Source organism: Bombina bombina, chromosome 4, assembly GCF_027579735.1.
Source record: "Bombina bombina isolate aBomBom1 chromosome 4, aBomBom1.pri, whole genome shotgun sequence".
Taxonomy (NCBI): Eukaryota; Metazoa; Chordata; class Amphibia; order Anura; family Bombinatoridae; genus Bombina; species Bombina bombina.
This window is the reverse complement of record NC_069502.1, coordinates 5,788,478-5,860,566: the sequence shown is the minus strand read 5'-3', so window position 1 is coordinate 5,860,566 and position 72,089 is coordinate 5,788,478.

The following is a 72,089-nucleotide window of genomic DNA, read 5'->3' as shown; positions in this document are numbered from 1 at the left end:
TATCCCATCTTTTCAACGACAAGACTCCAGCCGCAGAGAAAAGCCAGGAGTTAAGAGCTTTATGGGTTAATGCCGGTTCATAAAGCTCCTAACTACTGTGCTCCAAAGTACACTAACAACCATAAACTACCTATGTACCCCTAAACTGAGGTCCCCCCACATCGCCGCCACTCTATTAAATTTTTTTAACCCCTAATCTGCCGACCGCACACCGCCGCCACCTACGTTATCCCTATGTACCCCTAATCTGCTGCCCCTAACACCACCGACACCTACATACTATTTATTAACCCCTAATCTGCCCCCCCCCCAACGTCGCCGCTACCTACCTACACTTATTAACCCCTAATCTGCCGACCGGACCTCACCGCTACTCTAATAAATGTATTAACCCCTAAAGCTAAGTCTAACCCTAACACCCCCCTAAGTTAAATATAATTTTTATCTAACGAAATAAAATAAATCTTATTAAATAAATGAATCCTATTTAAAGCTAAATACTTACCTGTAAAATAAACCCTAATATAGCTACAATATAAATAATAATTATATTGTATCTATTTTAGGATTTATATTTATTTTACAGGCAACTTCGTATTTATTTTAACTATGTACAATAGCTATTAAATAGTTATTAACTATTTAATAACTACCTAGCTAAAAGAAATACAAAATTACCAGTAAAATAAATACTAACCTAAGTTACAATTAAACCTAACACTACACTATCATTAAATAAATTAAATACAAATACCTACAAATAAATACAAATAAATACACTAACTAAAGTACAAAAAATAAAAAAGAACTAAGTTACAAAAAAATAAAATAATTTACAAACATTATAAAAATATTACAACAATTCTAAGCTAATTACACCTACTCTAAGCCCCCTAATAAAATAACAAAGCCCCCCAAAATAAAAAAAATCCCTACCCTATTCTACATTTAAAAGATACCAGCTCTATTACCTTACCAGCCCTTAAAGAAAGAAAGAAAGAAAGAAAGAAAGAAAACAGCTCTTTTGCCTGTAAAATAAAAATACAACCCCCCAACATTAAAACCCACCACCCACACACCCCTACTCTAACCCAAACCCCTCTTAAATAAACCTAACACTACCCCCCTGAAGATCTTCCTACCTTGAGTCGTCTTCACTCAGCTGAGCCGAATTCTTCATCCAATCCGGGCGATGTCTTCATCCAAGCGGGGGCTGAAGAGGTCCATCATCGGGCTGAAGTCTTCATCCAAGCGGGGGCTGAAGAAGTCTTCCATCCGGCTGAAGTCTTCTATCAAGCGGCATCTTCAATCTTCTTTCTTCCGGCTCCATCTTCATCCCGCCGACGCGGAACATCCTTCCTCCACGACGAACTCCTGATAAATGAAGGTTCCTTTAAGGGACATCATCCAAGATGGAGTCCCTCGAATTCCGATTGGCTGATAGGATTCTATCAGCCAATCGGAATTAAGGTAGGAATAATCAGATTGGCTGATGGAATCAGCCAATCAGATTCAAGTTCAATCCGATTGGCTGATCCAATCAGCCAATCAGATTGAGCTCGCATTCTATTGGCTGTTCCGATCAGTCAAAAGAATGCAAGCTCAATCTGATTGGCTGATCCAATCAGCCAATCGGATTGAACTTGAATCTGATTGGCTGATTCAATCAGCCAATCAGAATTTTCCTACCTTAATTCCGATTGGCTGATAGAATCCTATCAGCCAATTGGAATTCGAGAGATGCCATCTTGGATGACGTCCCTTAAAGGAACGTTCATTCATCTGGAGTTCGTCGTGGAGGAAGGATGTTCCGCGTCGGCGGGATGAAGATGGACCCGGAAGAAAGAAGATTGAAGATGCCGCTTGATAGAAGACTTCAGCCGGATGATGGACCTCTTCAGCCCCCACTTGGATGAAGACTTCAGCCGGATGATGGACCTCTTCAGCCCCCGCTTGGATGAAGACATCGCCCGGATTGGATGAAGAATTTGGATCGGCTGAGTGAAGATGACTCAAGGTAGGAAGATCTTTGGGGGGTAGTGTTAGGTTTATTTAAGGGGGGTTTGGGTAAGATTAGGGGTATGTGGGTGGTGGGTTGTAATGTTGGGGGGGTATTGTATGTTTTTTTTACAGGCAAAAGAGCAGAATTCTTTGGGGCATGCCCCGCAAAAGTCCCTTTTAATGGCTGGTAAGGTAAAAGAGCTTTACAATTTTTATTTTAGAATAGGGTAGGGCATTTTTTTATTTTGGGGGGCTTTTTTATTTTTTTAGGGGGCTTAGAGTAGGTTTAAAATTCTTGTAATCTTTTTTATTTTTTGTAATTTAGTGTTTGTTTGTTTTTTTGTAATTTAGTGTTTTTTTTTTTTTTGTAATTTAGTTTAGTTGATATAATTGTAGGTAATTGTAGGTAGTTTATTTAATTAATTTATTGATAGTGTAGTGTTAGGTTTAATTGTAACTTTAGGGGTTAATACATTTATTAGAGTAGCGGTGAGGTCCGGTCGGCAGACTAGGGGTTAATAAGTGTAGGTAAGGTAGCGGAGAGGGTGGCAGATTAGGGGTTAATAAGTGTAAGGTTAGGGGTGTTTAGACTCGGGGTACATTTTAGGGTGTTAGGTGCAGACATAGGAAGCGTTTCCCCATAGGAAACAATGGGGCTGCGTTAGGAGCTGAACGCTGCTTTTTTGCAGGTGTTAGTTTTTTTCCAGCTCAAACTGCCCCATTGTTTCCTATGGGGGAATCAAGCACGAGCACGTTTTTGAAGCTGGCCACGTCCGTAAGCACCGCTGGTATTGAGAATTGCAGTGGCGGTAAATTATGCTCTACGCTCCCTTTTTGGAGACTAACGAAACCCTTCTGTGAACTCTAAATACCAGCGGTATTTAAAAGGTGCAGGGGAAAAAATACACGCGTAGCTAACGCACCCCTTTGGCCGCAGTACTCTAAATCTAGCCATAAGATCTTTATATCTCATATATAAGGGGAGGTTTTGAAGTCCAAGGATTTATAAATTGTGCTACAGAATACGTAATCTATTTAATAGAATTCTACCAATGTAAGGGTCAATTTGTTGGAATGACACCCCAAGAAATAAGAACTAACATCCCGGAACATCTGTCTTATAAAGAACATAATAACTGTTGCTCAGCCCTAGCTAAGCACTTTATCTATGCAAACAATCAAAATGTAAAAACCTTTGTATGGAATGCTATCGAAGCATTAAACAAACCAGTAAGAGGAGGAAATAAACAAAATACGGTATATACTAAGGAGACAGGAAGTGTACTGGATCTTTAAATTAAGCACTCAGGTACCAGAAAATAGAATCTTACATATATAAACTTAAATAGATACACACTCATACATACACAGAAACATTCTCACACAGAAACACTCAGAAACACACACACAAAAAACATTCTCACAACACTGAAACACTACAGCTCTCTCTTTCTTGTTTTTTCTTGTGCTCTCTCTCTCTCTCTCTCTCTCTCGCACTCTCTCTCTCTGTCTTTAATTGCTGCTACTTTAAGACATATTAAAAAGACACAGTCTGTGTAAAGAACACGATTTTTTGTAGCTGCAATGTAACAGAATAATTATTAAATAAGTCCTTAGTAATAACAAATGGAAGAAATAGAATAGCAGAAATGCAGCAAATTATAGTTATAGGGGCCGATTTAACAGGGCCCAAATGGGGCTGTATGCCCCTGTTTCTGCGCCAGCCTTCAGGCGCACAAGAAATAGGTATTAAGAAGCAGCGGTCTTAAGACCGCTGCTCCTTGACTCGTCCGCCACTTCTGAGGTGGTAGACAGCAATCTGCCCGATCGTATACGATCGGGTTGATGGAAACCCCTGCTAGCGGGCGCAAATTTGCAGGGGGCGGCATTGCGCAAGCAGTTCACCAGAACTGCTTGTGCAGTGATAAATTGCTACAGCGGATCATGTCCGCCAGACATTTGATAAATCGGCCCCATAGAGTTCTTGAGAAAAATAATAAAGGGATTGTTTACTTCTTCTATGCACAGTAGTGTTTTTGTGTGCAAACTCAACCAGAGTTCAGCTCAGATGGGGAAACAGGTCAACCTATTGGTTGAAGAGAGAATCCTGGCAAAGGTTGTCAGTGATAAAAGATGACTACTAGAACTCTGGGAGTTCCCTGGTGAGTAAGGCGTTAACGGTGAGCATGCTACCTGCCGGTTGCCAGAAAGATTTAACAGAGGAATGGTTCTGTTTTTCAGAAACACAGTGAGTCTCTACTAGAAGCAGTCACTGAAGAGGAAACACTGAGGAATAAGCATGATACAAAATATGCAGGTTACAGTGTAGTATCTGGTTCAAAGCAGCATTCAGGGTAAAGTGTCAACACCTTAATCGGAGAAACAATACAGCTAAAGATACAGAGAGAAGCACACTCACAGGAACAAACAACCAGCTCAATACCATTGTTCTATGGTGATTTACCACCTGGGTGCAGCTTGTTCATCAAGCAACATGAAATAGTGTGTGGTGGTTTATAAAGGATGTGTGAGAGAAGTGATTTATTTTACAACTGAATCTCTCACCTTCTTAAAGTGGAAGCATACCTTAGGAAGCCTGGCAGGTCCCCCACTTAAGGAAGCCAGTAGGGAATGGTTATTCTAAAGACCGCTGCTCCATAACCCTGTCCACCTGCTCTTATGAGGCGAACAGGAATCGCCAGAAATCAACCCGATCGAGTACGATCGGGTTGAGTTACACCTCCCTGCTGGTGCCCGATTGCCCGCGAGTAAGCAGGGGGCAGCGTTGTACCAGCAGCTCTTGTGAGCTGCTGGTGCAACGTTAAATGCGAAGAGCGTATTACTATCCACATTCAGCGAGGTCTTGCGGACCTGATCCGCACTGTCGGATCAGGTCTGCAAGACCTTTGTTAAATAGGCCCCCTGGTATCGTTTGGCCTTACATTAATTTCCGGAACGGCGGCATCACTTCCAATTTGGCACGTGTCATTTCTGGTATTAGCTATATCACTTCTGGTTGACAAATGTGACTAAATAGGAAAGTAGTCACCATTTTTGTCACCATTTTTGTTGAGGGCAACACTTAGAAATAACTCTTAAAATTGGGCAAACTACAGGGAGTGCAGAATTATTAGGCAAGTTGTATTTTTGAGGATTAATTTTATTAATGAACAACAACCATGTTCTCAATGAACCCAAAAAACTCATTAATATCAAAGCTGAATATTTTTGGAAGTAGTTTTTAGTTTGTTTTTAGTTTTAGCTATTTTAGGGGGATATCTGTGTGTGCAGGTGACTATTACTGTGCATAATTATTAGGCAACTTAACAAAAAACAAATATATACCCATTTCAATTATTTATTTTTACCAGTGAAACCAATATAACATCTCAACATTCACAAATATACATTTCTGACATTCAAAAACAAAACAAAAACAAATCAGTGACCAATATAGCCACCTTTCTTTGCAAGGACACTCAAAAGCCTGCCATCCATGGATTCTATCAGTGTTTTGATCTCTTCACCATCAACATTGCGTGCAGCAGCAACCACAGCCTCCCAGACACTGTTCAGAGAGGTGTACTGTTTTCCCTCCTTGTAAATCTCACATTTGATGATGGACCACAGGTTTTCAATGGGGTTCAGATCAGGTGAACAAGAAGGCCGTGTCATTAGATTTTCTTCTTTTATACCCTTTCTTGCCAGCCACGCTGTGGAGTACTTGGACGCGTGTGATGGAGCATTGTCCTGCATGAAAATCATGTTTTTCTTGAAGGATGCAGACTTCTTCCTGTACCACTGCTTGAAGAAGGTGTCTTCCAGAAACTGGCAGTAGGACTGGGAGTTGAGCTTGACTCCATCCTCAACCCGAAAAGGCCCCACAAGCTCATCTTTGATGATACCAGCCCAAACCAGTACTCCACCTCCACCTTGCTGGCGTCTGAGTCGGACTGGAGCTCTCTGCCCTTTACCAATCCAGCCACGGGCCCATCCATCTGGCCCATCAAGACTCACTCTCATTTCATCAGTCCATAAACCTTAGAAAAATCATTCTTGAGATATTTCTTGGCCCAGTCTTGACGTTTCAGCTTGTGTGTCTTGTTCAGTGGTGGTCGTCTTTCAGCCTTTCTTACCTTGGCCATGTCTCTGAGTATTGCACACCTTGTGCTTTTGGGCACTCCAGTGATTTTGCAGCTCTGAAATATGGCCAAACTGGTGGCAAGTGGCATCTCGGCAGCTGCACGCTTGACTTTTCTCAGTTCATGGGCAGTTATTTTGCGCCTTGGTTTTTCCACACGCTTCTTGCGACCCTGTTGACTATTTTGAATGAAACGCTTGATTGTTCGATGATCACGCTTCAGAAGCTTTGCAATTTTAAGAGTGCTGCATCCCTCTGCAAGATATCTCACTATTTTTTTACTTTTCTTAACCTGTCAAGTCCTTCTTTTGACCCATTTTGCCAAAGGAAAGGAAGTTGCCTAATAATTATGCACACCTGATATAGGGTGTTGATTGCATTAGACCACACCCCTTCTCATTACAGAGATGCACATCACCTAATATGCTTAATTGGTAGTAGGCTTTCGAGCCTATACAGCTTGGAGTAAGACAACATGCATAAAGAGGATGATGTGGTCAAAATACTAATTTGCCTAATAATTCTGCACTCCCTGTATATTCTAGTGTCTGATATTGAATTTAAAATAATAATACATAACAGTATTTCTATTTTTAGACACCATCTCCTTTGAGGATATTAACTGTAATGAACTTTATTTTTTATTAGACTGATCACTAACTGTGATATACCTTTAAGGCATATCCCTCCCAGCTACTTCCTCCCTTACAAAACCTCATTTTGGACACCTTCTCACTGCCTGATAATTGTTGTTGTTACCATAGTGTAATCCTTATCTAGTTGCTCTAGTCTTACTACTTCTTTATTCAGGTCCTACAACCTTTAGTTCCAATCTCAGGAATTACCTCCGCTCTTGATAACTTATCTATTCAGCTTTGAATCTTTTTTCAGGCTGTTCTGCCACACACGCTACTAACCGCTCTGAAAGATCGCACAGGAGAAGGTCTGTTCCCAGGTTAATGTTTGTTTGCCGACAGTAAGCACTATACTTGACATTTTGATTACTTGCTACTGAAATTAAAGCAGCAATCTGTCTAGAGACTTTGAATTAACCGGAATGGACTTGTAAATATTTTTGTACATAGTGGCTTAACTTTCGATGTGTGAGTGTGTGAAGAAGGATGAATGCTTGACCTTTCACAAGGCAATACTGAATTTATCGCTATATCACTAATATATATCTTCATAACCTTGGACTTTATCTCATTAACTAACGGCAGTAAGCTTTACTGAATCTACATACTATTTGTCCAATTTAAAGGTACAGGCCTCATTCCTGGTCTATTAACCATATTCACATAAATCCGCTCACTGTCAGTCTACCTCTAAATCAGAGAACCATCCATTAGAGGGATTTTGCAAAAGAGCAACAAATACTTTATCACCCTAGTAATCAGAAATATTAAAGGTGTAACAGTATTATCAGGCCTAAAACAGGTACTGCTGTATTTTACTTCCAAATATGGACCCAACTGAGATAAAGAATGAATTTACTAATATCCATCAAAAACTGGATTATTTGGCTTGTGGGTTAACAGAAGTACAAGCAGAGACTACCACTTTAAGAGCTTTAGTTAAAGATTGTTTAACCCCTACACCATCAGAGATACCAGAACCACAGGTTCAACCCCCTACACCCTTTTCTGGCAAAAGATCTGCCTTTAGGGATTTTAAAAATGCTTGCAATTTATTATACTCTCTCAAACTTTGCACTTATCATTCTGAAAGAATAAAAGTTTGTACAACAATCTCATAACTCTCAGGAGAACCCTGAACCTGGGTGAATAGGTTTTTTGAATCTAATAACCCAATTCTAGATTCCTTACAGGATTTCTTCTCAGCCATGTCTGAGTTATATGAGGACACTCACACTCAGATAATAGCAGAAACCAAACTGTTCCCTAAAACAGGGAAAATGAAGCATGGAGGAATATACCACAGACTTTCAGCTGTGGGCAAGCGATTCCCTATGGAATGAGGTCAGCCTCCGAAACCAATTCCGACTGGGATTGTCAGAAGTCTTAAAGGATGAGCTTTCCCGTCTTGACATGCCAGAAAGCCTATCTGGTATAATAAAGCTAAGTACCACACTGGACAGAAGAATCAGAGAAAGAAAGGCTGAAAAGGGAAATTTAGAGACCAATCCTAAACATTACTATACATCCAACCCACATCGAGAAAAAATTAATACAAGTTCCACACCCATGGAAATAGGAGGAATTAGGGGTCCACTAACCCCCGAAGAAAAGATGAGACGCCGCTTGTCGAATCTGTGCCTATACTGCATAAATAAAGACCATGCAGTTTCAGTTTGTCCTCTGTTGGAAAAACAAAAAAGGGGTAAGAAAGTTAGCTTAGAGCATTTACACTGAGACAACAAAACTAATCATTTAACTACTTCTCTTTCTTTACAGTGGGACCAAAACAACCTTCAGACTAATGCTCTTATCGACTCAGGGGCTTCAGGGGTGTATATTAACACTGATTATGTTATAGCTAATAAAATACCCATGGTGTGCAAACAAAGACCTGTGTATGTTAAGTTAATTTATGGTTCCTCAGTACAGAGAGGTCCCACACCATACCACTATTGATTTCAACCACTACCACTCATACTGAATATTTATTCTTTGATATAATACCTATTGCCATATAATTCTAGGTTACACATGGTTAAAAACCCATAACCCATCCATAGACTGGTCACTTCATAAAATTTCATTAAATTCAGAATATTGCCAAAAGACATGTTATCCACATTCTGTCATAGCAAATATTCAAACAATAACAGAGGTTTATTAGGATTTGGTGGATGTGTTTAATTTAAAGGAGGCTGAAAATCTTCCTCCTCATAGGATATTTGATTGCCCTATAGATTTAATCCCTGGCTCTCAAATACCTCACGGAAGAATCTATCCTATGTCTCAGAAAGAATTTACAGACTTACGTAGTTATTTAGATGAAAACTTAAAAAAAGGATTCATCACACATTCCACCTCACCCGCAGCTGCAGGCATATTTTTTGTCAAAAACAAAGATGGCACATTAAGACCAATCATTGACTATAGAGCCCTAAACAGTATTACAGTAGAAATCGTTATCCTCTGCCTTTAATCCCTGAATTATTAGAAAGACTCACTGATGCCACAATTTTCACAAAACTTGACCTGAAAGGTGCTTATAATTTAATCCGAATAAAAGATTGGGATGAGTGGAAGACTGCGTTCTGAACTAGATATGGGCTCTACCAATATAATGTAATGCCTTTCGGCCTATGCAATGCCCGGGCAACCTTTCAACATTTTATTAATGAAATATTCCATGATCTGATTGATGTATGCGTCATCATATATATAGACGATATTTTGATTTACTCTAAAACCCTTTCTAACCACGAAAAACACGTTCGATGGGTCCTTACAAGACTCAGAGAACATAAATTATATGCAAAACAGGAAAAATGCATTTTTCATACCAACCAAATAAAATTCTTAGGATACATCATTGCACCAAATAAAATTCAAATGGATCCCGATAAGATTACCACCATCTTAGATTGGCCAACTCCAATGACTGTAAGGGCATTACAAAGGTTTCTAGGATTTGTAAACTTTTACAGAAAGTTTATCGACAATTTCTGTTCCATAGTAAAACCCCTCACACAGTTAACAAGTAGTAAAACCAAATACATATGGACAAATGAGACACAAAAAGCTTTTAACACACTAAAGAAAAGTTTCACCACTGCACCAGTACTAAGTTTACCAGATTTTACCAACTACCATTTGTCCTAGAGGTAGATGTGTCTAATTCTGGGATAGGTGCAGTTCTGTCCCAACACAACAGACATACTAAAGTCCTTCATCCCATAGCTTTCTACTCTAGAACTTATTTACCTGCTGAAAGAAATTATAGTATAGATGATAAAGAGTTATTAGCTATAAAAAATTTGTTGGAACATTGGAGACACCTGTTAGAGGGCACTATAGAGCCCTTTCTGATCTATACTGATCACAAAAATTTAGAGTACCTTAAGAAAAACAAGACTCTCTCTGCTCGCCAAGTCCGGTGGTCGTTGTTTTTGGCCCGTTTCAATTTCCAATTAACATACAAGCCAGGTACTTCAAATATCAAAGCAGATGCTTTATCCAGACAACAATAAGATAATAGGAACTCTCACTACATTTGAAACAGAAGTGTTAACCGCTCTCACTAATGACACTAATATACCAGTCTCTTGCACTAAGGATCCGTTAACTGGGTTATTTTATCACAAAGATAAATTATATATTCCAAACCCCATTAGGAAAACTATTCTATCATACACTCATGATAATGATTTGTCAGGACATACAGGCATACAGAAAACAATTGAACTAACAAAGAGGTATTTCTGGTGGCCACAAATGGAACAATTTATTAACGACTATGTTTCCTATTGTGATGTATGTGCACGTAACAAATTAGATCACAAAAAAACAATTGGTCTATTAGCATCTATACCAATACCTGATAAGCCCTGGATGATAATCTCAATGAATTTCATTGTTGATCTACCCAAATCACAAAGATACAATACAATATCTGTCATGATAGATCATTTAACAAAACTCGCTCATTTCGCCCCATTGCAAGCCCTACCTTCCGCAATGCTTACAGCCAGGGCCTTTATAGATTCTATAGTGCGCCTTCATGGGTTACCCAAAGTTATAATCTCTGACCGCGGAACCCAGTTCACTTCCACTTACTGGAGATCCCTTTGCAAGCTTTTAAAGATTGATGTTAGGTATTCAACAGCATTTCATCCTCAAACCAATGGATTAAGGGAGAGGTTGAATCAGACCTTGGAACAATATCTCAGGTGTTATATCACTCATTTACAAGATGATTGGATCACTTATTTACCATTGGCTGAATTCTCTTACAACAACTCTATCTCATCATCCACAAAAATGATACAATTTTATGCAACCTATGGTTATCACCCAACATCCATCACTCTATCAAACACCACAGTTAATTCCCCAAGCGCTACAGATTATGTCTCGACTTTACAACAGAGACTGGACATCTTGAAAACCCATCTTGGTGAAGCTAAGGAAAGACAGAAACATTACTATGATCAAAGACACAGACAAACACCTGATACAAGATCGGGGATCTTGTTCTTATATCCACTAAACATCTCAAACTACAACTGCCAAGTAAAAAACTGGCTAATCAATTTCTAGGTCCGTTTCCCATTGAGAAAATCATAAACGAAAATGCAGTCAGACTGACCCTACCAAAGGATTTTAAGAATACATAGTTTGTTTCATGTTTCTTTATTAAAGCCCTATAAATCTGATCCTCAGAGACAGACCAGGGACCCTCCATCCTCAGTTATACTTGATAATCAGGAAGAATTCGACTCCAGGTTATGACGGCGGCGTTTGAAGTATCTCATTAAATGGAAGGGTTATGGTCCCGAGGAGAATTCCTGGCAGCTTCACTCCGAGGTCCATGCTCCTACTCTACTGAGACGTTTTCATCACAAGTATCCTTTCAAGCCTCACCTGGGATATCCGGGGGTGGTCCCTTGAGGGGGGGGGGAGATGTGATATACCTTTAAGGCATATCCCTCCCACCTACTTCCTCTCCTTTCAAAACCTCGTTTTGGACACCTTCTCACTGCCTGATAATTGTTGTTGTTACCATAGTGTAATCCTTATCTAGTTGCTCTAGTATTACTACTTCTTTATTTAGGTCCTACAAACTTTAGTTCCAATCTCAGGAATTACCTCCGCTCTTGATAACTTATCTATTCAGCTTTGAATCTTTTTTCAGTTGGATTTACTGGCCGCTGAATCTACTTGTCACAGAATCTCCAACTGCTCATCACACAGCATGCTGCAGTGACACGCCGTTACCGGAAGTGAGACACACTCACACAGGCTGTTCCGCCACACACGCTACTAGCCGCTCTGAAAGATCGCACAGGAGAAGGTCTGTTCCCAGCTTAATGTTTGATTGCCGACGGTAAGCACTATACTTGACATTGTGATTACTTGCTACTGAAATTAAAGCAGCAATCTGTCAAGAGACTTTGAATTAACCGGAATGGACTTGTAAATATTTTTGTACATAGTGGCTTAACATTCGATGTGTGAGTGTGTGAAGAAGGATGAATGCTTGACCGTTCACAAGGCAATACTGAATTTATCGCTATATCACTAATATATATCTTCATAACCTGGGACTTTATCTCATTAACTAACGGCAGTAAGCTTTACTGAATCTACATACTATTTGTCCAATTTAACTAAGTATCTAATGTATGTGCTCGGTTTGACCATTTTTCTGGGGATGGCATGTGCTATAGAGTTTTTTTTTATGATGTGGAGTAATGATCATATTTTCTTCCAGAAATGAGAGGTGAATCTTTTATTGCATCTTTTCTTGTTTGATCCATAGAAATTCCTTTTGTATAAATAATGTAACCAAGAAAGGATATTTGAGTAACTTACAATTTTCTTGACATATAATAATTGATTTTGTAGTCTGTATAGTACCCATCTGATTTGTCTCCTATGTCCAGTTAAGTTGTTAGAGTAAATACGAATATTATCCAGGTAGATTAAAACAGAGATATCAAGTAAATCCCTTAAGATATCATTAAAAAAGGATTGAAATGTAGCAGGAGTGTTACACAGCCCAAAGGGCATGATGGTGTTCTGGTACAGTCCATGGGGCATATTTATCAAAGCGTCAACTAAAAATACGCTTGAATCCCGCATCATTTTTGTCGCGAGATTGATCCACTGTAGTTATCAAAGTGTAAAGATTGTCAAATGTTGAAATTTGTGACCTAATATACGCTCCCGCAATTTCAATCTAATGCAGATCGATGCTTGCGTCATTACAGATGTTTAAAATTCAGAGTCAAATCTATTTTACCCTTATCCAAATTTATTAAACATTTAACAGGTACGCTCGCGTCTATTCCGACGCAGCATACCTAGATTTCAATACGCCACCCTTGAGGCCGCGGATGCCATAGAACTCAATGGGAGTCTGAAAACACAGAAAGCTTATGTTCGATGCTGCAAGAGAATGAAGTATATTACATAATACAAGTAAATTAGAAACGTTATTAAAATTGTATACCCTTTCTAAATCAAACAATATTTTTGCTCCACATTTCGTGCACTAGTAGATATAGTGATAAAAATGAAAAATACATTACTACTTATGGATTATGTTACAACTTTGTCTCTCATTACAAAGCAAGGGGACAATATTTCTCAGAATTTTTTGCAACGTTTTACCCCAAACGTGTCGCACTAATAGATATAGGGCATATTTATCAAGCTCATAAGAAGTTATGAAGCAGCAGTCTAAAGAGCGCTGCTCCATAACCTGTCCACCTGCAATATCGGACCATATCCGCTCGCACAATAATAAATAGGCCCCAGTGAGATAAAAATTAAATAAATACATTACATAATATAGATAACTTCCTTTTTATTTTTAAAAAAAAAAAAAAATCTATGTGCACCATGTTAAAGCCATGTAATACAAGTCCCACTCTCCACTTCGCACCAATTGTGACGCAACACTTTTCACACCAATTATGACGCAAACTCCTAAACAACCCACACACTAGTGAATTTTTTTAACCACTTTTGTTTGGAATATCCATAATCACATGATTTATGACATCAGCCAATCTGATTCAAATATACATTTTAACCCCTTAATGGCCACAGCACTTTTCCATTTTCTGTCCGTTTGGGACAAAGGCTTTTACAGCCTGTGTTTGTGTTTAGCTGTAATTTTCCTCTTACTCATTTACTGTACCCACACATAATATATAACGTTTTTCTCTACATTAATTGGACTTTCTAAATATACCATTATTTTCTTCATATCTTATAATTTACTATAAAAAAAATTATAAAATATAAGGAAACAATGGAAAAAAACACACTTTTTCTAACTTTGACCCCCAAAATCTGTTACACATCTACAACCACCAAAAAACTTTCTAAATTTTGGTTTGAGTTTAGAAATACCCAATCTTTACATGTTCTTTGCTTTTTTTGCAAGTTATAGGGCAATAAATTCAAGTAGCACTTTCCAAACCACTTTTTTTTTTCAAAATTAGCGCTAGTTACAATGGAACACTGATATCTTCCAGGAATCCCTGAATATCCCTTGACATGTATATATATTTTTTTAGAAGACATCCAAAAGTATTGATCTAGGTCCATTTTGGTATATTTCATGCCACCATTTTACCGCCAAATGCGATCAAATAAAAAAAAATTGTTCACTTTTTCACAAATTTTTTCACAAACTTTAGATTTCTCACTGAAATTATTTACAAACATAATGCTTCTCTGGGACCCCCTTTGTTCAGAAATAGCAGACTTATATGGCTTTGGCATTGATCTTTGGTAATTAGAAGGCCGCTAAATGCCACTGTGCACCACAAGTATATTATGTCCAGCAGTGAAGGGGTTAATTAGGGAGAATGTAGGGAGCTTCTAGGGTTAATTTTAGCTTTAGAGTAGTGTAGTAGACAACCCCAAGTATTGATCTAGGCCCATCTTGGTTTATTTCATGGCTGCCACCATTTCACCGCCAAATGTGATCCAAATAAAACAATGTAAAATTTTTCACAATTTTAGGCTTCTCACTGAAATTATTTACAAACAGCAAATTGTTATTTATTGTTTATACTGATCTTTTTAGGTGTTCAGGAATAATGAGCTTGTATGTTATATATTTGGTGCTGTTAAACTATATTCTATGGTAGAGGACAAAAATACTCTTGCAAACCTCCAGGCGTTATGGATAAAACGTAGTACTTTATTGAAGACAGGATACAATCGTCATAAAAGAGTTTATAAAAACAAACTGCTAGATTACGAGTCTTGCTGTAGCCTTAAAAAGCAGCGTTGAGAGGTCCCAATGCTACTTTTTAATGCCTGCTGGTATCGACTCGAGCATACCGCAAATCCCCTTACATCAATTGCGTATCCTATCTTTTCAATGGGATTTTCCTAACCCCGGTATTACGAGTATTGGAAGAAGTGAGCGGTACACCCTCTCCTGTCAAGACTCCTACCGCATTTAAAAGTCAGTAGTTAAGAGTTTTATGGGCTAATGCCGTAACATAAAACTCTTAACTAAAGTGCTAAAAAGTACACCCATAAACTACCTATTAAGCCCGAAACCGAGCCCCCCCCCACATCGCAAACACTCAAACACATTTTTTAACCCCTAATCTGCCGACCGTACATCGTCGCCACTTCAATAAATATATTAACCCCTAAACCACTGCACTCCTGCCTCATAAACACTAGTTAAATTTTATTAACCCCTAATCTGCCTTCCCTAACATTGCCGACACCTACCTATATTTATTAACCCCTAATCTGCAGCCCCCAACGTAGCCGCAACTAAATTAAATGTATTTGCATCAGCCAATAGGATTTTTCCTACCTTAATTCCGATTGGCTGATAGAATCCTATCAGCCAATCGGAATTCAAGGGACACCATCTTGGCTGACGTCATTTAAAGGAACCGTCATTCCTTCATTGAGCACCCATAATACTGTTTGGCACACTGAGAACATTCAACAAGATACACTGTATGAGTAGTTCTACAATTGTTATGATCTAGCAGATTATAGATTCTCTAGGTCACTTTGATCTAAAAGGTGCGTGTAGTTTTAGCATAGCTGCATGCTATGCATTTACTGTAGTGACACTTATAGTGACCTTTTACATGAAGCCAGGCACTATCTCTTTTATTATCTACTTTAAGCATACTAGGAGAGAGGGCATTGCCCAAAGTTTTGGCAACAAAAGTACACCCTTGTGAGACATTACTTTTTAATCTATCTTCTGCTGTTAAGATAGGAAGGTGTTTATTGACAATGTCACAGATAGCCATATACTGGGGACTGTATGTAGTTATAAAAACTGCTTTATTTAGGCCAAACTTAGTACGCTCTTCCCTATCTTGATCAGACTGTAGTATATCTTTCCTTTGCATTCTGATAACTTCTAAATAAGCCCTGTTAACAACTTTCGGCTAGATCACGAGTTTGGCGTCAGCCTAAAAAAGCAGCGTTAAGGGGTCCTAACGCTGCTTTTTAACGCCCGCTGGTATTTCAAGTCTGACAGGTACAGGTGTACCGCTCACTTTTCTTCCGCGACTCGAGGCTACCGCAAATCCCCTTACATCAATTGCGTATCCTATCTTTTTAATGGGATTTATCTAATGCCGGTATTACGAGTCTTGGAAGAAGTGAGCGGTAGACCCTCTCCTGTCAAGACTCCTACCGCATATAATAGTCAGTAGTTAAGAGTTTTATGGGCTAACGCCTGAACATAAAGCTCTAAACTAAAGTGCTAAAAAGTACACTAACACCCATAAACGACCTATTAACCCCTAAACCGAGGCCCCCCACATCGCAAACACTATAATAAAATGTTTTAACCCCTAATCTGCTGACCGGACATCGCCGCCACCTACATTATACCTATGAACCCCTAATCTGCTGCCCCTAACATCGCTGACACCTAAATAATATATTTATTATCCCCTAATCTGCCGCCCCTCAACGTCGCCGCCACATGCCTACAATTATTAACCCCTAATATGCCAACCGAACATTGCTACCACTTTAATAAATGTATTAACCCCTAAAACTAAGTATAAACCTAACCCTAACCCCCCCAACTTAAATATAATTTAAATTAAAGGAAATTAATTTTACAAAATTAAATAAATTATTCCTATTTAAAACTAAATACCTGTAAAATAAACCCTAAGATAGCTACAATATAATTAATAATTACATTGTAGCTATTTTAGGATTTAATTTTATTTTTCAGGCAACTTTGTATTTATTTTAACTAGGTACAATAGTTATTAAATAGTTATTAACACTACACTATAATTAAATTAATTACCTAAACTACCTACAATTAATTACAATTAAATTCAATAAAATAAATTACGAAAACAAACAAACACTAAATTACAGACAAAAAGCAAAAAAAAACAAGAAGTTTAAACTAATTACACATAATCTAAGCCCCTAATAAAATAAAAAAGCCCTCCAAAATAATAAAATTCCCTACCCTATACTAAATTACAAATAGCCCTTAAAAGGGCCTTTTGCGGGGCATTGCCCCAAAGTAATCAGCTCTTTTACCTGTAAAAAAAGAATACAATAACCCCCCAACATTACAACCCACCACCCACACACCCCTACTCTAAAACCCACCAAATACCCCCTTAAAAAAACCTAACACTACCCCATTGAAGATCACCCTACCTTGAGCCATCTTCACCCAGCTGGGCACAAGGGGTCATCCGATCTGTCCAGAAGTGTTCATTCGATGGGGCAGAAGAGGACATCCAGACCGGCAGAAGTCTTCATCCTATCCGGGCAAAAGAGGACATCCGGACCGGGAGAAGGCTTCATCCAAGCGGTATCTTCTATCTTCATCCATCCGACGAGGAGCGACTGCATCTTAAAGACATCCGGCACGGAGCATCCTTTCAGCACTAGTGTGTTTCTAATTGCCTCCATACCAAAAATGTGTGGTATGGCTGAATAAAGCCCTACCACATCAATTGTAAGCCATGAGCAATTTGCTTCCCATTCCACTTGTTCTAGTTCTAGATGTTTTGTATCTTTAACAAAAGAGGGCAGTAGATGAACTAGGGGCTGCAGGAGGGTCTCAACCCAACCAGAAAGTTTTTCAAAAAGTGAGCCTATACCTGATAAAATGGGACTTCCACGTACCTTGGGGAGGTGGTAGAAGATAGGGGTAATAGGTCTTATTACAAAGAGAAAATCTCTAGTACCTTGATCAATGACACCCTCCTGCACTCCATCACCCAAAAGATCCCACAGTTGATTTTTAAATCTTTCAAATGGATTACCCTTCAATTTGTCATAGACATTAACATCATAGAGCTGTCTTCTTGCCTCCACAATATAGTCTGACTTATTCATAATAACTATACTGCCTCCCTTATCAGAATCTTTTATTATGATAGTCTTCCAACTTTTTATATGTGTGAGTGCCTGTTGATGTGAAATGTCCATATTTGGATAGACTTTCTTCTGATTTTTAGCTAGATCAACAAGATCTTCCTCTATTCTACAGTGAAATACCTCCAGAAAAGGCCCTCTCTCTCTAGTAGGATAGAATACAGAGTGAGGTTTAAAACCTCCATGTGCTGTTGTTGTATTAAAGGATAGATTATCAACATGGGATTCAATGAGGAGATCATGTAAAGAAAAGTAATCACATGTATCTGCAAAATCTATTAGATCAGAGGGATTATTTATGTCATTATGCTGTACATTTTGATCCAAGTGATTATTAACATTTGGCATACTCTCATTCTATCAGCCAATCGCAATTAAGGTAGGAAAAATCTGATTGGCTGATTGAATCAGCCAATCAGATTCAAGTTCAATCCGATTGGCTGATCCAATCAGCCAATCAGATTGAGCTTGCATTCTATTGGCTTATCGGAACAGCCAATAGAATGTGAGCTCAATCTGATTGGCTTATTGGATCAGCCAATCGGATTGAACTTGAATCTGATTGGCTGATTCAATCAGCCAATCAGATTTTTCCTACCTTAATTCCGATTGGTTGATAGAATCCTATCAGCCAATCGGAATTTGAGGGACGCCATCTTGGATGACGTCATTTAAAGGAACCGTCATTCGTCTAGTCGTCGGGGAAGAAGGATGTTCCACGCCGGAGGTCTTGAAGATGGAGCCGCTCCTCGACGGATGGATGAAGATAGAAGATGCCGCTTGGATGAAGATGTCTGCCGGTCCGGATGTCCTCTTCTGCCCGGATAGGATGAAGACTTCTGCCGGTCTGGATGTCCTCTTCTGCCCCATCGGATGAACACTTCTGGACAGATCGGATGACCCCTTGTGCCCAGCTGGGTGAAGATGGCTCAAGGTAGGGTGATCTTCAATGGGGTAGTGTTAGGTTTTTCTAAGGGGTTATTTGGTGGGTTTTAGAGTAGGGGTGTGTGGGTGCCGCTCTGGATGTCCTCTTTTGGTCCATCGGTGCCCGGCTGAGTGAACACGGCTCAAGGTAGGGTGATCTTCAGGGGGTAGTGTTAGGTTTATTTAAGGGGGGTTTGGTTTAGAGTAGGGGTATGTGGGTGGTGGGTTTTAATGTTGTATTTTTTTTAAAGGCAAAAGAGCTGATTACTTTAGGGCATGCCCCGCAAAAAGCCCTTTTAAGGGCTGGTAAAAGAGCTGGTTACTTTTTAATTTAGAATAGGGTAGGGACCTTTATTGCTTTGGGGGGCTTTTTTATTTTATTAGGGGGCTTAGAGTAGGTGTAATTAGCCTAATATTCTTGTAATCTTTTTTTATTTTTTGTAATTTAGTGTTTGTTTTTTTTTGTAATTTAGTTTAGTTTATTTAATTGTATGTAATTGTAGGTAATTTATTCAATTAATTTATTGATAGTGTAGTGTTAGGTTTAATTGTAACTTAGGTTAGGATTTATTTTGCAGGTAATTTGGTAATTATTTTAACTAGGTAGCTATTAAATAGTAATACAAAGTTGCCTGTAAAATAAATATAAATCCTAAAATCGGTACAATATAATTATTCGTTATATTGTAGCTATATTAGGGTTTATTTTACAGGTAAGTATTTAGTTTTAAATAGGAATACTTTAGTTAATAATATTTAATTTATTTTGTTAGATTACAATTATATTTAACTTAGGGAGTGTTAGGGTTAGACTTAGCTTTAGGGGTTAATACTTGAAGTAGCGGCGAGGTCCGGTCAGCAGATTAGGGGTTAATACTTGAAGTTAGGTGGTGGCGATGTTAGGGAGGGCAGATTAGGGGTTAATACAATTTTTTATAGGGTTTGCGAGGCGGGAGTGCGGCGGTTTAGGGGTTAATACATTTATTATAGTGGCAGCGAGGTCCGGTCGGCAGATTAGGGGTTAATATGTGTAGTTAGGTAGCGGCAACGTTAGGGGGGGCAGATTAGGGGTTAATAAATATTATGTAGGTGTCGGCGATGTTAGGGGCAGCAGATTAGGGGCATATAGGGATAATGTAGGTTGTGGCGGTGTCCGGAGTGGCAGATTAGGGGTTAATTGTGTAATGCAGGTGTCAGCGATAGTGGGGGCAGCAGATTAGGGGTTAATAAGTGTAAGGTTAGGGGTGTTTAGACTCGGGGTTCATGTTAGGGTGTTAGGTGCAGACTTAGAAAGTGTTTCCCCATAGGAAACAATGGGGCTGCGTTAGGAGCTTAACGCTGCTTTTTTGCAGGTGTTAGGTTTTTTTTTCAGCCCAAACTGCCCCATTGTTTCCTATGGGGGAATCGCGCAAAACTCTAAATCTAGGCGTAACATTGCATAAAATTAACAAAAATCTAAAATTACACAAACTAAAAAAATCTAGCATTACAGAAAAAAATAACATTTACATTAAAAAAACATTACAAAAAAAGTATCTAATAATACAAAAAATAAAAAAGCTATCATTACAGAAAATAACCAATGAAATTATCCACAATAAAAAAAGTTATTCCTAATTTAATACCTCCTTAAACCCCCCCAAAAAACCTAATCTATAAATAAATTACCAATAGTCCTTAAAAGATTTTTTTGTAGAGTATTTCCCTAAGTTTAACAGCTCTTTTGCCCTGAAAAAATACATACTGCCCCCTAACGTTACAACTCCCCCCCCCACCCAACCCCCAAAATAAAAATTAAAAACTAAATTAAAAATGGGGGCGTGCCTAAGCCAGGGCTAAGCATGGACGTGTTTTCCAACAGCTCCGTGCCACATCTACAAATTCACTTAATTTCCTCTAATATCTTGAATAGAGATTTCTTACTTCCTACAGCATATATGCTAAAAAATCAGTTGGGAATCATATTATGCAAGTTTTCTCTCTGAGCTCGCAAAAAAAATAATAAGTGTTCCGAAGCAACTGAGGTGGAGAGATACGGCCTATGTCACCCTGTAATCATTCTCCCCGGTGAGATGTTTAGCCGAGTAAGCCAACTTTTTTCTGCTGTATCTATCCCTAATTTGGAAGCTCTGGACTAGGGCAGACGGCTCATTTATATCTGCTGCAAAGTGCTGTGAGACGAAGATTGCTTCATACCAAAATGGAGGAGGAGGCTAAGGCCTTACTGGAGCTCCTGATCCGTAAACTGGACTACCATTATACCTCCCTTGTGTCGGAGTTAAGATCAGGTGATGCTAGTGTTGCGGAGGAAGATCCAATTAACCGCTCAGATCTAAATCTAACTACCACGCTGGAGAACGGTACCGGAAAATTAATTGAGACGACTCACCCACAGGGGCCATTTTGGGACGCTACAGAAGCATTCTCGAGGCCTATGCATTCTGAGGCTTTGCTCTGCGCACCTTCAACTACTGACATACTACCCGGCAGTGTCGGGCTGATACGGCCGGTCAATGGAAAATTTCATTTAGACTCCGCTCTATGGACTCTGACTGCTTGCTATGGGGATCCACAGTTTCGGAGCATTGCTCTCACGCCACAGCTGCACAACGAGCAGCAACTAAGAAGCCTTGTGATGTCCCTCCACATTTTCATGAAGAAGCTTCGCCTTTTAATTCACCAGACTATCTGGAGCATCAGGAGTACATCAAGGGACCCTGTCTCTATATTTGTTGCTACCGGAATAGGCTAGAGATGAAGTTTGAACCCCAGAACTTCCCAGTGTGAGAAAGCATAACTGTTGCTGACCGGCTTATGTATTAAGTTCGAAGATTAGTTATACCTTTTTTACTGTTATGCTAGGTACCCCCACGTATAAATAACATAGCCATGTTGAAGCTTCCTTATCTCACTGGGATTTTGTCTGGACTTTCTCAAAGCATAAAAGGACGTTTGCCTGTGGAAACAGATTAGTCTCCAGGGGTCTATATGTATATATGACTGATTATAGTATTTCCATGGTTAAACTACACTTGCTATCATTGAGACTGTTCAGTTGCAGTAATTTTAGTTTAGATATACTGTCTTAACTACACCTCCCCCTTGCATGCTTTCCCTGTATGTCTTATGTAGAACGCAGTAATATCAGCAGAATAGAGGTTACGATACTGACATAATTCACATCTTATAACATTTCTGTCTGTTTAATTAGCCTCTTTAGGTTATAATTGTTCTAATGAAGCAAACTTTTTGTCTAATCCTGTAACTATGCTATAGGAGGCATGATTACCAATACTCTTGGGCATAATGATCTAATATATCTGCTTTATGTTAGGTTTCATGTATGTGGTCTATCCTGGAATTTACTCTACTGCTCAGACTGAGGACTCTTTATCTCTAAGCTAAAGTGTTTTGAAGCTATTTTTATATATGTACAAAGATTTAGTTAAATGTGTTAAGTCCCACATATAGGTATAACTACTGTATTATAAATAAACTTACCCCCTAGTGACACATGGCTATTGCCTGAAGATACTGTAGTACTGGGGGAGATCTCTCTATACCACTAGATCTAACACTTTGATGCCCAAACAACTGGGGCAACTCATAGAAATATTATTTCAGACAAGCCTGCCTCTACTGACAGAATAGAGACATTATTCAGAGACACACTATATTAGATAATTATTATTTTGTGGGTAAATATATATATATATATATGCAGGGAAACTGTACCTTACTCAATCATATAGAGCATGAAGAGTATTGCATATCTGTATAAACCTTTTTTTTTTTTTTATATTAATAATTATATTCCTCTAAGAGCGTAGATACTTTAACTGTGGCATATATTTGCTGAGTATTTTTGTATGACTCTTACAATGTTTATGACAGCTCTCTCAGACACAGAGTCCCAGCCATCCAGCCTGAGTTTAGACAGACACCTGCACGTATCTCCAGTTCCTTCTGGACTGTTTCCTAAGTTTCCTTTTTGACAATTAGATCCTCAAGTTTAATGCCCTGTATGTAAAAAGCTTTTGGGGTAACATATCATAAGGCTAACTTTAATTATCACACAATTTTACTTGCAGATGAGTGTGGTTGTCAATCAAGCCTTTAAGTTTAATGCCCTATATCTATACTGTCCCACATGTCCTATGCTGTAAGACCAGATTTGATTGTTGCATAATTTCTGTTGCGCACTAATCCTTTAGAGGGTAAAGTTACACCATGTGCACACAGATGAACTAGACCCCACAACTTGAGGTATGAAATTACCAAGATTGTATTGGAACCTTGTTTCTTATGTTACTATATTTATAAGCGGTATATCCTCTTTCAACATGATAATTGCTACTGTAAACCTACACATACACATGGAGCTCTGCACAGGCTTTTAAACCATGGTTAACAGTCTCTGAATAACAGTGTATTCACAACACATAGGGATGCTATATTGCTTTTTCTATTACGATTAAGAGATTTTAGGTTCCCTAAAATTTTGAGGAGGTACTACTTAGACCTTATATTCTAAGGCTCTCATACATCACTCAATCACTAGACTAGAGTAAATCTGAACTACATAAGCGATGATTATTTTGGCCTGTTTGTAGCCCTTACCTCCCTACTTGTGTGTCAGGGATGTGCATATGGTTTAATATAAATAATAGTACCTTCTAACGCTGTCTCTACTAAGGTTAAAGCTATATGTTACAATATAAGGCAGAAATGCAGGTTCATTATAAATGGATACCTACATATACCTTAAACCCCTGTATATTCCTGGACTTCTGTTCCAGGGTACACAAGTATCTGTCAATACCATTAGCTACATGAAAAATGGTCTTACTACTAGTTAATCTACTCATCTCCTTAATAGAGACTTTGACCTTAAGTATTTATATCCTATTTAATATAATAATAAGTCTAATACAGTGTCCCCAGTTGACAAGTACTATTTGTGTAATTAGCAGTAACTAGTATTATAGATACAGCTTGTGTACAGTACCAAGAACTCGTATAAGGCACTGCCCCCCCCACACACCCCCACGTTTGACTAGCAGTGCTTACCCGCTGAATATCCTCCCCCCCATACCCTGAAGCTATTTGCCTGTCTACCAGTTTTCTTTATTATATCCTTAGTGGCCGTATGGCCTGAGAGTTGGTTGCTAACTGGTTAATCATTTATGCTATTTATCATAAAAACGAGGTTTCATTAGCCTACTTATTGTCTACTGTATAATTTTTGAAATAATTTGTTCAATTCTCGCTGTATTTTTCATTTATGATGCACACAGGCGATTTCTGTTATATGTTTTTTTTTCTGTAAAACCTCAATAAAAAAAAAAAAACTAAATTAAAAATCAACTAATCTCCCCATTGCCCCTAAAAGAGCATTTGTATGGGCATTGCCCTTAAAAAGGCAATCAGCTCTTTTACAGCCTATGACAATAAAACATCCCTAATCTAAAACAAAAAAATCACCCCAAAAGAAAAAAAAAAACAACTAACACTTACCCCAAAATAGGTACTCACTATTGATGAAGTCCGGCAATCCATCTTCTTCCCGGCAACAAAAGATTTTCATGCAGGTGGCTCCATCTTCATCCATCGTGGGCCCATCTTCTTTCTGGAAGTGCAGAGAGGTCATCTGAGGTGTGGAGCTGTTATCGACTGCGGCGGTCATTTGCAATGAGGAGGTCCTCTTCATGCGATTATCTGCCGCACACTAAAGATTGAATGCAAGGTACCACTTTTATATTGGGGTACCCTTGCATTCCTATTGACTAAAAAATTTAAATTAGCCAATAGGATGACAGCTGCTTACATCCTATTGGCTGATTATACAATGATCAAATCAGCCAATAGGATGTAAGCTGCTCTCATCCTATTGGCTAATTTAAATTTTAAATTTTTTAGATTTTATTTTTTTAGCCAATAGGAATGCAAGGGTACCCCAATATAAAAGAGGTACCTTGCATTCAATCTTCAGTGTGCGGCAGACGATCGCATGAAGAGGACATTTGCAGATGACCGCAACCACCGATGACTGCTCCACCCTTCAGACGAATGCTCCGTGTCTCCGGAAAGAAGATGGGCCCATGATGGAAGAAAACCTTTTGCCACCGGGAAGAAGATGGATCGCCGTATTTCATCAACGGTGAGTACCTATTTGGGGTGAGTGTTAGTTTTTCTTTATTCTTTTTTGAGGCTGACCGCCAATGACCACTCCACACCTCAGACAACTGCTCCGCACCTCAGGAAAAAAGAAAGAAGATGGGCCATGATGGATGAAGATGGAGCCATCTGGATGAAGACCTTTCGCTGCAAGTAAAAGGATGGTTTGACGGACTTCATCAATGGTGAGTACCTATTTTGGGGTTAGTATTAGGTATTTATTCTCTTTTTTAGGTGTTTTTTTTTTTAGATTAGCACTTTATTTATTTTTATGGGCTGTAAAAGAGCTGATTGTCCTTTTAAGGACAATGGCCATACAAATGCCCTTTTAGGGGCAATGGGTAGAATAGTTTTTTTTTTAGGAAGGTTTTTTATTTTGTGGGGTTGGGTTTTTGGGAGGTTGTAATGTTAGGGGGTACTATGTATTTTTTCAGGACAAAAGAGCTGATAAACTTAGGGCAATGCCCTATAAAAGGCCTTTTTAAGGGTTATTAGTAATTTATCTGGTTATTAGTAAATTATCTAAATCAGCCAATAGGATGACAGCTGCTTACATCCTATTGACTGATTATACAATGATCAAATCAGCCAATAGGATGTAAGCTGCTCTCATCCTATTGTCTGATTTGATTTTTTTAGCCAATAGGAATGCAAGGGTACCCCAATATAAAAGAGGTACCATGCATTCAATCTTCAGTGTGCGGCAGATGATCGCATGAAGAGGACATTTGCAGATGACCGCAACCACCGATGACTGCTCCACATCTCAGATGAATGCTCCGCGTCTCCGGAAAGAAGATGGGCCCATGATGGATGAAAACCTTTCGCCACCGGGAAGAAGATGGATCGCTGTATTTCATCAACGGTGAGTACCTATTTGGGGTGAGTATTAGTTTTTCTTTATTCTTTTTTGAGGATGACCGCCAATGACCACTCCACACCTCAGACAACTGCTCCGCACCTCAGGAAAAAAGAAAGAAGATGGGCCGTGATGGATGAAGATGGAGCCATCTGGATGAAGACCTTTCGCCGCAAGTAAAAGGATGGTTTGACGGACTTTATCAATGGTGAGTACCTATTTTGGGGTTAGTATTAGGTATTTATTCTCTTTTTTAGGTGTTTTTGTGTTTTAGATTAGCACTTTATTTATTTTTATGGGCTGTAAAAGAGCTGATTGTCCTTTTAAGGGCAATGTCCATACAAATGCCCTTTTAGGGGCAATGGGTAGAAAAAAATTTTTTTAGGAAGATTTGTTTATTTTGGGGGGTTGTAATGTTAGGGGGTACTATGCATTTTTTCAGGACAACAGAGCTGATAAACTTAGGGCAATGCCCTACAAAAGGCCTTTTTAAGGGTTATTAGTAATTTATTTATAGATTAGGATTTTTTTTATTTTAGGGTGTTTTTTTTAAGGGGGTATTAGATTAGGAATAACTTTTTTATTTTGTATACATTTGTTTGTTATTTTATTTAATGCTAGCGTTTTTATTTTTTGTAATCTTAGATTTTTTTATTTTCTGTAATGTTAGCTTTTTGTTTTTAGTTTAAGTTTAGGTTTTATTTTTTTCACAGGTAAGTTTTAATTTATTTTAAGGTAGTTAGTATATTGTAACTTTAAATTAAAGTTGGGGGGGTTAGGTTTAGGGGTTAATAGTTTAATTTTTGGAGGAGTTGTAATGTTTGGGGTACTACGTATTTTTTTCAGGATAAAAGAGCTGTTAAACTTAATGCTCTACAAAAGGACTTTTTAAGGGCTACTAATAATTTATTTATAGATTAGGGTTTTTTATTTTGGGGTGGTGTTTTTTTAAGAGGGTATTAGATTAGGAATAACTTTTTTATTTTGGATATTTTCGTTGGTTATTTTCTGTAATGTTAGCTTTTTATTTTTTGTAATCTTAGATATTTTGTTTGTTATGTTGTTTTTTTTTATATAAATGTTAGATTTTTTAATTTTGTATCATTTTAGATTTTTATTATTATGTGTAATGTTAGATTTTTGTTTGTAGTTTATGCTTAGGTTTTATTTTTGTCACAGGTAAGTTTTTATTTATTTTAATTTAGTTAGTATATTGTAACTTTCATTTAAAGTTAAGGGGTGTTAGGTTTAGGGGTTAATAGTTTAATTTAGGTAGTCACGATGTGGGGTGGTGGCAGTTTAGGGGTTAATAGGTTTATTTTAGTTTCAGTCTTGGAATTTTTTAGTGCTCATGATGTGGTCTAAAGGCAATTTTGAGGTTCATTTTAGTAGTCACAGTTAGGGGCAGTGGTTTAGTTTTAGTCTTGGAATTTTTTAGTGCTCATGATGTGGGCTAAAGGCAGTTTAGAGGTTAATTTTAGTAGTCACAGTTAGGGGCAGTGGTTTAGGGGTTAATAGGCTTATTTTAGTAGTCACAATGGGGGGACAGCAGTTTAGGAATTTATAGTGTAGTTTATGAGTATTAGTGTATAACCTATAACGATTGTGGTAAAGCTGTACTGCGCAACTCGTAATACCGAGTCGAACATTCTGCATGCAAAGGCCATTTTTTTAGCGGTAAAGCCATACCTCACAACTTTTAATCTAGGTGTCAGTGCAGTTTGTTTTGGGTTTCAAAGTGTATAACAAAATACAAGATTTTTTAAACTCCCTAAATAGTTAATATTCTCCTGCAAATGTTGGTGGGGGGCACACTGTAGGCTCATGTGGTTCAGTGGTGCTGTGTTCTGTAGATTTTCCTTGAAGAGTGTTTTCGGGGTTAGATTTTCTAACTGAGGCCTTGAGTTAAATATTTTAATATAAACAACAACTGCTGTTGGTAACTCTGATGGAAAATGTCTTTAATTGCTGCTACTTTGAGACAACTAAAGTGTAAAGAACAACTTTAAGACAACTAATGAACACTTTCAAGGAAACTTTGTGTTTGACTGATACTTGGAGAATACTAAATCCAGACCAGAGAGATTATACTTGCGTTTCTAAGTCACATAACACCTTATCATGTATTGACTGCTTTCTGACTTCTGTTGATCTCACACCCCAGATTTAGTCACCCACAATTGGTCAAGTAACAATCTCGGACCATGCCCCGATACATTTGAGGCTTCAACCTATAGCAAAGGGTCAGACGACCAAGTCCTGGAGATTTATACAATAATGTAGTGTTCAAAAAATGCCTTATACAAGCTTGGACACAATACACGACTGACAATGAACAGCATTTGGAAGATAAGGATCTTTTCTGGCCCGCCTCTAAGGCAGTTATGAGAGGACATATCACATCTTTTACGGCCAATTATAACAAATTATCCAAAAAAATAGATGGACAATTTTTGTCACAATTAACAGAAGCCTATAATAGATATATCTCCGCTCCCTCTTACTTAACAGGACAAAATTAGTATGACCTAAAAACAACTAGAGACATTTTTTTAGCCCAGCAAGACTACAAATACAATATTCATAGACAAGGACACTTTTACAGGCATGGAAACAAAGCAGGCAAACTGCTAGCTAATTTGGTTAGGGCTCAGAATCCTAGGACATATATAACATCATTACAGACACAGTCAGGCATGATCACACAGACGAAAGAGATTATGGATGAATATGTTACATATTATCAGTCACTGTATTCCCAGCAATATATAGACACAGAGAAGAGAGGGGGGGATGTTGTGGTTCCCACTTTGACAGATGACCAGAGAGAAAAACTGAATGCCACAATAAATACTCAGGAAATATATAGAGCAATTAAACATCTTAAACTGGGAAAGGCGGCAGGCCCGGATGGGCTGTCGGAAGAATACTATAAACTCTTAGGGGAGGAAGTTGGCCCCATATTAGCATCGCTATACTCAAACTACTTAAAGAAAAGGTCACATCCTAATGTACGGTTCATGAAGGCTAATATCTGTATCCTAACCAAGCCGGATAGAAACCCCACACTTACCTCCTTGTACAGACCGATATCGCTGCTTAACAGCGACTACAAGTTACTGACTAAAATATTGGCAGATAGATTAGCACCGTCCACCCTGACCAGACCTGATTTGTCATGGGACGTTCATCCGTGGTAAATATAAGAAAAACTATAGCTATATCTTCATATTATTGGTACACAACTTATTCCGGTACACAATCAGATCTACAAGACGCATGTCTTTTGGTGCTGGACGCCAAAAGGCCTTTAATAGGAATCACTGGCACTTTTTTTAATCTTATCCGAAAACTATATTCAGCCCCTACAGCATCAATAGTTATAAATGGTGGCTTGTCCACATCCTTCAGTCTACAAAGGGGGACCCGGCAGGGCTGCCCCCTATCTCCACTCCTCTTTGACCTGGCCATAGAACCATTGGCTTGTTATATTAGGCAACATAGCAACGGAATTGATATTAAAGGATGCAGACAACATTTGTCACTATATGCTGACAACCTTTTGCTATTCATAGAAGACCCAATGTCAAATGTACCCAAACTCCTAGACATTATTGACACATTCGGATCTTTCTCTGGATACAAAATCAATAAAGACAAATCTGAAGCCACATGGCTGAATAATACTAAGCATCACACACTGAACAGTACTGGCCTTCATACGACGGAGGGTACATTTAAATATTTAGGCATTCAAATCTACACAGATCCCAATAAACTATATTCATTAAACATAAGTAAGACACAAACATAAGGGAACTTTTGCGAGGATGGGATAAACGTCCCCTGTCTTTGACAGGTCGAATACATCTGTTCAAAATGATAGCTCTGCCTAAGATACTCTATCCATTACAAATGGTTCCCTTACTGCTATCACAAAAAGATTCCAAGGAAATACACTCTGCTCTGGGTAACTTTATCTGGAAAGGAAAAAAGCAAAGGATTAGCAGGATTGGTTTGGCCATGCCATTGGATAGAGGGGGATTGCGCCTCCTGAATGTCCTATGGTACAACTGGGCGACACTGACTAAGATTGTACTAGACTGGCTAGTGGGAAATGGACAGTTTACGATTCCTACTTTAGAGACAGGTCTTACATATCCACTACACCTAGCTTTCTTGCCTCACGCAAAGTTGAATTCCTTGCCCCAAGGAATTAGGCATCATGTACTATTTAGAGATCCCCTGAGAGACTGGGCCAAATTGTGTAAATTATGTGGTATACAGTTTACTACCAGTGGGTTCCTCCCTATACAGGGTAACCTCTCCTTTCTACCTGGATACACTACGGAGGTGTTTAAGGTATGGCAAGAGAAAAACCTCACTCAAATCAGACAACTTTTCAATCCCCTAACCCTTGACATTCACCCTTTTCAGGAGTTACAAAATACTTATCAACTTCCAAACACACATAGATTCGCGTATCTTCAATGCCGACATTACGTTACAACATTAAAAACGGAAGGCTTTCTCAACACTTAAAATAATGATATCACTGCACTGTGCTCACTGGCCAAACAGTGCTCATTTAAATTGGTAAACACGTATGATTTCATACTCAAGCATCATGACGCTTTGGCCATTCAAAAAATATCAGTGAAGTGATCTAGGTGCAGAGCGATGGAGATTGATGGTGAGAAACTTACAAATAGTTTCACAAAGGTGAGGGACACAACATTATCCGCAAACTTGAGAGAAACACATATTAAATCCTTCAACAGGCATATATCACCCCAGCCATCAGGGCCAAATGGATTGCTGGAGCAAGGAATGTTTGTATTAAATGTAATCAGGAGAATCCTGACTGGATTCACTTATTCTGGGACTGTCCCAAGTTAAAGTGGTTCTGGGGCAAGATCATATACTGGCTGACTAAAGTGACCAAAAAGCGGATATCCATATTAGCACAACAGGTTTTGTTTTTACTTACAGAACATAGAACACACTCACAGGACACCTTGACTAATATGGCCATTTTGGTGGTCAGACAACTGATACTACACAAATGGGTAGATAATACATCCCCACCGTTCCAAAGGATTCTTGCTAACATACATCCCCAAATGCTTGTAGAGCAGCCAGATGTCAAGGGAAATAGTGAACAAAGGATACCACATTTCATAAAGAAATGGGAGCTATACTTACAACACTTACCAAAGACAGTTAGAGAAATAGTCTTATACCCATTTAAACACTGTGACTTTATATTAAAAGAGAATCTCAGAGGAAAATGCCCAATTTTCAAACATAATTCTCTCACGCTTGCATTACTTCAGGGGACTAGCAGGTGGCTGGTGGCCTGGGGGCGCTCCGGGTAAGTAGGATTTGCACCACATTCTACTGGTGCATGTTATTATTTTATTATATGTTGTTAATTGTTATTATTGAAGAGAAAATGGAAAATGAGGGGTAAAAAGCATGATCAATGACTCTTGGACTATACTAATGAAGGACTAATGAAGGATTATTATGAACTTTTCATTGGACAGCAATATCATCAAGGCCTTGTATTGGTAGTGATCTAAAACCTTTTCTATGTATGTAAAAAGACCTATCAATGTCCTTGGTTTATGTGAATACCTCTTTGGTTGAATAAATAAAGTTTAAAAAAAAAAAATTATAATAATAATAATTGGAAGAAATAGAATAGCAGCAATGCAGCAAATTATAGTTATAGAGTTCATGAGACAGTAGAGACAAATAATAAAGCGGTTTAGGAATTTAAAGTGTATTTTATGAGTATTAGTGTATAGCCTATAACGATTGTGGTAAAGCTGTACCGCGCAACTTGTAATACCAAGCTGAACATTCCGCATGCAAAGGCCTTTTTTTAGCGGTAAAGCCGTACCGCACAACTTTTAATCTAGGTGTCAGTGCAGTATGTTTTGGGTTTCAAAGTGTATAACAAAATACAAGCATTTTTAAACTAACTAAATAGTGAATATTCTCCTGAAATTTTGGTGGGGGGGGGGGGGGCACACTGTAGGCTCATGTGGTTGAGTGGTGCTGTGTTTTGTAGATGTTTCTTTAGTGTTTTCATGGTTTGATTTTCTAACTGAAGCCTTGAGTTAAATATTTTAATACAAACAACAACTGCAGTTGGTAAATCTGAAAGAAAATGTCTTTAATTGCTGCTACTTTGAGACAAGTAAAGTGTAAAGAATAGGATTTTTATGTAGCTGCAATGTAACAAATTATTAAATAAAAATAATTGGAAGAAATAGAATAACAGCAATGCAGAAAATTATAGTTATAGAGTTCATGAGACAGTAAAGACAAAGAGGCTCATTTATCACACTCTGTATGGAGCTTGTGGGCTCGTGTTTCTGGCGAGTCTTCAGACTCGCCAGAAACAGCAGTTATGAAGCAGAATACGGAGAACGAGGTCTTGCGGACCTGATCTGCACTGTCGGATCAGGTCCACAAGACCTTTCATAAATCGGCCTCAAATAATAAAGCGATTGTTTACTTATTCTATGCACAATGGTGATTTTCTGTGCAAACTGAACCAGAGTTCAGCTCAGATAAGGAAACATCTTCACCTATTGGTTAAAAACAGAATCATGGCAGAGGTTGTTGGAATTTCACAATGCACACTGGGATTCTAACTTATTTTCCTTTATGCTACTGCTAATGGTGAGCAGGTACTGGGATGTCAGTGACAAAAGATGACTACTGGAACTCTGACACTTCACTGGTGAGTAAGGGGTAAATGGTGAATGTACTACTTGCTGGTTTCCAAAGGAATTGTTCAGTTTGTTCAGAAACATTGTGAGTCTCTGATAGAAGCAGTCACTGAAGAGAAAACACTTAGGAATAACCATGATGCAAAATATGCAGGTTACATTGTAGTATCTGGTTCAGAGCAGCAGTCAGGCAGGGGTGGACTAACAAGTCAGGCAAATTGGCCCTTGTCCAAGGGCCCAGCATCTAAAGGGGGCCCTGCCCCAAGCATGATCATCAGATACTGTCTGCAGCAGACATCAGTTGCTTTTGTTTTTAACTAAAAAAAATAAAATAAATTAATAATACAATGTTTTTCTCCTTTGGATTTTGTACTGGGGGGACCTCTCACATCACTTGTGCGACCTATGGTGGTGGGTCAGGTGATAGTCTTGAAGTTAAGTGGATTAACAGAATCAATGGCACTACCTGAATGAATAGTCATAAACTGAGGTATGCAATACCTGTGGGAATATTTTGTAGTGAGGTGAATTGAAGTATTTACACCAGCAATATGTGGTAAAGACACCACCGATTGCAAAAAATAATAAACTTATAGCACTCTCATTATTCCTTATAGATAATGAATACATGTCTAAGTTAAGTGTTTGGTGCAACTGTGATTCACACACAGAACATCATTGGTGGTGCGGAGTTAACCGCTAAAGCGACCAGACATGTTTTGCAGGAGCTCTTGGCTCCTATATCTACTAATGGATGTTATCTTGTAAACGTGAGCCTTAATTTTCCATTAGGAGAACCATCTCATCCCTAAGAACACCGAAGGGAATGGACTGATTGAGCCGGTGTTAAGCTACTATCCTATGACCTATACTAGCGCCACATGTAATGGCATCTCTGAACAGTCTGAGCTGCTTACAGGAAATACAGACCAACCAGTGGATCGACAACTGGGAACGTGAATTCCTGCAGGTGATTGCAGACCAAATTGGTGACTTTAGACAGCAGATGAGAGAAGCTTTCCCACAAAAACTGACACAAGCCATGGATTCGTAGGCTGCTTTGCACCTAACGCAACTCCACGCTGTCCACACAGACCTGATGAGAATAAGAACAGCCATGAAGACACTGATGTGGTCAGGTGCTTAAACTGGTCAATCTGGCAACCTGTGCCCTAGATATAGAAGCCCCCATATATGGAATAACGGTGGGCCTGTTCCACACATATGGGCCGAAAACCCAACATGGGGGCCCAGGAGACAGTACAGCAGATGCTGCGATACTGGACATTGCCCTACACAGCAGGAGACATATTCAGACTGGGGATTATCTTGCTAATAGCTGTACAGAGACAGAGGAGATGGAACTTGACCCTAGTACTGGTATACCACCTTTCCGGTCCATTTCCAGTTGTGGGCCGGAGAGAACTGCACCTGTGATAGGGACTTGAGTGGTCCCCATTTTTAGATGTGCATCCTCTGCGGTAATAGAGGGGAAATATGTGGGTCCTAACTCTGTGATAGTGGCTATAGATGGAAGAAGCATGATGGCAGAGTGGAGTTAATGCCCCACTGTTCATAAATGGATTGACTCCAATTTTAAGAGATTGGTCTACCCTGTTAGCTCTCATAAAGAGGTACAGAGCGGCTACCAATAACAGCAACAGAGTCAAAGATCTCTAGAGGAACTTCCCTACAGATCATCAAGTCCATTACGCTCTCTGCAGACTTGAGTGGTATCGGGTACTTTGGAGATTTTGTTTAGTATCCCAGGAACATTAAATATGTGACAAGTGGTGCTGAACACTCATGTTTTGCTTAAGGTTTATTAGTTATACGCTAATCATTTATATTCCTGACACCCAGTATGTTTATTATGCATAACAATTTGTTTATTGCCTACAATTTTTTGTTGATTCCAGCCAAAAATATTTTAAATCGGGCTGGACATGGTCTTGAATTAACCCAATGCTTTATTTGGAGTTCATTGGATTAGAATAACCCTATATAATAATTGGTTGTTGTTCAGTTAAATTTTGTTTGTACTTCTACATGCAGAAAGTTTATCAGGCAGATCCTTGTTTTTCATGTGAATATTGTTAATGCTGCTGTCAATTACTATATATACATTTATAATAGCTCTTTGTGTGATGCAGCAATATATTTTATTTATATGACTCCCAAGTTTTAACTTCCCAGGAACTAGTTATGAGTGCATTTCCATTATATTACATGGCTAATCTAATACCTTACAAGGAAGATGACGCATTATCTGCGGCCGAGATGGTACGTTGTTCTTTTTCTCTATATCATAACTATAATTCTCAAGGCAGTTTTTACAATAGAAAGACATTCTGCATAGACAGTCAGTAACACACTGTGTATAATAGTTACAAGACACCAAACCACCATTGCCCTACCTTTTAGATCTGACCCATCGTTTTCACATATTAGAAATCATTGTGCCTACTATAAAGTAAGAGAAAAGAGGATACTTATTACATCTACCCTACCCATATTCTATATTAAATACAATATAATTAATGAGAACCCCATTAAGCTGACTAATAATAGTGTTATTTCACCTGCCGCCTGTTTATAGGGCCCATGCCTGGGTGATAAGGTGTAAATCATGGTGGGATCATGGATAACAAATGTGGTTTTCACTATAATATAACTACATCTTAGCCCTAAGCCTATAAAAACTTTCTATGCCATCTGAAATTGAATATGTATGGGTTCCTTTGCTCTATTTTAGAGTATAGGATTGGGTTGTAGTATCTCTATAATTCCATGCTAGCAGCAGTAGTTTTTTTTTTTACTTCTATGCACAATCTCGCCCTGTTTATTATGCCATATGTGCTAATTATGGTTTGCTGCGACTGTTTGCTTTGACATTATGTGTTTTGCTTTTTGAGTTATATATATTCTATTCATAATATAGGGGGCTCTAAGTGTAGTACTAGATCCTACTCTTTGTTAGCTACACAATCATTGTAAATTGATTCAAATCTACAAGCTCCAAAGTATAGGCTGGAAACTCCCAATACTTGGCCAATGTGGTCTCCGCTAGCTTACTTAACCCAAACATCTCTGCCCACCCCATAGAGCTTACAATGTAAGCAAAGGGAAATATACCCTATATAAATGCTTCCTTATAGTGCTGAAATTATTAATATACATATACTGATATCTATAACTGTAACCAGCGCTACAGAATTTAGGGGCGCTATACAAATAAATGATAATAATAATCTTATGTGACATACGGTTTTCTTGTTAGTTTGTTGTCACAATTATATACCATATTACTGAGGGTCCAAGAGTGACTCTATATGCTTTTTATTTGTTACATACCCCCTATAAGTTCCCCACACCAATATCTAATATAACTAGAGGTCGAAGAGAGACCGTTATCTTCTACATGGGGTATAACGTTTTCTAGTTTATTTTTGCATTTCACATTAGGGTAAAAAGATAAGATTTACATTCTCTTAAAAGCCAAAAAAATCAAGGTTACCTGAGCAGTATCATATTTGAGTTTGACTTTCTGCAATCGCCTCCACTTTACTCTATATTTATATTTACTGGTTTTGTGTTATCATCTTTGACGTTTTATATATATATATATATATATATATATATATATATATATATATATGTATATATATATATATACAGGTGGCCCTCGGTTTACAACAGTTCATTTTACACCATTTCAGAATAACAACCTTTTTTTTCAGTCATGTGACTGCTATTGAAAAGAATTGAGAAGCAGTGCATTGATTAAAATAGCCAGTAGCTGGAGCTGTCCGCTTCTGTTGCAGCAAAGATATGCAAGCCAAGCAAGCTGAAATAATTCAGGTTAACCAGACCTGAGCTATCAAGCAGATTTCAAAGGAACAAGATCTTCCTGTCTATAAATCAGTCCAGATTGGAATGCATAGAAAGATCTGTTTGCAGAAAAATGCAAGTAAAGTCTGTGTTGTGTGATTATTTCATTAGGTTTATAATGCTGTTTAGCAAATGTTTTTGTTCATTTAACTTAGTTTAATTATATATTCTGTGTTGTGTGATTATTTTATTAGGTTTATAATGCTGTTTAGCATGTAATGTCTTCATTTCAAAGCTTTAAAAATAATGTATTAGGTGTTACTTATGACAATTTTGAGAGGAGCCTGGAACCTAACCCCCTCACTTCCCATTGACTTACATTATAAACTGGGTTTCAATTTACAACGGTTTCGATTTACAACCATTCCTTCTGGAACCTAACCCCGGCGTAAACTGAGGGCTGACATATAGTCTATTATGTGGAGATGAATGTTTTTACTGCAAAATCTTCATTGTTTGTAATCTTGTGCATAAACCTTAACAAAAATAAATAATAAAAAAAAACAACAATGAAAACTTTAGTTAGTTTATGTAATTGTATTTAATTGTAGTTATTTGTATTAAATTTATTTAATTTATTTAATGATAGTGTAGTGTTAGGTTTAATTGTAACTTAGGTTAGGATTTATTTTACAGGTAATTTTGTATTTCTTTTAGCTAGGTAGTTATTAAATAGTTAATAACTATTTAATAACTATTGTACCTAGTTAAAATTAATTGAAAGTTACCTATAAAATAAAAATAAATCCTAAGATAGCTACAATATAATTATTATTTATATTGTAGCTATATTAGGGTTTATTTTAAAGGTAAGTATTTAGTTTTAAATAGGATTAATTTAGTTAATAATAGAAATATTATTTAGATTTATTTAATTAATATTTAAGTTAGGGGGGTGTTAGGGTTAGTGTTAGACTTAGGTTTAGGGGTTAATAAATGTATTACAGTGGCGGCGGTGTAGTTGGGGGCAGGATAGGGGTTAATAAATGTATTATAGGTGGCGACGGTGTAGGGGGGGCAGATTAGGGGTTAATAAATTTAATATAGGTTGCGGCAGGGTCCGGGAGCGGCGGTTTAGGGGTTAAACTATTTATTTAGTTGCGGCGAGGTGCGGGATCAGCAGGATAGGGGTTAATAACTTTATTATAGAGGGCCGCGGTATAGGGGGGGCAGGATAGGGGTTACTAGGTATAATGTAGGTTGCGGCGGTGTCCGGGAGCGGCGGTTTAGGGGTTAATACATTTATAAGAGTTGCGGCGGGGTCAGGGAGTGGCGGTTTAGGGGTTAATATGTATAGAGTAGCTTGCGGTGGGCTCCAGGAGCGACGGTTTAGGGGGTAATAACTTTGTTTAGTTGCAGCGGTGTAGGGGGGGACAGCTTAGGGGTGTCTAGACTCGGGGTACATGTTAGGGTGTTAGGTGTAGACAGCTCCCATGGGAATCAATGAGATGTCTGGCAGCAGCGAACGTGAACTTTCGCTATGGTCAGACTCCCAGGGTGGCGGACTGAAAACCAGGTACGCTGGGCCGGAAAAGTGTCGAGCGTACCTGCTAGTTTTTTGATAACTAGCAAAAGTAGTCAGATTGTGCCGCACTTGTGTGTGGAACATCTGGAGTGACGTAAGAATCGATCTGTGTTGGACTGAGTCCGGCGGATTGAAGCTTACGTCACAAAATTCTACTTTTGCCGGTCTCTATCCTTTGATAACTATGGCGAATCAGCCTCGCCACAAATACGCTGCGGAATTCCAGCGTATTTGAGGTTGACGGCTTGATAACTACCCCCCTATGAGTTTTGCGGTGAGGCTGAAAATCTTGCGTTACACCTTATAATGTCAAGATCCGTACCGCCATCTGAAACCAGTAGTTATGAGTTTTATGCAACAAAACTGTTACATAAAACTCAACACTAAAGTATTACAAAGTGCACTAAACACCCATAAACTACCTATTAACCCCTAAACCCGAGGCCCGCCCGCATCGCAAACACTATATTAAAATTATTAACTCGTAATCTGCCGCTCCCGACATCAGCGGCACTAATAACATTTATTAACCCCTATTCTGCCGCTGCCCAACATTGCCACCGCTATAATAAAGTTATTAACCTCTAAACCACCACCCTCCCGCATCTCAAACACGACTTAAACATAATAAACCCCCAAACTGGCATCTACCCACTTTTTTTATATTAAATTTACAATTTCCCTATCTTAAATTAAATTAAAACTTACCTGTCAAATTATAAAACTAAGTTTAAGCTAACAATTAATCTAATATAAATATTAAACTAAAATTAAACTAACTACCAGTTAAATAAACTATATTACACATTAAAAAAATCCTAACACTACTATAAAATTTACAAACAATCGTCTAGATTACAAGATTTGAGCGCTATAGGGAACGTAAAGAACACAACAAAAGTGTTATTTAACTCCCTATAGCGCTGCCATTACAAGTTTTAAAAAAACAGGCTTGTGCATGTGATATGGCTGCATTGAGCTCCATGTTGCACCCAAAAAAAGCACTGCATTTGACATGCTCGTGCATACATTCCCAATAGACATCAATGGGTTGAGCCGGCTAAAAAAAAAAAACACCTGCGATCGCAGAAACAAAAACTCCGTAACGCAGCCCCATTGATCTCTATAGGGGGAAAAAAACTAATGTTTAAACCTAACACCCTAACATAAACCCTTTGTCTAAACACCCCTAATCTGCTGCCCCCGACATCGCCGACTCCTGCCTACAGTTATTAACCCTTAATCTTCCTCCCCAACAGCACCGATGCCTGCCTAAGTTATTAACCCCTAATCTGCCGCTCCCGATATATCGCCACCTAAATTAAATTATTAACCTCTAATCTGAGGTTATTGCTGCCACTATACTACATTTATTAACCTCTGTTCTGCCACACCCCAACATCGCCACCACTATACTAAAGTTATTAACCCCTTATCTGCCACACCCCAACATCGCTGCCACTATATTAAAGTTATTTACCCCTATTCTGCCGCTCCTCAAAATCACCACATCTAAATAAAGTTATTAACCGCTAAACCTCTGGCCTCCCACATCACTAACACTAAATAAACCTATTAACCCTTAAACAGCCAGCCCCCACATTGCAACAACCTAAATTAAACTATATTAACCCCTAAACCTAACCCTAACCCTAACGTAACCCTAACACCTACCCTAACACCCCCTAACTTTAACATAATTAAAATAAAGCTAAATTAAAATTATTAACTAAATCCTATTTAAAACTAAATACTTACCTGTGAAATAAAACCTAAGCTAGCTACAATATAACTATTAATTATATTGTAGCTAGCTTAGGTTTTATTTTTATTTCACATGTAAGTTTGTATTTATTTTAACTAGGTAGACAAGTTAATAAATAGTTATTAACTATTTACTAACTACCTAGTTAAAATAAATACAAACTTACCTGTGGAATGAAACCTAACATGCCTTAAACTAAAACCTAAAATTACAACAAAAAAAACCCTACCATTTCAAAAAAACTAAACAAAAGATTATTCCTCTTCGAATACCCTTTAAAAAAAAGTTAAACAGCTCTTTTGCTTAAAAAAACACACCCCTAACACTATACAAGCCCCCACACCCCAAACTACCAAGGGCCCTCAAAAGGGCCTTTTGAGGGGCCCTTAAAATGGCCTTTTGAGGGGCACTTGAAAGGGCCTTTTGTAGGGCATTGCCCAAAGTTAAACAGCTCTTTTGCTACAAAAAACACCCCCTAAAAAAACATTACACAAAATAACAAACAAATAAATAAAAAAAAATCCTATTCTAATACCCATAAAAAAAAACCACCATAAAAAAACCTAATCTAGAATAAACTATGGCCTTTTGTATTTCATTTCCATAAAGATAGCAGCTCTTTTAGTGAACAAAAAAAAAAATACAAAGACCCACTAACATTACAACCCCCCCAAACCCACACAAAAAAAAACTATCTAAAAAACCTAAGCTACCCATTGCCCTGAAAAGGGTATTTGTATTGGCATTGCCCTTAAAATTACATTTAGCTCTTTTACTGCCCAGACCCTGAACTAAAAAAAATCCACCCAAAAAACCCTTAAAAAAGCCTACACTAACCCCCTGACGGACCACTTACAATTTTTGATCCTCATCCAAGCTGTGAGAAGTCTTTATCCAGATGGCCTCTTCAATCTTCATCCTGGCATTGAAGTCCTGATCCAAGCAGCGAGAAGTCTTCATCCAGATGGCCTCTTTAATCCAGACGGCATCTTCTATCTTGATCCCAGAGGCGCTGAGTGGGTCCATCCTGACATCCGGCACAGAGCATCCTCTTCATACGGTCGCCCCTGTACACTGAATCTTTAATGCAAGGAATGTGATTCAAGATGGCGTCCCTTGCATTCCTATTGGCTGAACAATTTAAATCAGCCAAAAGGAATTAGGGCTGCTAAAATCCTATTGACTATTCAAATCAGCCAATAGAATTTAAGCAGCTCTCATACAATTGGTTAATTCTTCTGATATCTTTGGCGTCCCTTGCATTCCTATTTGCTGATTTGATTTTTGGAATTCAAATCAGCCAATAGGATGAGAGCTACTGGAATTCTATTAGCTATTCAAATCAGCCAATAGAATTTCAGTAGCTCTCATCCTATTGGCTGATTTGAACAGCCAATAGGATTTCAGTAGCTCTCATCCTATTGGTTGATTTGAATTTCAAAAATCAAATCAGCCAATAGGAATGCAAGGGACGCCATTTTGACACCATGGCGTATCTTGCATTCAGTATACTGCGGCGACCATATGAAGAGGATGCTCCGTGCCAGATGTCTTCAGGATAGACCAGCTCTACTCCGCCGGGATGAAGATAGAAGACGCCACCGGGATGAAGATAGAAGATGCTGCCTGGATAAAGATGAAGCCACCTGTTGCATGGATGAAGATGGAGCCGCCGAGATGAAGATGGAGCCACCGGGATGAAGATCCTTCAAGTGGTACTTGAAGGACAACAACTGTAAGTTGATCTTCGGGGGTTAGTGTTAGGATTCTTTAAACTTTTTTGGGTGGGTTTTTTTAGTTTAGGGTTTGAGATTTTCATAAAAGAGCTAAATGCCCTTTTCAGGGCTGTGCAAAAGAGCTAAATGCCCCTTTAAGGGCAATGCCCATACAAATTCCTTTTCAGGGCAATGTGTAGATTAGGTTTTTTTAATTGTAATTTTTTTGTTCAGGTAAAAGAGCTGTCTAACTTAGGGCAATGCCCTACAAAAGGCCCTTTTAAGCGCTATTGGTAGTTCATTATAGATTAGTTTTTTTTATTTTGGGGTGTTTTTTTTAAATGGTTATTAGAATAGGAATAATTGTTATTATTTTGGATAATTAATTTGTTATTTTGTGTAATTTTTTTTTTTTTGGGGGGGGGTTCTTTTTAGAATTGGCATTTCTTTATTTTTAATGGGCAGTCTTTTAAGGGCCATGCCCATACAAATGCCCTTTTCAGGGCAACTGATAGATTAGGTTTTACTTTATTTTTAGTTTTTGTGTTTGAGGGGTGGAGGTTTGTATACTGTTAGGGGGTGTTTGAGTTTCTATTTTAGCAAAAGAGCTGTTAACTTTAGGGCAATGCCATACAAAAGGCATTTTTAAGGGCCCACAAAATTAGCTATGCTAAATTCACATGTACGGATCCTCAGGCATGCCAAAAAGTAAAACAACGCGTTTCAGCTATTACGCCTTTGTCAAGCTTTACCTTACTCTCACAATGTGCCTTTTATAGGGGTATTAATTTGTTCAATTGAATGACAAGTGCAAGTTTGATTTGGAACGTTCATTTCTTTATAGATTTATTTGAGAGAAGCTCTATATTTTTATTGTTTTTATTATTGTAATAAGCAAATGGCATCAAATATCATAATTAATAAATAAAATATTATGTATCCAATTAAAAACTATAAAAGATGAGGTTGCATTTAAAATGTCCATATAAAAGATGCTGGTTGTGAAATGCTCACAATCTAATTTAGGGAATTCAATGCAAATAATTTCTATTGTGCATATACAGGGAGTGCAGAATTATTAGGCAAGTTGTATTTTTGAGGATTAATTTTATTATTGAGCAACAACCATGTTCTCAATGAACCCAAAAAACTCATTAATATCAAAGCTGAATCGTTTTGGAAGTAGTTTTTAGTTTGTTTTTAGTTATAGCTATTTTAGGGGGATATCTGTGTGTGCAGGTGACTATTACTGTGCATAATTATTAGGCAACTTAAAAAAAAAATATATACCCATTTCAATTATTTATTTTTACCAGTGAAACCAATATAACATCTCAACATTCACAAATATACATTTCTGACATTCAAAAACAAAACAAAAACAAATCAGTGACCAATATAGCCACCTTTCTTTGCAAGGACACTCAAAAGCCTGCCAATCATGGATTCTGTCAGTGTTTTGATCTGTTCACCATCAACATTGCGTGCAGCAGCAACCACAGCCTCCCAGACACTGTTCAGAGAGGTGTACTGTTTTCCCTCCTTGTAAATCTCACATTTGATGATGGACCACAGGTTCTCAATGGGGTTCAGATCAGGTGAACAAGGAGGCCATGTCATTAGATTTTCTTCTTTTATACCCTTTCTTGCCAGCCACGCTGTGGAGTACTTGGACGCGTGTGATGGAGCATTGTCCTTCATGAAAATCATGTTTTTCTTGAAGGATGCAGACTTCTTCCTGTACCACTGCTTGAAGAAGGTGTCTTCCAGAAACTGGCAGTAGGACTGGGAGTTGAGCTTGACTCCATCCTCAACCCGAAAAGGCCCCACAAGCTCATCTTTGATGATACCAGCCCAAATCAGTACTCCACCTCCACCTTGCTGGCGTCTGAGTCGGACTGGAGCTCTCTGCCCTTTACCAATCCAGCCACGGGCCCATCCATCTGGCCCATCAAGACTCACTCTCATTTCATCAGTCCATAAAACCTTAGAAAAATCAATCTTGAGATATTTCTTGGCCCAGTCTTGACGTTTCAGCTTGTGTGTCTTGTTCAGTGGTGGTCGTCTTTCAGCCTTTCTTACCTTGGCCATGTCTCTGAGTATTGCACACCTTGTGCTTTTGGGCACTCCAGTGATGTTGCAGCTCTGAAATATGGCCAAACTGGTAGCAAGTGGCATCTTGGCAGCTGCACGCTTGACTTTTCTCAGTTCATGGGCAGTTATTTTGCACCTTGGTTTTTCCACACGCTTCTTGCGACCCTGTTGACTATTTTGAATGAAACGCTTGATTGTTCGATGATCACGCTTCAGAAGCTTTGCAATTTTAAGAGTGATGCATCCCTCTGCAAGATATCTCACTATTTTTGACTTTTCTAGGGGTGTTGATAGGGTGTTGATGTCATTAGACCACACCCCTTCTCATTACAGAGATGCACATCACCTAATATGCTTAATTTGTAGTAGGCTTTCGAGCCTATACAGCTTGGAGTAAGACAACATGCATAAAGAGGATGATGTGGTCAAAATACTCATTTGCCTAATAATTCTGCACTCCCTGTATTACATTTTATATACATATACTTAATAAGCACTACATTGTGTTCTTGTAATACTTATAGGGATTAAGATAGACATATTCAAATTTACATAATTTTGAGTTAGTGAAATTCTAAAAAAGACTAGTTGTACCCTTAATGCTAATCAAAATTAATATAATGGAACAGTAATTCACCAATTCCAAAAACTTTTACTTATTTTAGTTATTTTTTATAAAAACCTATTTAATAATATATATTATGTTATTAGTTTGAAGAAAACATATTCAACAGTGTATATATAATTAGGGAAATTATACACACTTTTTTGGCCATAACACAACGTAACTACCGCACCTTTTTCAATGGGACTTCCATAGCGCTGGTATTAAAAGTTTTGCCTGGGAGGCCAAAAATTGAGCGGTACAGCCTATACCGTCAAGATTCGTACCGCAATCTAAAGTCAGTAGTTATGGGTTTTACGTTACCAAGCTGTAGCATAAAACTCATAACTAAAGTTTTACAAAGTACACTAACACCCATAAACTAACTATTAACTAACTACCTAGTTAAAATAAATACAAATTTAACTGTAAAATAAAACATAACCTGCCTCACACTAACACCTACAATTACACTAAAATTTAAAAAAATTACATTTATTAAATACAATTAACTAAATTACAAAAAAATAAACACTAAATTACACAAAATAAAAAAGAAAATATCAAATATTTAAACTAATTACACCTAATCTAGTAGCCCTATCAAAATAAAAAGCCCCTCCAAAATAAAAAAACCCTACCCTAAACTAAACTGCCAATAGCCCTTTTGCAGGGCATTGCCCCAAAGAAATCAGCTCTTTTACCTGTAAAAAAAAAATACAAACAACCCCCCAGCAGTAAAACACACCACCCACACAACCAAACCCCCCCAAATAAAATCCTATCTAAAATATCTAAGCTTCCCATTGTCCTTAAAAGGACATTTGGATGGGCATTGCCCTTAAAAGGGCATTTAGCACTTTTTCTGTGCCCAAACCCTAATCTAAAAATAAAACCCACCCAATAAACCCTTAATAAAATGTAACACTAACCCCCGAAGATCCACTTACTGTTTTTGAAGACCGGACGTCCATCCTCATCAAGCCGGGAGAAGTCTAAATCCAAGCGGGCAGAAGTCCTCAACGAAGCTGGGAGAAGTCTTCATCCAAGCGGCAAGAAGTTATCCTCTAGACAGGCAGAAGTCTTCATCCTTCTGACGCAGAGCGGCTCCATCTTCAAGACATCTGGTGCGGAGCATCCTCTTCTTTTGATTCCTCTTGAAGAATGAAGGTTCCTTTAAATGACGTCATCCAAGATGGCATCCCTTGTATTCCAATTGGCTGATAGAATTCTATCAGCCAATCGGAATTAAAGGGTAAAAAATCATATTGACTGATGCAATCAGCCAATAGGATTGAGCTTGCATTATATTGGCTGTTCCAATCAGCCAATAGAATTCAATCTCAATCCTATTGGCTGATTGAATCATTCAATAGGATTTTTTACCCTTTAATTCCGATTGGCTAATAGAATTCTATTAGCCAATCGGAATTCAAGAGATGCCATCTTGGATGACGTCATTTAAAGGTACCTTCATTCTTCAAGAGGAATCGAAAGAAGTGGATGCTCTGCACCGGATGTCTTGAAGATGGAGCCGCTCCGCATCGGAAGGATAAAGATAGAAAATGCCGTCTGGATGAAGACTTCTGCTTGCATGGAGGATGACTTCTGCCCACTTGGATGAAGACTTCTCCCGGCTTGATGAGAATGGATGTCCAGTCTTCAAAAACTGTAAGTGGATCTTCGGGGGTTAGTGTTAGGTTTTATTAAATGTTTATTGGGTGGGTTTTATTTTTAGATTAGGGTTTGGGCACAGAAAAAGAGCTAAATCCCCATTTAAGGGCAATGCCCATCCAAATGCCCTTTTTCGGAGCAATGGGGAGCATAGGATTTTTAGATATGAATTTTTGGGGGGGAATTTGGTTGTGTGGGTGGTGGGTTTTACTGTTGGGGGTTGTTTGTTTTTTACAGGTAAAAGAGCTGATTTATTTGTGGCAATGCCCCGCAAAAGGCCCTTTTAAGGGCTATTGGCCGTTTAGTTTAGGCTAGGGTTTTTTTTTTATTTTGAGGGGCTTTTTCATTTTGATAGGGCTATTAGATTAGGTGTAATTAGTTTAAATATTTGATAATTTATTTTTTATTTTGTGAAATTTAGTGTTTATTTTTATTTTGTAATTTAGTTAATTGTATTTAATTAATGTCATTTATTTAATTTTAGTGTAATGTTAGGTGTTAGTGCGAGGCAGGCTATGTTTTATTTTACAGGTAAATTTGTATTTATTTTAACTAGATAGTTAGTATATAGTTAATAACTATTTTCTAACCAGTCTACCTAGTTAAAATAAATACAAACTTAGCTGTGAAATGAAAAAAAAAAACCTAAGCTAGCTACAATGTAACTATTAGTTATATTGTAGCACGCATAGGGTTTATTTTATAGGTAAGTATTTAGTTTTAAATAGGAATTATTTAGTTAATGATAGTAATTTTTATTTAGATTTATTTTAATTATATTAAAGTTAGGGGTGTTAGTGTTAGGGTTAGGTTTAGGGGTTAATATATTTATTTAGTGTTAGTGATGTGGGAGGCCAGAGGTTTAGGTGTTAATAACTTTAGAATAGTTGCGGCAGCGATTTTGGGGCAGCAGATTAGGGGTTAATAGATTTATGTAGGTGGCGGCGACATTGGGGGTTAATAAGTGTAGGTAGGTGGCGGCGATGTCAGTGGCAGCAGATTAGGGGTTAATAAGTGTAATGTAGGTGTCGGCGATGTCAGGGGCAGAAGATTAGGGGCGTTTAGACTCAGGGTTTATGTTAGAGTGTTAGGTGTAAACATAAATTTCCTTTCCCCATATGAATCAATGGGGCTGTGTTACGGAGCTTTACGCTCCTTTATTGCAGGTGTTAGGCTTTTTTTTAGCCGGCTCTCCCCATTGATGTCTATGGGGAGAGCCGCAGCATGTAAAACCAGCTCAAAGCAGCTCTGGTATTTGTGTGCGGTATGGAGCTCAACGCTGCCATATTGCCTGCTAACGCTGGGTTTTTGCAAACCTGTAATAGCAGCGCTATTAAAGGTGACCAGTTGAAATAACTTGCAAGTTATTACCGAGCCGCTCATAACGCAAAACTCGTAATCTGGCCATGTATTTCTTTTGTTTTCTCTGCATGTTTACAAGCCTTACATGTAAGCCACGGGAAGAAAACGTTTATTACTTTACCCATAAGATCTTCATCCCTATTGGATTTCTATTTAATCTTTGTAGGGGCTAAAATAAATTTTACATTTTGAGATTTCTTGTATATTATGTTAGTGTATTTAGGCAATAATTCCCCTATTCTTTCATAGCTTTTTTTAGGATTTGCCAATTTTTTCTATTAGATAATTGTTATGGCTGTATTTGGTAATAAAGGGAATGAAAATGTCTTTATTGTCTGTGATTTTGTGTGTCACTCTCTCTTTTGTGCTAATAACTCTTTTCCATCTTTAGTTCTTACTTCTTCTTTAATAGCTAAAATGTCTGTTTCTTTGTAACCCCTGCTATACATTTATCTTTAAGGATTTCTGATTGTGTATCAAAATTAGTGTTGCTACTGCAATTTTTTATCTTCTAATTTTTTTCAAATTTTTTCTAATTCTTAAGTTTTGAGTTTACTACAGTAGTTTAATCTACAATCAAAATTATAATAAATATCTCCATGTCTGGTTATTCATATCTGCTAATAGATATCTAATGAATAATAATGTTTTAAAGAAAAAAAAAATCTTAGTATTCCAAACTCTAAATATCTCTAATTATATATATACTATTGAATATGTTTACTTCAAACTAATAAAATAATATATATTATTAAATAGGATTTATGAAAATAACTATAATAATTCAAAGTTATGGAATTGGTGAATTATTGTTCCATTAAATGAATTTCGATTAGCATTAAGGGTACAACTAGTCTTTTTTAGAATTTCACTAACTCAAAATTATGTAAATTTGAATATGTCTATCTTAATCCCTATAAGTATTACAAGAACACAATTTAGTGTTCATTAAGTATATGTATATAAAATGTAATATATGCACAATAGAAATTGTTTGCATTGAATTCCCTAAATTAGATTGTGAGCATGTCGCAACCAGCATCTTTTATATGGACATTTTAAATGCAACCTCATCTTTTATAGTTTTCAATTGGATACAAAATATTATATTTATTAATTATGATATTTGCTGCTATTTGCTTATTGCAATAATAAAAACAATAAAAATAGGGGGGCATGTCCGGGCGGCAGCCATGAACGGCTGCAATACTTGGAGCTCTGCATATCACCAGTATAATCCGCCGATTATCGGAGGTTATTTGACCCATCTGCTCTAACAACCTGCAAATTCAGACTTAGGACACATTGCTGTTTTGAACCATATCATTTTTGACAGATTTGCCTCTTCAGAAGCCCAAGTCTGGACTGTTAGAGGGAAGGCGGCGGCCATACTACTCTCTCTCTGACACCCCCCCCCCCCCGGTTATCCGGGTAGAGCAGTTCTGGTAACTGTACAAATAGGAACTGTGGGGACACAAACCGAGATTTTTCTACAAACGCATGGAGGTGACTACTTGGACTCACTAGTTTGCCAGAACTACAGAAAGGAGTACACCATTACACGGCAATTATACGCTGCTTTAACAAAATGGAGTCTGCTGGGCTATTGTTACAGGAGGTGGAGACGCTGCTTGCTGCGCACTTTGAAAGTCTCAATGTAATATTCCAAGACAGCTGGAATGCTCTCAGAGCGGAATGTGGCCTCATCACTCAGAAGCCGCAATCACCAACTACAGCCTCAACTATCTGGGACTTCCCTCCTGAACGAGGACCTGCGACGGAAATGCTACTAGATCAGACTGCTAACATTGACCCTCACCGGCACAAAGTGGATGTAACTAACCCTGGGAACGTCAAACACACTTTGCTTACAGGGGCTGAGATGGGGCGCAGCCCTGCTGCTCGGATTACCACAGAAGGAGAAGGCAAAGTGGACTCCATCTGTACTGCAGAAAGTGAGGAAAGGCCTTTCCAGATCGGATCCGACATACCAGCACTGTCAAGCTGAGTTGCTCGCCGAGTCAGCTGTGGAGGCCATTGAGAGTTGCGACCCGCAGCTCCAAGCAGTGGCGGGCTTGATTTTGCTGATGCCGCCTCCCGGAGATGGGTTCCTGCAGGGAGCTCACGCTGTTGGCTTTTTCTGTATGGCCTCTACTGCTCCCGACACACAAACAGTGAAAATTGGAATATGCGATTGCAGATAGTTTTGTCCCGGACTCTTGAGTTAAGTATACAGCGGCAGTTGTCCTGCTACATTTCTCTGCATCTCCTATATTTCACCTCTACTGGCAGCCATATACTCTTACAAAGCCTGAGGATGGGAGTGGGCTAGAATCTTTGGTGACTTTGAGACTTATCTCTCTAAGAACAGTGACAAATAATTTTCCTTGTTTTGTTATAGGTATAATAGAATTTCCATATCTTATTCTACCCCTGGCCTTACCATAGTTTTCCTCAAAGGGATGGGGACTAAAAGTTAAGTTTATATTCCTATCAGTTACACCACCTTCCCATACAGGGTACATATTCTTTTATAAGTCTTAGCCTTTGCCAGTTAGTTTCAGCTCTATATTACCCAAGGATCTATTGGGTAAAGAAAGGACATCTCTGTTTTTAATATATGTTGATCTATTCCTTGGCCTATATTTTATTAACCTTGATAACAGTGTGTAACCTGTGGTATGCTCATGCCCAAATGTAATGATAATGTGACTGTTTTTCCTTTTTAATGCTGAATACATTAGTGTACATCTTAAGTTTGTTTATTAGTGGCCTTGGTGCTAGCGGTCGTGGTGCTAGGGCCCACTATTCCTAGTATGGAAAAGGAATATTGAGCAGTTTGTCACTGCATTAATCTGTATGTTATTTGGCATGCCACTAAGTATTCTTAGGTACAATAAAGGTTAAATAATAGGTAACTGCTATATTTTATAAGGCCTTTTTCAGTCCTTCAATTCTCCCCCACTAGTAAAACCCAAATTTTACAGGTCCAAAAATACTTATTCTTAAATGGGGGTCCAACTATTCATCTCTAGATGCACATCTCTGACCAATAGCCTACGGGCTTGTATTTAAGTTGGTTAAGCCGGAAGCAAGTTGGCATTAGCCTGTTTAGTTTACCTCCAATCCCCACAGTCTCCTTAGTTCCCCCTTTTTTCTTTTTCTTATCATTAATGTTACAATTACACATATTCCTTCCCTAGAGGGTCCAAAAGTGGCCCCATATCATCAGATACCCACCTCCGCTATCTATCATATAATCAGTTGAAAGTCCATGAGTGACTTGTTGTACTAAGGAGGTGTAAGAACCATATACATTTAATTAGAGGTTTGCAGTTTCTTTGGGTCACTTATGTTTATTTATTTAGTTATTTATACCACTGATAAAGTTTTATCAAATATTGTCTTATTAGTGCACTTGTGATCTGCTTTGTTTTAGTTTCTTGTATGTTATACAGAAGTTTGTGTCTCTAATAGGCCTGTCGTTATTATTAGTTTATTAACCAGCGACATGTAAACTTTGTGTGATATGATCACTTATGTATCTGGAACCTACATTTTATTTCATTGTATTGACTATTGAAACCTCAATAAAAAATTTAAAAAAATATAGAGCTTCTCTCAAATAAATCTATAAAAAAAATGAACGTTTCAAATCAAACTTGCACTTGGCATTCAATTAAACAAATTAATACCCCTATAAAAGGCACTAGGTTGTGAGTGAGCTTCCGCGTCTGCAGCGGCCTAAGCTTTGGAAAGTTGTGAGTGTAAGTGTAAAGCTTGACAAAGGCGTAATAGCCAAAACGCATTACAATTTGGTCCACCTGAGGATCCGTAAATGTGAATTTAGCAAAGCTAATTTTCAGATGCTGAGCGTAAATCATAGCCAGCATTCTGGAGTTGAAAGCGTTCCTGTGCAGATCGAAAATACCTTGTCCTCATCCTACTGAACAAGTGCACATTCTGGAGAAGTATTGAGGAAAGATCTGTTAGTACCCTGAAAGACGTCCGACACCACCCGGTGTAAGTAAGACATAAATAACCATATCTGAACATTTCTGTACTTGTGACAAGTGTTCTTGTCTATCCTCTCTCCTCTATAGAAAAAACTCCCTAAAAAAAAGAGGGAAACCATAACCACAGTGAGAGTAACCTTAAAGAGACTCTAAGGAAACTGTGAGCTAGCAAACAACACTAATTGCTTTGTTCGCATAAGTTAATTAACAAGGATCGACTTGGACTTGAAATAGACTTTTCTGCATACCACACTATTTTAAGACACAACATTAGGGAATCAAGTTATAGACACCCTGCATTTGTTTTCTGTTTGTTTTCTATTTGTTTTTGATTTTATTTAATTTATTTTTTGATGAAATGTACCGTATTTTGATGTGTTTTTATGCCGTGATTTTATGCTGACTTCATTTTGGAAATGTGTACTTTTTTATCTAAGTGTGTACTGGTCGACCATTTGAGGGTGATTTTTATATCTTCTTTTAATTTTATGTAAGATAAATATTAAAATTATATTTCTTATATATATCATATATTAATCCATATGCCACAGTTGAAATCACACTATATAATATAGTCTAATTTAATCCAGCTGCTCCAATTTATTCCAGCTGCTCCAGTTACTACATATATTCCAGGCTCTATAGTTTATGCAAAGCTGTAAAGCGCAACAGATTTTTTTTTTTCATTTTTATTTATTTTATATAGATATAATGATAAAAACAATGACAAATTACAAAAATTGAGAAAAAAGCAGATACATGACATCACAATTCAGATCTGGATTTTCCAAATGTCTCTCCCAAAGTGCCCCAGACTAACATTTTCTTCACACAAAAGCTATGGCTTTGGGATGCCCACAGAGTCTGATGAGGTGGATAGGTAATGTAAGAGCAATCTCAATATGGCTTGTTGAGTGTGCGTCTGGGATTTAACCCTCTTCTGGGTTTGGATGTGTGTCCAAAATGCAATTAGTTAAACATTTGTCAACTGTGTTCACATTTGCAAGAAAGAACATTTAAACAAGGATATACTAAACTGAACTAAAAATAGAAAATATAGTAAAGAAAAATAAAAAAAAAAAAATAATTGTAGTTCTGTACTCTGTTATTTGCTGTGATATTCATATGTTAGAGTATTGTGTAGGTATCACGCTGCTAATTGGAATATTTGTGTGTGGCTAACTGGTCTAATTATCCAGTGTGTGTTTATCACCATAGGGGAAAGATTCCCATAAGAACTGCATGTCATGATATAGAGACAATTGTCCTAGTTTGAGATAGTATAACCTTTCCAACAGCAGATTTTTATTGACTAGATCTTTCCAGTCTAGTACGGTAGGTGTTTGTGTTGATTTCCACAGTCTTGAAGCAATTGGTTAGCTGAGTTGAGCATGATTTGAAATAGATGCTTTCTTATTTTGCAGGTAATGAAGGGGGGTTTGCTAAGCATTACTATTTCTGGGCTGGGGGATATGTGTGTGTTTCAAGTTTTATTAATGCCCTTAAAGATCTTGGACCAGAATATTTTTATATAATTACATTCCCACCATATGTGTGAGATATGGCCCTCCTGGAGGCATCTTCTCCAGCAAGTGCCCGAAGATTTTTTTGTAGATATATTTAATTCTGGCTGGCATCAAGTACCACCTCATTATTATTTTAATGTTGGTTTCTTTTGCTTGGGAGGAATGGCCAAAATGGGACAGATTTGTGAATCTGCTGGCCCAGATTTTTGGAGCTGCATTTGTATTGAGTTCCCAGTCCCACCTGTATGATGGAAGATGTGGGAAAGTGTTTGATAGAATGAGTTTGTGTAACTTGGAGATCACTCTATTTATAGTCTCCTTGGTTATGCATAATTGTTCAAAAGTTGTGAGAGGACGTGTCAGGTTTTTTTTAAAGTAGTAGTGTCTCATCTGGTGTATCTGGAACCAAGAAGACAGAAAAGGATGTTCTAAAGTGTCAAGTTGGTGTTTAGTTTTAATATTATTAGTGCTATTTGTCAATGAGTATATAGGAAGGGACTGTGGGAGGTCTGGGTGGGGGAAATATTCCGGATGTATACCAGGTTTAAATTCTGAGTTGTTTAAAAGAGTGGTGAGTGGTGAGTACCTGGAGGATATTTTGTTAGGAGGGTTACAGATTAGTCTCCAATCCGACCAGGTTTCAGTGGTAATTGAAGAAGAGGGTATAGAGCATTTATTGAAAAACACAGGATTCCAGCTTATATTGTTTAGCTTATGTGGGGCGGCCATATCTTTTTCAATTTGTATCCATCTTCTGGAGTTAGGCCCTTCGAATCTGCACCAATCAGAAATTCTCCGTAGAGAAATTGCAAGTTTATAGGAGTGAAGATGGGGGACTCCCAGGTCTCCCTTAATTGGAAGCTTATATGGTGTATTTTTATTTATTCATGGAGGTCTGTGTCTCCATATGTAGTCATTTATGATTTTTTGTAGGATAGTGAGATATTTTTGGATACCAGGGATTGGGACCGTCTGGAGGATATATAGTACCTTTGGTAGCAGGGTCATTTTTGTTGCCTGCTTTCTGCCTAAACATGATATGTTTTTAGGGAGCCAGGTGGAAGTGAGAGTTTGGAATTCTGAAATCAAACTACCATAGTTATATTTATGTAAGTCTGATTTGTCTGGGGTTATGGGTATACCAAGGTATTTTAGATATTTCGTCTGTTGCTTGAGAGGGCACATCAATTTTAAGGTGTCTAGAGAGTTGTGAGAGGTTTATGGGCAGGTATTCCGATTTGGTCATGTTCACTAAGAAATTAGATACAGTTCCAAATTGTGTCAGTTCTGAGATGGCCATTTGTAGAGAGGTGGATGGGTTTGTGAGTGTTAGGAGTATGTCACCTGCGAAGATAGCTAGTTTATGTTACTGGTTTTCAATATTGATCCCTTTAATTTGATTGTTTAGTCTTATTTTGATGGCTAAATGGTTCCAGGGACAAAATAAAGTGGAGAAAGGGGGCATCCCTGTCTAGAGCCGCTCCAAATTTCAAATGGGTCTGAGAGTGTGCCATTAATTTTAATCTGTGCTGTGGGGTTGGTGTATAGAGCTAGAATTTTTTGGGTGAAGGAGTCCGGGAAGTGAAAGCATTGTAGGGTCGCATGTAAGTAGGTCCAGTCAAGATGGTCAAAAGCCTTTTCGGCGTCTTTTGACAAAAATATAGTCGGGGTCTTGTTTTGTGTAATGTATTCTAGAAGGTTGAGGACTTTGACCGTATTATCTTTGGCCTCTCTATGCGGTACAAAGCCAACCTGGTCTTGATGTATTATTGTCGGTAAGATTTGGTTAAGGTGTGTGGCTAGGATTTTGGCATAAAGTTTTAGATCTACATTGAGCAATGAGATTGGTCTAAAGTTCGCTGGTGAGTTTGGGGTTTGCCAGGTTTAGCTATGACAGAAATATTGGCTTGTTACATATTATCGGGAAATGGTAGGAGTTCTGGGATAGAATTGAAGAGAGACATTAGGTGTGGTATTAGATGTTTTGCAAATGTTTTGTAATAGAGACCTGTAAAACCATCGGGTCCCGGGGCTTTACTTTGTTTTAGCTGTTTTAACGCAACCTGTATTTCAGAAGCTTGAATAGGTAGGTCTAAGAGTTTGCATTGATCTGAGGTTAGTTGTGGAATCAGAAGTTTATCTAAGCACTGGTTGCACAATTGGAGATGCGTTTTGGAGTTTCTGTGTTTGAAGAGATAGTAAAGTTTGTGGTAGAACTCTTTGAACTCTTTAGCTATGGAATTAGTGTCTTCCAAGTGTTTATCGTGTGGAGATTTAATGGAATGGATATAGGTTTTCTGCTGCTGTCTCTTTAGGGCTCTAGCTAAAAGTTTCCCCGGCTTGTTTCCTTCTCTATAAAAGTTTTGTTGGAGATAAAGTAATTGCCTTTGTGATTTGATCTGCAGAATGGAGTTCAATTTCTCTCTTTTTATTTTGAGGCGCTCTAGGATAGTATTGTTGGATGGGCTGGTTTTATGTGCATAATCTAGATTGGTGATCTATGATCTATGATATGTACTTCTTCTCTGTTTTTTCTGTTAATTTGTTCTTTAGCTTTAATAAACTCCCCTCTTATGGTGCTTTTATGGGCCTCCCATAGGGTGGCCACATTAATGTCTGGGGTGTTATTTAAGGAGTAGTATGATTTTGTACGCTTTGAAAACAGTTGCATCTTTACTGGGTCTATTAGTAGTGATTCGTCTAATCTCCATTGGAATGCTTGTAGGGGGGCTGACTGCCATTTTATAGTGCATGCAACCAAAGATTGATTTGACCAAGATGAGTGTTTTATATGTGAATGTTTGGTATGAGATAGGACCAAATGGTCTACAAAAATATAATCTAACCTGGAGTAATTATGGTTGGGGTGCGAAAAGAAAGTAAAATCTGTTTTTTGGTGGTTAAAATATCTATAGACATTGTGCAACTCAAGTAGTTTGAGCTTTTGCCAAATACTATTAAGGTTTGGAGTTCTAGCTCTAGTGCTTGGATTCAAGCAATCAATTGTGGGGTCTAAGGGGAAATTTAAATCTCCTGTCATGATTAAGGAACCCTTAGTTTCTTTAATAATTGAATCCGTTATTGAGGCAACAAATTTATCCTGATGCGAGTTGGGGGCATACACATTCACTAGAGTTACTGGTTTGCCATATAAAAGGCCTTTTAAACATAAATACCTTCCATTCTTGTCTGAGATAGTTTACGTTTTAGTGAAAGGGATAGACTTATGAATCAGGATACTAAATCCATGAATTTTTTTATTTGGGTTGGTGCTGTGGAAGTGTTGAGGGTAGTGTAGGGAAAAATATTTGGGGATGTTTTTTTATTTGAGATGGGTTTCTTGGAGCATTAAGATATGACCCACTCTTTTTTGGAGGTCTGATATGGCCATTCTCCTTTTGTTGTGGCAGTTTAGACCTTTGGTGTTTTGTGTAAAAATAATGAGTGCTTGTGGTGAGTGACTACCCATTAGTATAAGGTGGTATTAAAGGTATTGATATGACTAATGATTTAGAACATACTCTGTGTTTGTGATATGAGTACAATTGATAATAAGTAAATAAAAAATAAAAGTAATAGAAAAAAGAAAGGAAAAGCACAATAAGAAATACATTTCTTAACGAATACTTAGTGAACATATTCCTATCCTATAGGAGATAATCTCCCATCTGAGTGAGAACAATATAACAACTGTTAACAATTAACATTTAGCATTTAAGGCTTCAGGTTGATGAAACTAAAAGTTTTGTGACCAGAGGCAATAACGGATAATACAGGGAAAACTTTAATACAAGTTAATAAAAATAAATACCAGTCCGGAGGTTGTTGAAAAGGTAGATTAAGCTGCAGCCAAGATTGAGCACATGGGTTAGAAAGTCTCCCCATCAGGGGGGTACCATCACAAAGTGGCAGAATTAATAATTAGAAAAAATTACAAAATTGAATCAGCTGTCATCCCTTTTCTTCCAGTAGGTGGGGCGAGGGGGGTGTGGGTTTTTGTGCTTTCTATTGGAGAACCTGCCTCCATTCCATTCTTGGTGGTAGAGGAGATGACTTTCTTGGTCTGGTTTGATCTTCCTGATGATGGGTAGATTCCTCTACTTGAGGAGTTGGGATGTTCCTTGCAGATGGATGGGATATCCTTGATGGATGAGCAGGTGAAGTGTCTACCTCTCCAGAGGATAATCAGATGGAAAGGAAATCCCCATCTATAAGGGATATTCATTTTCCTCAGCAGTATTGTAAGTGGCTTAAGTTCTCTCCGCTTTGAGAGTGTTCTCTGAGAAAGATCTGCAAACATTTGTAACTCTGAGTTTTCATATCTGATGGGTTGCTGTTCCCTAGCTAATCTTATTAACTCTTCTTTCACTTGAAAGTTGGTGATGCGGACAATGACATCTCTTGGTGCTTGGCCAACTTGTGGCTTAGGGCGCAGAGCCCTATGGGCTCTATCAATATCAATTTTTGATGGAGTTTCTTCCTTTTTTAGGGCACTAAAGAAACCCTGAGATATTATTCTAGGCCCGAAGGTGGGATAGTTTCTGGGATTCCTCTAAGCCTAATGTTGTGACGTCTACTTCGATTTTCAGCATTGTCTAATTTATCCTCAAGCTCAGAGATAGTCGCACCTTGTTTTTGAATGGTATTATGAAGATCAGAAATAGCTTCCACATGTAAATCTTGGGTATTTTCAAGAGAATCAACTCTATGGCCTATTTCTGAAATGTCTATTTTGAGATCAGATATTTCATCTCTAATACACTGTTTGACTTGAGATATTAATGAGGAAAAGTCTTTTTTAGAAGGAATTAAATTGAAAAGAGCTGTGGGAATAGTGATATTTTCAGAGACTTGATCGCAGTCAGAGTCAGAGTAACTTTGATAAGAGACTTGATCTGGTGGATCTGCTTCAGTAGGGTTGGCAACTTTAGACTCCAAGGTCTTGAAGAATTTATTAACTGTATGAGCTGAAGTTTTCAGCTGTTTAGTGTTTCTGCTAGGTTTGCTGCCCGTTTTTGGAGACATTGTTGGATATGGGTAGGTAATACATGCTTCTTGACCGCCTATGCAGCTTTATGAAGAGATATAGAGGATCACCTTTAATTCATATGAAATATCTCTGTTGCGTGATGGCGGTATCAGCTTTGCACTTTGTTCCTACCTTTGGTTGAAAGAGGGAGGCTCAAATCTAGAGGACTATATCTGCATTAGTGATAGAGAAATCTATATAACCTCCGGTATATGTGTTACAAGGGGATCGTCTTGTCACCCCAGTCTTAAATTGGTATCAGGCTATCTAAGGCTTTAACTGGTGTGCATTAGTTATGCCTGCATGTTAGTTATTTGTTTTAACATTGACAGTGCAGGAGCTTCTGCTGTTCATAACTTTTCCTCGTACCCACTTGCGGCTCCTTCCTTGCATCTGGAGGTCTGATCTGTTGTGCTGAGGGATAAATGCACTGGCAACTAAAGTGTAGGCTGCGGTCTACTACAGAGCACACCGTATCTCTTACATTTGCTGCGGAGCTGTTGTAGTAGTGATCCGATTGCTTGTGAGGCTGTTTAATTGCGAGTGCGCTCTGCTGAAGGGTCGTCTTTTGGCTCCAGGTCAGTAAATCTAGCCTCCTTGCAATGTTAATGTAGGCCTGTGTGGGTGCCGTGACAGGCTGAACTAGTGGATGGTGCGCTCATAACTATGGCAAAACTCCCTTGTTCTGTTCAGTGATAGAGATATTCAAAGTGCAGGGTGGCTAGTGCCAAATACGTTCTCACTCAGAAAGGGCTCAGGAGCTCTGTTAGAAGGCAGCCATCTCCTAGGCTGGCTAGCTCCGCCCCGGGCCACAGATTTTTAGTCAGTTTTAGTTTCATAGTTGAAACTTATCTTTCTAATTTTTTCCCCCATTGCTATTTAAGGCATTTTGGAGAAAACTGCCTGTATCTGTTGGAATTGTAAACTTATTTTTTGCTAGCACAGACTTATCCCTTGTTTTTGTAAAATAAATATAAACTTACCTGTGAAATAAAAAAAAACCTAAGCTAGCTTCAATATAGCTAATCGTTATATTGTAGCTAGCTTAGGTTTTATTTCACAGGTAAATATCGCCTAGATTACGAGTTTTGCGGTAAGGTAAAAAAGCAGTGTTAACAGGTCCTAACGCTGCTTTTCTACGCCCACTGGTATTACGAGTCTTGCAGGTTTTGGGGCACCGCACACTTTTTTTGGCTTTACCGCCAACCGACTTACGTAAATTTCATAAAGCCTTTTTTCTATGGGACTTTCATAGCGCTGGTATTACGAGTTTGTCCTGGGAGGCCAAAAAGTTAGTGGTACACCCTCTACCACCAAGATTCCTAACGCATTTTAAAGTCAGTAGTTATGAGTTTTACACTACAATGCCGTAGCATAAAACTCATAACTAAAGTGCTTAAAAGTACACTAACACCCATAAACTACCTATTAACCCCTAAACCGAGGCCCTCCCGCATCGCAAATACTAAAATACATTTTTTAACCCCTAATCTGCCGCTCCGGACACCGCTTGCACTAGAAAAAACATATTAACCCCTAAACCACCGCATTCTTGCCTTACAAACACTAGTTAAATATTATTAACCCCTAATCTGCCGCCCCTAACATTGCCGCCACCTACATTATACTTATTAACCCCTAATCTTTCGCTCCAGACATCCCCACAACCTACATTATATTTATTAACCCTTAACCTGCTGCCCCCAACATCGCCGCCACCTACCTACATTTATTAACCCCTAATCTGCCGTCCCCAACGTCGCCGCCACTATTCTAAATTTATTAACCCTTTAAACCTAAGTCTAACCCTAACCCTAACACCCCCTAACTTAAATATAATTTAAATAAATCTAAATAAAATTCCTATCATTAACTAAATTATTCCTATTTAAAACTAAATACTTACCTATAAAATAAACCCTAATCTAGCTACAATGTAACTAATAGTTACATTGTATCTAGCTTAGGGTTTATTTTTATTTAACAGGCAAGTTTGTATTTATTTTAACTAGGTAGAATAGTTACTAAATAGCTATTAACTGTTTAATAACTACCTAGCTAAAATAAATACAAATTTACCTGTAAAATAAAACCTAACCTAAGTTACACTAACACCTAACACTACACTACAATTAAATCAATTTCCTACATTAAATACAAATTAGCTAAACCCCCAAAAAAACCTCTAAATTACAGAAAATAAAAACAAATTACAGACCTTTAAACTAATTACACCTAATCTAAGGCCCCTATAAAATAAAAAAACCCTAGCCTAAACTAAACTACCAATAGCCTTTAAAGGGCCTTTTGCAGGCCATTGCCCAAAGAAATCAGCTTTTGCCTGTAAAAAAAAACACAAACAACCCCCCCAATAGTAAAACCAGCCACCCACACAACCAACCCCCCCAAATAAAAGTCTAACTAAAAAAACCTATGCTCCCCATTGCCCTGAAAAGGGCATTTGGATGGGCATTGCCCTTAAAAGGGCATTTAGCTCTATTGCTGCCCAAAGCCCTAACCTAAAAAATAAACCCACCCAAAACACCCTTAAAAAATCCTAACATTAACCCCCAAAGATTCACTTACCAGGAGAAGTCTTCATCCAAGAGGCAAGATGTCCTCAACGAAGCCGGCAGAAGTGGTCCTCCAGACAGGCAGAAGTGGTCCTCCACACAGGCAGAAGTCTTCATCCAGATGGCATCTTCTATCTTCATCCTTCCCATGCGGAGCGACTCCATCTTCAAGACATCCGGCGCGGAGCATCCTCTTCAAACGACGGCTTCTTCGGAATGAATATCTCAATATCTGACGTCTTTCAAGATGGCGTCCCTTAGAATTCTATCAGCCAATCGGAATAAAGAAGAAAAAATCTTATTGGCTGATCCAATCAGCCAATAGGATTGAGCTCGCATTCTATTGGCTGATTGGAACAGGATTTTTTCTACCTTTATTCCGATTGGCTGATAGAATTCTATCAGCCAATCGGAATCTAAGGGACGTCATCTTGGATGACGTCATTTAAAGAGATATTCATTCCGAAGAAGCCGTCATTTGAAGCGGATGCTCCTTGTGGAGTAACTGAGAAAAATGGGCCGGTAGTGTGATCCCAAGGCAAACTCACAGACTCAATCAGTAGTCTCACAATTGCTTTATGATCTTCTGAGCCAAGTTGAAGGTCTATAATTAACATATTATAACTAGAATTAATTCCGAGAGCCAAGAGCTACTAAAAAGTATGTCTGGTCCCTTCGGCTTTTGGCTCCGCCCCCCAGTGTTAGGATTTTATAAGGGTGTATTGGGTGGGTTTATTTTTTAGGTTAGGGCTTTGGGCAGCAATAGAGCTAAAAGTCCTTTTAAGGGCAATGCCCATCCAAATACCCTTTTCAGGGCAATGGGGAGCTTAGGTTTTTTTTAGTTAGGCTTTTATTTGGGGGGTTGGTTGTGTGGGTGGTGGGTTTTACTGTTGGGGGAGTTGTTTGTATTATGTTTTACAGGTAAAAGAGCTGATTTCTTTGGGGCAATGCCCCGCAAGAGGCCCTTTTAAGGGCTATTGTTAGTTTATTTTAGGCTAGGGTTTTTTTTTATTTTGGGGGGCTTTTTTATTTTGATAGGGCTCTTAGATTAGGTGTAATTAGTTTAAAGATCTGTAATTTGTTTTTTTAATTTCTGTAATTTAGTGTTTTTTTGTGATTTAGCTAATTTAATTTATTTAATTGTATTTAATGTAGGGAATTGATTTAATTGTAGTGTAGTGTTAGGTGTTATTGTAGCTTCAGTTAGGTTTTATTTTACAGGTAAATTTGTATTTATTTTAGCTAGGTAGTTATTAAATAGTTAATAACTATTTAGTAACTATTGTACCTAGTTAAAATAAATACAAACTTGCCTGTAAAATAAGAATAAACCCTAATGGCTAGATTTAGAGTTTTGTCGGTAACGACCCGCGTAGCTAACGCATGCTTTTTTTCCCCCGCACCTTTTAAATACCGCTGGTATTTAGAGTTCACAGAATGGCTGCGTTTTCAGTGCGTTAGGCTCCAAAAAAGGAGCGTAGAGCATAATTTACCGCCACTGCAACTCTCGATACCAGCGGTGCTTACGGACGCGGCCAGCTTCAAAAACGTGCTCGTGCACGATTCCCCCATAGGAAACAATGGGGCAGTTTGAGATGAAAAAAACCTAACACCTGCAAAAAAGCAGCGTTAAGCTCCTAACGCAGCCCCATTGTTTCCTAATGGGAAACACTTCCTAAGTCTGCACCTAACACCCTAACATGTACCCTAAGTCTAAACACCCCTAACCTTACACTTATTAACCCCTAATCTGCTGCCCCCGCTATCGCTGACACCTGCATTATACAATTAACCCCTAATCTGCCGCTCCGTACACCGCCGCAACCTACATTGTCCCTATGTACCCCTAATCTGCTGCCCCTAACACCGCCGACCCCTATATTATATTTATTAACCCGTAATCTTCCACCCCCGCTATCGCTGACACCCGCATTATACTATTAACCCCTAATCTGCCGCTCCGTACACCGCCGCCACCTATGTTATCCCTATGTACCCCTAATCTGCTGCCCCTAACACCGCCGACCCCTATATTATATTTATTAACCCCTAATCTGCCGCCCCCAATGTCGCCTCCACCTACCTACAATAATTAACCCCTAATCTGCTGACAGGACCTCACTGCTACTATAATAAATGTATGAACCCCTAAAGCTAAGTCTAACCCTAACACTAACACCCCCCAAAGTTAAATATAATTTAAATCTAACAAAATAAAATAAATCTTTTTAAATAAATTATTCCTATTTAAAGCTAAATACTTATCTGTAAAATAAATCCTAATATAGCTACAATATAAATTATAATTATATTGTAGCTATTTTAGGATTAATATTTATTTTACAGGCAACTTTGTAATTATTTTAAGCAGGTACAATAGCTTTTAAATAGATAATAACTATTTCATAGTTACCTAGTTAAAATAATTACAAAATTACCTGTAAAATAAATCCTAACCTAAGTTACAATTAAACCTAACACTACACTATCAATAAATAAATTAAATAAACTACCTACAATTATCTACAATTAAACCTAACACTACACTATCAATACATTAATTAAATAAAATACCTACAAATAAATACAATGAAATAAACTAACTAAAGTACAAAAAATAAAAAAGAACTAAGTTACAAAAAATAAAAAAATATTTACAAACATTAGAAAAATATTACAACCATTTTAAACTAATTACACCTACTCTAAGCCCCCTAATAAAATAACAAAGACCCCCAAAATAAAAAAAACGCCCTACCCTATTCTAAAATTAAAATAGAAAAGCTCTTTTACTTTACCAGCCCTGAAAAGGGCCCTTTGCTGGGCATGCCCCAAAGAATTCAGCTCTTTTGGAAGGAGATCTGCGGTATGGAAAAGTCGCGGCTGCAAAGTGAGCGTTAGACCCTTTAATGACTGACTCCAAATACCAGCGGGCGGTAAAAACCAGCGTTAGGAGCCTCTAACGGTGGTTTTGACGGCTACCGCCAAACTCTAAATCTAGCCGTTAGCTAGCTACAATGTAACTATTAGTTATATTGTAGATAGATTAGGGTTTATTGTGTAGGTAAGTATTTAGTTTTAAATAGGAATCATTTAGTTAATTATATTAATTTTATTTAGATTTATCTAAATTATATTTAAGTTAGGGGGTGTTAGGGTTAGACTTAGATTTAGGGGTTAATAGATTTAATATAGTGGCGGCGACGTTGGGGGCAGCAGATTAGGGGTTAATAAGTATAATGTAGGTGGCAGCGGTGTCCGGAGCAGCAGATTAGGGGTTAATATATATAATGTAGGTGTCTGCGATGTATTATTTAGGTGATAATTGTAACTTTAATTTAGCTCTATTTTAATTAAATTAAAGTTAGTGGGTGTTAGAGCTAGGGTTACGTTAGGGTTAGGGGTTAATATAGTTTAATTTAGGATGTTGCGATGTGGGGGCTGGCAGTTTAGGAGTTACTAGTTTTTTTTAGTAGTAGTGATGTGGGAGGCCAGAGGTATAGTTGCTTTATTTAGTTGCGGCAATAGATTTATTATAGTGTGGGCGAAGTTGGGATGCAGGGCAATAGGGGTTAATAACTTTAGTATAGTGGTGGCGATATCGGGAGCGGCAGATTAGGGGTTAATGGATTTATTTAGGTGGCAGCGAGATTTAGGGAGTGGTAGATTAGCGGTTAATAACATTATGTAGGTGGCGGCGATGTTGGGGGCGGCAGATTAGGGGTGTTTAGATGTGGATTTTATGTCAGGGTGTTAGGTTTTAATGTTACTTTTTTCCCCCATCAATGGGGCTGCGTTACAGAGCTTTTCATTCAGCGATCGCAGGTGTTAGTTTTTTTTTTCTGACCCACTCTCCCCATTGGTGTCTATAGGGAAAGCGTGCACAAGCATGTCATAACGCTTGTATTTTGTGCAGTATGGAGCTCAACGCAACCATATCGCAACCAAAAACCGTCTGTCTTTAAACTTGTAATGGCTGCGCTATAGGGGGTGAAATAACGCAACTTTTGTTGCATTCGTTAAATTCCCTATGGCGCGCAAAACTCGTAATCTACCTGAATGTCCAGAGACTGTTCACTGAGTCCACCACCCCACATACTGACCATTTTATCTCTAACCCTATGCCCCCTAGTCATACAATCAAATTACCCAACACCACCCTGTATCACCCTGACTCTGCCCCAACTTCCTACTCTCAAATTTAGATATCCAGATGTTGGGAGGTATGGTACACCAACAGAGACTTGACAAGCATTATGCTAAAAGGGACAATGAACCCTAATTTTGTCTTTCGTGATTCAGATAGTGCATGACATTTTAAGCAACTTTCTAATTTACTCCTATTATAACATTTTCTTCATTCTCTTGGTATCTTTATTTGAAATGCAAGAAACTAAGTTTAGATGCCTGCCCATTTTTGGTGAACAACCTGGGTTGTCCTTGCTGATTGGTGGATAAATTCATCCACCAATAAAAAAGTGCTATCCAGAGGTCTGAACCCAAAAAAAGCTTAGATGCCTTCTTTTTAAATAAAGATAGCAAGAGAATGAAGAAGAATTGATAATTGGAGTAAATTAGAAAGTTGCTTAAAATTGCTTGCTCTATCTGAATCACGAAAGTGTCCCTTTAAATTAATGTAGCTGTGTGTTGAGATTGATTAAATAAAGGGAAATTAAACCCAACATATTTCATTATTCAGATAGAACATACAATGTAAACAACTTTCCAATTTACTTATATTATCTAATTTACTTCATTCCCTTGGTATTCTTTGTTGAAAAGCATATCTAGATAGGCTCAGGGTTTTGGAGCTATAGCTGCTGATTGGTGGATGAATTTGTTTGCCTATTTTCATTGGTTTACTGATGTGTTCAGCAAGCTACCTGGAGTGCATTGCTATTTCTTAAATTAAATATACCAATAAAAGCAAAATTGATAACAGAAGTAAAATGGAAGTTGTTGAAAAATGTATAATCTATTTAATTCATGAAATAAAAAAATTTGTGTCATGTCCCTTTAAGGGCCTTTTAAATCCAGTAGAAAAAATCAAGAGGATAAAAGCGACAGTATACTAGCACTCTTGTTACAATCAAGGAGTCATGTAAAGAGTGGCGAGGAGAGTCGTTTAAGAAATTAAGGAAGAGGAATATTACTGTATTTGTAGTGCTTATACGTTCCCCAACATAATTGAGTCCTATCTATAAGGAGGAAAAATTATCTTTCCTTCATCAAAGTAGTAAAGGAGGGGGGTGCTCAATATCCTGTATTAACATAGAAATATAAGAAGAAGAAATGGATAAACCTGAGCACTCAAGATAAACTTATAGGAATTAATTCTTAATTTGAGTAGATGTAGGACTGGGTTATTTTAAAATAAAACATAACTTTTATTATTATTGAGTAAAAAATATATATAGGTGATAAACATTCACTCCGTGTAATGTGTATTAAAAACAATTAAAAAGATGAATGCTGCAGTGCCAAACAATGGCCATACAAAGTATGTCAAGTGGGTAGTTAACAATCACAAGCACTATTAAGTGCTAGGCATAAGCAACAATGCCAATTCAATACCAAAAAAGGGAAGATACACTTCCCCAAATTACGATGCTAAGTACAGAGCTCAGTCAATGTGAGCTTGAGTAAACATCACACACTCTGTATATAGTTACACACTAGGATTAGGCTATGAGAAAGTATACCTGAATTATGAATCAAGATAAGACTCAATAACAATGAAAAGGTGTGAGTGTATAAGCTATACTGTTAGCATATATATGTTGCTATAAACAATTATTCCCACGAGAAGTGTGTGCGTGGAGGGTATATCTGGCAGGGGTGTACCACAATATGCTCACGGATTGCACGCAAAACTAATCTAAAAAGAGGAATGACCTCGCACAAATTATCTAGCTAGTGCAATACTGGAGCGGTACTACACCGTGTCAGATTCCCATACTATAAATCATAAATCATTGTGTAAGAAATATAGTCAAACACATTGGCCGACTAAGGAGCTAATGAAATAGAGGAGATGCTTCGTACTAAGTATATAACACAGCGTCAAAGTGTTTCCCAAATAAGCACACACACACACACTAAACAACTGTCAGCATTCAAATGGAGCGCCTGATGCGCATTTCGCCACCTCCGTGGCTTTCTCAAAGGCTAACCCGTCCTTCCTCCACTCGAGCGGTTAAATACCGCTCAGAGCCAATCACGGGTGAGTAATCTTACACACCCTCTAACGGCTGGCCTATCACTTGTCATCTACCTGATAGGGTAGAAGTCTGTCACATGACTTATGATGCTGATGTAGATGGGCGCGACTCATCACGCAAATAGACACCAGCTATAGCGAATAGTATTTAGAGATATAGATTATTCTCATTCGTTTATATGAATTAGTCACCATGTTACCATAGCAATCGGGCATTGTAACTTAGTTCCAATCACGCCAATACTGTTCTATTACCCTATGTTGGGCAGAGAAGAAACTGGCTCATAATTCAGAATAACACACCGGGTATTACGTTGCCTCTATTACTATGATAATGACAGATCTAGAATAATGGCATGAAACAGTAATTTACTTGTTGAGTTATGATACCACATATGGAGTAGTTACGTTTATTGGAGAAACTATTTATACACATTTGTGCAATTTGTTTCTGATATTACTCCAAATCTTATTAACTATAGTCTTTTACAACAGTATCAAAAATAAAGAATTATATATTGAATTAGCTTTCAAATTTTAGATGTAGTAAATAGGCCCAGGATAGCTTTTTTTAAAATTCGCAACGCTTCTCATATCCATAAACTTATAATGGTATAACTGCAAAATGCAAAGTTAAAACTAAATCAACAGTATAATCATTTACAAACCTGTACCGAATAGACTCAGGATATATGACATACTTTAATAAAAGCTTGTGAATCATATATAATAGTAGTATTAAAGGTATATATAGGGCCAATAATTCAGCCAAAATCACTTCAATTCAAAGGTGTTACATAATGTTCGACCTTATTATGGAGCTTGAGATAAGGAAGTTCTCACATATGTCTGCTACCATATTTAATTATTAGATATGTCATGTTTTTACTCAAATTATATATCCAAAGAATCTTTAATGTTGTGTTCACTTTTTATTATTAAACCAGAGAGGGATATATATCGTGCAAAAACTTATCATCAGCCTTAGTTCTAAAGTATAGTACTCTTATGGATATCATATTATACACTTTATAGGAAGGAATTATAGCCATCTTGTTCATTAATGCCCACTGGGGCTAAAGTATTTAACCAGAATATCCAGCGGCACTCTGCTTGTAGCAGCATATTTTCTACATTTCCTGCTCTAATCCCAGGTTTAATTACCTGTAATACTGATATCTTCAGTTCAGGTCTTGTACTATGGTTTCTTAGGTAGTGTTTTGCTACTGGGGTTAGATTCTTGCCTTTCTCTTGGTCTTTAAGGCAGTTTTTGATACTACTGATATGCTCACCTAGTCGTATACGTAGCTCCCTAGTAGTAATTCCAATATATCTTTTGCCACATTTGCATAGCAGGCAGTACACAACATTTTTGGTTTTGCAATTTGCAAATCCCAGCATCCGTTTTATGCTTCCTGTTCGTGTCTTATATTCTCTTTCATTAGAGATGTATTGACAAAAACTGCATGTGCCACATGCATATGTTCCGCATATGTATTTGTTCGTTATCCTTTTTGTAAAGTGGCTTTTGACCAACAAGCTACCTATCGTAGGTGCTCTTCTCCAGCTTGTCTTTATTCTCTCACCTACATATGGTGATAAATCTTTATCAGATTTGAGAATTCCACTATGTCTATTCAAAATATTAGTGATTTTGTCATGATTGTTATTATAGGTTGTTACAAATCTGACTTCCTTTTCAGCAGTTTGTATCTTCTTTTTAGGAATCAAGAGTGTTTCCCTTGGTGTTCTTTTCGCTCTCTGATAAGCTTTGCGTATTATTTTGCGACTGTATCCTCTATCCTTCAGTCGTAGTTTCAATTCTCTTGCTCTCTCATTAAAGACTTTAAAGTCCGTACAATTTCTCCTTATTCTGAGGAATTCTCCCGTAGGGATAGCATTTTTAGTTCCTCTAGTATGACAACTATCGTATTGGAGAATTGAGTTAGTTGCTGTTTCCTTCCTAAAGAGATCAGTTTTTATGTAATTATTCTCATCTCTGTAAATATTGATGTCCAGAAATTCTACTTTGTTTCTATTTATGTGGTATGTCAGTTTCAGGTTGATGTCATTCTGATTAAGTTTGGTAATAAATTCTTTAAACATCTCTTCACTACCCGTCCATATTATGAAGAGATCATCTATGTATCGACACCACATATTTACATGATCAGTGTATTCTGACATGCTGTCAGTGAAAACATATTCACTCTCCCACCACCCTAAATAGATGTTGGCATAGGTGGGGGCGCAGGATGACCCCATGGCGGTGCCCTGGATTTGTAAGTAGAAATTATCATTAAACACAAAGTAGTTGTGCGTTAGTACAAATTGTAATAGTTTAATCACAAACTTATTTCTCTCAGATCTGTCGTTGGATTGCATACTTAGGAAGAATTCAACCGCTTTCAACCCGAATTCATGTTTAATAGAAGTATAGAGCGATTCAACATCACAGGTGACTAAGAAAGAATCTTGATCAAGTATTAAATCATTTAATTTGCTCAATACATCCATAGTGTCCCTTGTATAGGACGGTAGTGCCCATACTATCTCTCTTAGATATAGATCCAAGAATTTGCTCCCTTGTTCGCATAGGCTGTTTATGCTAGAGACAATAGGTCTGCCTGGTGGTGATTCCTTATTTTTATGGATTTTAGGCAAAAAGTAGATAGTAGCAATCCTAGGGTTTTTGACTTGTAGGAACGAATATTCCTTAACACTAATTAGATTGTCTGCCTTTGCCTCATTAATCAATTTAAGATAGTCATTCAAGAACTGTGATGTTGGATTGGAAAAAAGGTGCCTATAACATTTACGATCTTTTAGTTGTCTATTGGCTTCAATAATGTATTTGTCTTTCCCCCAAATAACAATGTTGCCTCCTTTGTCCGACGGTTTGATGATTACATCATCCCATGAACTAATTTCTTTTAATGCCTCCTCTTCTTTTTTAGTGATATTTCTTACTTTTGTGTCTGGTAATTCTAAGAAATCATTCATGACCATTCTCAAAAAAACCTCAATTTGTGGTACCTTTGAGGTTGGTGGCATATATTTAGATTTCAGTCTGATTTGTTTGTCAAGAAACTTATCATTTACACTTGTTTCAGTTCCTTCATTTTCATTTAATAATTCAATCAGGATGTCTAGTGTTTGGAGATCAGAAGTCACGTTGTCATCATGGGTACTGTACATCTTCTTTAACACTAATTTTCTACAATAAAGATGTAGATCTTTAATTAAATCAAATTTGTCCAAGGGGGGGGATGGAGAGAAGGATAATCCTCTGGATAAAACAAGGGTTTGTGTTTCTGTAATCATTTTTTGTGTTAGGTTGATGACTTGTAATTTGTTACCATCCCCATTCACCACCTCGGGCGCTTCCCCCAATCCTCTCTTCTCCTGTACCCGTTGTCTGACCTGTACCCCCACCGTGCTCGATCTCGTAGGGTCCTGTTTTCTTTTTTTGCCCCTTCTGGTGGATCTCTCGTATCTTTGTCTAGATGTGTCATATCCCTTCCTAAAAAACTACTCGTACTTGGTCTATTAGTGTTACTTTCAGAATCACTGTCCTCCACCGCCGACGACTCACAATCTGATTGGTGTGTCGTCTTAGGTGGGGGTAGACTATTGGGTGGTCTTCGTCTGGGTTGCTTATCATCCCATGTGAATATCCTTCCTTTTTCAAAGTCTACCATGTCTCTCTTCATCTTAGAGCACTTAGTCTGTATTATCTCTTTCTCTCTCTTATCTAGCTCCTCTCTCATTTCTTTGTATGATTGTTTAAATTTATCTAATGATTCAAATTTTTGTAATTTTACATTGTATTCACTGATTTCTTTGTCCAACTCTGACATGACTTCAGTTTCATAGTCGGATAAAATCGCAACCAAAATTTCGGAGCAGTTGATCAGTGCCTGCTCCCATCTGTCCTTATAACTATCAATGTGAAATGAAAAGGTGGGAAAAAGGCGTACTCTAAGACCTCTAGGTATGATATGTTTCGCCAGGTATTTATCATACGCGCTCTTATTCCAAAAAGAGCGCGTGTGTTTTTTAATCAAATAATTCAGGGATTTTAGACCGTCTTCCCAATTATCTATTATTGTGTCAGGGGTAGTTTCAGTATCACATGCCAGAGCAAAAGTTTTATCTATATCTCTCAGTCTCTGATCTTGTCTATTCTTAAAGTCTTGTGACAGACTGTGTGTCATTTTTGTTATGTATCTTAGTGATTTGGCCAGTTACTTACCTCCCTAGGTAAGTACTTTTGTTAGTTAAGTAGTTCCTCAGAATGCTGTCCTAAACAGCGGATAGATATGAGTAGTTTAAGAAATTAAGGAAGAGGAATATTACTGTATTTGTAGTGCTTATACGTTCCCCAACATAATTGAGTCCTATCTATAAGGAGGAAAAATTATCTTTCCTTCATCAAAGTAGTAAAGGAGGGGGGTGCTCAATATCCTGTATTAACATAGAAATATAAGAAGAAGAAATGGATAAACCTGAGCACTCAAGATAAACTTATAGGAATTAATTCTTAATTTGAGTAGATGTAGGACTGGGTTATTTTAAAATAAAACATAACTTTTATTATTATTGAGTAAAAAATATATATAGGTGATAAACATTCACTCCGTGTAATGTGTATTAAAAACAATTAAAAAGATGAATGCTGCAGTGCCAAACAATGGCCATACAAAGTATGTCAAGTGGGTAGTTAACAATCACAAGCACTATTAAGTGCTAGGCATAAGCAACAATGCCAATTCAATACCAAAAAAGGGAAGATACACTTCCCCAAATTACGATGCTAAGTACAGAGCTCAGTCAATGTGAGCTTGAGTAAACATCACACACTCTGTATATAGTTACACACTAGGATTAGGCTATGAGAAAGTATACCTGAATTATGAATCAAGATAAGACTCAATAACAATGAAAAGGTGTGAGTGTATAAGCTATACTGTTAGCATATATATGTTGCTATAAACAATTATTCCCACGAGAAGTGTGTGCGTGGAGGGTATATCTGGCAGGGGTGTACCACAATATGCTCACGGATTGCACGCAAAACTAATCTAAAAAGAGGAATGACCTCGCACAAATTATCTAGCTAGTGCAATACTGGAGCGGTACTACACCGTGTCAGATTCCCATACTATAAATCATAAATCATTGT